This window comes from Anguilla anguilla, chromosome 6, assembly GCF_013347855.1.
Source record: "Anguilla anguilla isolate fAngAng1 chromosome 6, fAngAng1.pri, whole genome shotgun sequence".
Taxonomy (NCBI): domain Eukaryota; kingdom Metazoa; phylum Chordata; class Actinopteri; order Anguilliformes; family Anguillidae; genus Anguilla; species Anguilla anguilla.
The window spans coordinates 10,164,220-10,236,308 of NC_049206.1; the positions used below are offsets into that span (position 1 = coordinate 10,164,220).

The 72,089-nt window shown below is 40.7% G+C and overlaps 1 long non-coding RNA gene across 1 annotated transcript; it reads right to left on the reverse strand.

Annotated features, from left to right (window-relative positions):
* Positions 1-11,591: 11,591 nt before the first annotated feature.
* On the reverse strand, positions 11,592-38,147 carry LOC118229380. Its single transcript, XR_004765659.1, has 4 exons — positions 38,088-38,147; positions 18,824-18,981; positions 17,075-17,282; positions 11,592-11,968 (listed from the first exon to the last, which is right to left on the reverse strand). It is a non-coding gene; the product is annotated as an uncharacterized LOC118229380 (long non-coding RNA).
* Between the last annotated feature and the right edge of the window lie 33,942 nt (positions 38,148-72,089).

Here is a 72,089-nt window from a genome sequence, read left to right on the forward strand (position 1 = left end):
CAGAGAACATTGAGTAGGCTGAGGCAGAAACATGTTTGTCTCCACAAACATGGCTGAAAAGGAATTATGTTGCCAAAATATGTATGATATATATGTTTTAAAAATTGTTTTGAATGTGGGCTCCCGTCTTTATATTTTTTAATGAATTTTGCAAAGCATTGTGGTAGGGTTTGAGAGCACGGCTAATTTATGTCAATCACAAGAGGCTAGTTTGCCATTAGCTGACATGCCTTTATCCAGCTACAGTTTGTAAGATTTTAATAGGCCCTGGATTTTTAGTCAACTGGCTTTTCATGGGAAAACGGTGGTATGAACGCGCACATTCAACACAGTTCACTGTTTTCATTTTTAATGAAATAAAATAAAGTTTCGAATTTTGGTTCATCCGATTTCCAGCACACCACTGATGCTGTGAACTACTCACAAATTACTCACAAAACCCAAAGAAAACTGCATAGAGGTGGGGAAGCAAATTGTAGAGGTCACGCCATCGAATGATAAAGGAGTGCTACATCGTTGATTGAGAGCCCATTGCAGCTACTATTTTATGACTGGTTTTTAAAATGTGAGACAAGCCCTTGTTCAGCGAGATCTGAAAGTCAGGGTCCTCCGTTAAACCTATGACTTCAGCTTTAAGCCGACTCACTTGATTTGTCTTGTGGCTGTAAGATACGCAGACAAAAACAAAGTGTTCAAAGAAGACATTCAGATGGCAGATGCCTTAAAATGAAACCAATCCAAGAGAAGAAAAAAAAAAAAAACACAACAAAGAACCAGACAATTGCAAGTTTTTTGTAAACACGACAGTGAAGCCCCCTGATCAAAGGGACAAAGGATCTGACGGTAAAATGTTTTGGAGAGCATCGCTATTGCACAGGCCTCTCCTGTTTTAGGGGGCCACACCGACCCGCGGCTCATGAATAATCCTCAGATCTTTGGGGACAGGTGGGCAGGTGTCTTGCGTGGCGACTGCATGCGTAACTGTCCCAGAGAGCCATTGAAGCTGGATGTTTAGAGTTTCTCTCAACATTTTTCGAGGCTTAAATTACAGGTCCCCGAGGACGTTTTAAAACCTGAATGCAATGATGCACTTCATTCAGGAATAAAAAAAAAAAGATTCCCAGTGTTATTTAGACGCTTGGCTGGAAGTGATGCCCAGCCTTTGTCTTATCTTCCAAAGTATTTATTTTGTGTGTGCACAATTGGAACATAATTTAATCAAATGAAGGAAATTTAGCACAGACTCTTGAAACTGAAGAAGAAGAAGAAGAAGAAGAAGAAGAAGAAAAAAACCCTTGGGTATCCATTGTTCCAGATTCCAGGGAATTAAACTATCGAAGTGAAACAGGTTAGCTCACTTTTCAGGGGGAAAAGCAATTTTTACTGCTGATCATAATTATCTATTGGTGGGGGTTGGGGTGGTGGGGTCATAATAAAGTTGTGAAAGTGCAATTGTCAAGTGTTAAACTTACGGCAGTATGCAATTATGGTGCGTTCAACTCAATTCTGTAGGTGTGATTAGAGGTGTAGCACACCTGCAGTGCAGTTGTACAAGAGGACTGCTTCAAAGGAATAGATCACCTGTGGACGTTTCATTATCTTTTCATCCGTAAGGTTTCATTATGGCCAATCAGTCTCATCGCTTTCTTTCCCTGTCAGACTCTTGCATCAAGATCACAGTGAACTGGCAGTTTTGTTATGTCTGATATACTTGTCTGGGATATATCCTTGTCCACAGCCATCACATGCTCATTTATCGAATAAAAAACAAAAAAATCCTCCTTAGGTAAATGATCCTGTCAAGACGGCTTGTAGAGGAGTAAGATGTTGATGCATACGAGCGGTTTAGTTTGTGTATTTTTTTTTCTTAGCCGGATATAAACTGGATGTAATTTTTACATCGTTATTTTAATTTGTAGAAAGCTTACTAAAACGTTTTATGGACTATACTGCTTTTAAGATTTAACAGACTATTTAAGCAATACAATTGCTACACTTCAATTATGTTTTACTGAAGCACTTAATTAGCCAGCAGCTCAGATGCCAACAGATCCACTGCAGTCAACCGAACCCATAAGTAGCAATGCAATTATGCCTTACTGATATCAAGCTCTGATGCAAAAAAGACGCATTAAACGTAAATTAATCTCTTCTATTTGTGAGAAATACTATCAAAGTTGAGCAAAGGAGTGAGAACAGAAGAATAAACTAAAGAATAAAATCGGGGAAAACAGAGTGTGTAAATGTAATAGTTGTAGTGACATTCAAGTGGCACTCAAAAAGGCCATAGCTACAGTGAGCTCCATAATGTTTGGGACAACAACAATATAAATAAATGAATGCATGAATAAATAAAATACCCAGATACTTATAAAGAAATTAAAATAGAGTACAGGAAACATGTTTTGACCATTGCAGGTCTCCTGCAACAGGAATTTCCTGCAAGGTTGAAATACATTTTCTCTACTCTGTTTCATGTGCTTAATACATGTTTGTTCCTGTCCTGCACACTGGGGGAAAGTCACAGTGTAATTATGTTAGGTAGTGTACCTTCAGTCCCTAGGTGCTACTAATAAACTCTGCACGGCTTTCTGATATAAAGAAAGTCCAGAATCAACCCTAGGGGTCCACAAAAGAAATCTGGTAGCTGGTTACTGAAAAGGACATGTAGTCTATGTACAGAAAGGAAACGTTTAAAGAAACAGTATCCCTTACCCTAAACAAAAGGTACGTTTCCAGCATGCTATTGTTTAACTTGCAGAGAGAAGACAGAAACAACATTGGCAAAATGCAGTGTAATTAAGCACTTACAGGGACATTTCTACAACTTGTTTAATACAGAATTGCTGGATTCTGAGTTTAGAGAGAAACATTTTGTGTTCATAAACACAAGTGAAGGCAAGAGAGGATATTCTCAGTACAGAAAAAAACAAACAAACAAACAAACAAACAAACAAACAAACAAAAAATATACCTCCTGCTCGTTACAGCGGAAAAATGCTGCAAAACAACGTGCTGGGAAAGGCGTTTCCAGATGTGCACAGGACTTTATTCACTCAAACTCAAACTCACTCAAGAAATGCCCATAATTCTTTGCCCGCGTAACTCCTCATTAATCTGAAAGTACAAACACAGTAATGTGATCTGTAAATTTATAGCCCTTGTAGCCAAAGAGTGCTTACGGCAATGCACATACTAAACACTGGCTACAGCTGTAGCTCTCTTAAAAGTCCACAGTGCTGCATCTCAATTATTAAAAAGAGAATCTTGACACGGGTGAATTGCCAATTCCCCACAAGTATTTATTATTCATAACACATTACTCTTATAAAAACCGATTCCCCAAACTTTTTTTTTTTTTTTTAAGCACAAAGCAACGGAGAGAGATAAACATTTAAGCCAACAACAAGCTTTCAATCCATTGTAACCACCACACTTCAGGGCCAGCGTGAAACTGGATATCAGCGCATCGGTAAATAAAGGGGTTGGTGTGCTGGAGCTGCAGGCTGCAGGTGGATGTTGCATTGATGCTAACTGCGCATCAATGTTAAGTAATAAAGAGAGAGGGCCTGGGGCTATGAGACTGGGAAATTGTATCGCTAACAGGCATTAGTACTCATAGATGTGATTTGCGGTGGTGGGATAATCATTGCATGCCCCTCCTGGTCTATCTGTAATGCAACGCACTGCAGTGCACTGTTGTTTATGCGCAGTGTGTGTGTGTGTGTGTGTGTGGGGGGGGGGGGGGGGGGGGGCGGCTAGTAAACACAGGGCAGATATTCTGTCACAGGCTCGCTGTGATCCACCGGAAGAAGGTTTCACCCGGAGACCGATAAATAACTCAGAGGCCCCATGCGATGATCAATCTGTGTGCGACTCGCTTTCGAGTGCCTTCAGGAGGCGTGGGGCGGGGGATGGGGGGAGGGGGAGGGGGAGGGAGGCACCGCGGACGGCTCCCAGAGGCGGCTCTCCACTAAGCCCAGCGACGTGACAAATTTTCAGTCACGGACACGGGTTTTCACTGTGACCCCCCCCCCCCCCCTCCACCCACCCATCTCCACCCACCCCCACCCAGCCCACTGCACTCCTCCTGCTCACCCAATCCAAGCAAAGTGTACAGAAAGTTCTCCCTCAGACTGGAACATGGCGGAGGATGGGGGGGGTTGGGGGAAGGGGGGTGAGAGATGAATAGTTGATTGAGCTGATATGCAGTCATGATTAATGGTGACCTCTCCGGCTTTATCTCTCAGTCACTCAGCGCACGTATGGGCCTGTTGAGGAGAGAATGATTAATTACATGCCAATTAGTCCTCTTTGTGCTGGTGCCCTGGAACGCTGCCCGGGAAGACCTTCTCCATGACCCACCAGAGCCCATTTAACTTTGGCCAATGAAAAAGGGGGGCCTCTCTGACCTTCAGTCACAGTGACACGGCACATGTCTGAATTTCTCTGCGACTCCAGGAGAATAGCAATGTCGCATTTGCACTTAAAAACTTTAAAAAACACCGGTCGCCCCCTCTCACATGTAACAGACCATCAGAGTAGCGACTGATTTTATTAACAGTTTCAGTATCATGCTACAGGCCGAGATTCTTAGAGCATTCAAATTTTTACCCACAATGCACTCAGTTCTCACTCTTATGTGAACTTGCTGTGTTTAAAATATGCATGTCCAACAATTACCCCTAAAATTAACAACAATGTTTCTGTTATCCAGATGGGTATGAGAGTTTCAGATCATAATGCTACAATAAAATTTTAATTATCGTTCCTTTGAATGAGAGACGTCATCTGTTATGGGGGAGACCAACGAGTAAGAGAAATACAAATACAACTGGAAAATTTAAATCTTTGGACCTATGACTTTCTGAACCCACACTTCAGTAAGCATTAAAGATAATGCATTCAGTATAAATACTACTCAGCGGGTTGAACAATTCTTGTCTTCCTTAATTTTTATGTGTTTGTAAGGATAATTTGCCTATTGTAAATCATACTTTTTCCCCAATTACTTTGTGGGAAATTACTGTATTTTAATTAAATGATGGAAGGTTGGCATTTTGCCTTCGCAATAATTTTTTGGGGGAAAAAAGGGAATTTGGTCATTTCCAATCTGTAAAACACTGTCATTATTGAATTGAATCATTATTTTTGGGTTTAATTGGCACACAGAATAGCTTCTGGAAAGTAATTTACAAGGGGATGTAATTTACGCTAAAACTAGCGAATCTTAAAAACCTGAATCCTCAATAAATAGACAAAAAAAACCCAAAAAAAACCCAAAAAACAAAACAAAGCAGCTGTGGTATTTTTTGTTTCTTAGATTATAATATCTCCTCGTTTCCAGAGCAACCGCGCTGAACTGGCTCATAGCTGTCAGTGTGCCGCAGACCCACGCCTGAAACAAATGGGGAAATTAGTCTTTAATAATTCAGGGTTAATCATCCATTCAGCAGGTCTGCCTTAGCACATGTCAGCTCCATTGATATTTATGCCACAACTAAATTGTACAGAAATCAGGCCAGTTGGGAGCAAAATAAATGTGTGTACGTCATATCACAAATTCTATGACAGTTGTGACCACGCTGCATAGCCTTGGCACAGCTCATCTGAAAGCACTGTCAGGGTATGTACGTGTAAGGTGGGACTGAGAAGGCTTTTGGGGGTACGTTTATTTCTTGGTTGGCCCTTCACTAATCACAACAGGATCACCATCAAAATTCTGGTGGTTTGAATAAACTTCACTAAATTCATTATGACAGCTAAGCAGATGTGCATTTCGGCTTGTTGTAATGAGCAATAGGAAATATGAGTGGGTGTATGCTTATATTCATATAAACAAATATTTTAAACAACAGCACAGCATGTCAAGGCAGTTGTAAGCAGATACAATCTACTTGCATCCAGCACTGAATCAAACCAGGCCTTTAACCAAAGTTCTCTGCCTCTTTAAGGAGTTTGGTGAACTGTTCCATGAGTTGAAAATCATGTGAAAAATTATGTCCTAACATCAATACTGTCCTTTATCAGATTACTTCCTTTAACATCCAGTTCTGCTGACAACTTGAAATGGTTTTGTAATACACATTATTAAGCTCTTGTAAATTTACAAAAACCTCAATTAAATCTCTCCCGATTTTCCCAAGACTGAAGAGATTTAGTGTCTCTCTTGTGCAAATTTATACATTTGATATCTACAGCTGTCTTCTCTCTGCTGTTTTGAAAGTTTATGTGTATGAAATCGACACAGTTCTCTGAATGTAGTCTGATAATGAGCATTGCACATTAGTATAACCTCCATTGATTCATGCTCAATATTTTTAAATAGATATCCCAGAATCCCATTTGGCTCTCTTATTGCTTTGGCACCATATCTACATCCAGACAGACTTGGGTCAATGATTACACCGAAATCGTTTGTCACAGTGCACACATTTTTCAATACTTCCCATAAAATAACACTTCATTTTCCCTTACCAGCAAGTAATGTTAAATTTAATTTGCCAGTTGCATCCTTTATTCTGGACTCTGTTTTATATCTCTATGGTACTGCCAAACCACCAATAGGTTAAGACATATTACACTGTTGCTGAATGACACAACTTTCATAAACCGGCACACTGTGACAGCCTAATATGCAGGTCACGTCAGTTTTGTCATAACACAAACTGCAAATTGTGTCATAACAACAGTATGTCATAGTTATGAATGGCCATGATACATCACAACAGGTATTATGTCATGTAATGACACTTCCATTTCCATGTCATGGCACCACTGTCAAATACAGTGTAACCAAACCCTTTACTTATTTATGATGACCTGAGGTAAAGGAGTTAAAAGAAGTTAACCTCTTTTTTCATACGACTTTTTCAAGTGCAAAATGCAATTAGTATTTTGGAATACATTTTTCATGTTGAAAAATGTCCACTGAATGAATTTTTAGAAATCTTTATTTAAAAACACAGGCACACAGTTCACTACCACGGTTCATGTGCTTTGTAGTTTTTTCAGTTTTTCTAGTATTATAGAAGGGCATTTTGGGATGGGTTTTGTGCCCATGGCTGTCCATACATCGATCCTCTGAATCACTGAATCACTCTCCCAATCCGACAACGCTCCCCACCCCCCCCCTCGTCCCATCCCATGGGTGACGGCGGGAGCCACGTCCCATCGGTCCAAACTAGCCATCGGGTCTCTGAGATTAAACAAGTTCATTAAAAATGCAGGTACGGACTGTGAAATCATCCCCTGGCCGGTGGCAGACGCTGTGATCCACAGGCCGGGACACCTCATCATTAATTCATGAGATATTAGCGAGTAAAATGAGAGTCCGGTTGCACGGGACGAGGAACCAGCGACTGGCACACTCACTCACGATGACATCGGGGTCTGCATTCCCTACGAGGGGGGGGGGGGGATTCGACCAGATCGGGGATGGATCCGGCGCTAAAGGCATTAGCGACAATGCTAGCGGGAGACCGTCATGCTCGCTGCCTCCCGGAACAGCGCCTCTGACATTAGACCGCAGTTGTGTTCCAATTCAAATTAGACAGCTGCACGGCTCAGTGGGCCAGAGGCAGGCTCGCAAAAAACGGCATCAGGAGAGATGGGCGGAGTTTCTCTCCGAGAGGTTGTGAAGTTCAAAGAAAAAGCGGTTTGGTCCCTTCAATTTGACGTGGTGGACCAGGGCACATTTAATTAATTGATTTACAAAACATTTATGCTTGAAAAACCTGCGGTTAATTAAAGCGACACAACTGACACTTCCGATGCATGCATGGCGAGCCACAGCCAAGTAAATTGCATGCTCAACACACCATGTCACTTGTTACATTTCTGGATGAGGGAATTCATCAATATGACATGAAGAATGCATTTTAATTAGTGCAAGTGAAAGGTAACTGTGAACATAAAAATATATTCTGAGGAAAATTTAAATATAATCATTTAATATAATCGTTTAAAATGAAAGAAGATGTTATATATGCATTCTGCAGGTGTTTGTCAAAGGAATTTTTTTGGACCAAACCTTTGACAGCAGTTTGACTGACAGCAATTATGCAATGAGAGTGAATATGTTCATAGATTGAATATACATTACATTATACTCATATACATTTTAATTCAACTGCATTACTCATATGTTCATAGCTTAAGAATAGGTGCACATAAAAATGTATAAACATATAAACCTGCATGTAATATATTATATAATTATACATAATATACAATTATGTCAGAAAGAATTATGATTGATATAGATGTTACCATTTTAAGCACATGGGCTGTGCTTCTCGAAGCTACGGGTATTATATGTAGTTGCAGTAGCATGTAGGGAATTATTTGAAATCCACTCTGCCAGTGCAAGATGTTCGCTAAATGGCTTATAATAAATTTTAAAAACTCTTATGATCTAAGGGAAATTCTGTTCTCTTTTATTCTCCTCTAGATGAAGCTACGTAAAAAATGTGTTGCAAATGTGGACTAATAATCCACTTCAACATAACCAATTTTTCAATGGTTCACGTGATCCCCAGAAGGAAACCTACAATTTTGGATCATGTACGTTGTCACATCGCTTCAAAGGGGACATTTACGACCCCAAAGAAGATACTAAAAATAAAAAAAGATATAATTTCTTATAAGTATTTATTAAATAGGATATACAACCAGACACATTGGTTCCCTAGGTTCTTGTTTTTGTTATAAGTGCCATACTGTACGTGTAGGGGTGGGTTTGCGGCCTATCCACGGTGTATTCCTGCCTCTCGCCCAATGCACACGGGGATAGCCTCCAGCAACTTCTGCAACCCTGGCCAGGACAAACAGGTATAGATAATGATATTTCTGTGGCAATTACTTCTAATATTATAGCACTGATATCATATACTGCGGCACAGTACAATTACACGCTTACATCCGCGTGTGGATTTTGGAATTACAAAGCATTCTATCAATACAAACGACAATACCATGTAGCAAACAGTGCTCATACTAAACAAACACTTCATCAGTGGTAACTGGAATATGGTTTCTTGCAGCACTAGAACTCAATGGAGGAATTAAGTGTTCCCTGAGAGAGCAATGAACACAGAAACAAGCTTAAACTGAGAATGTGTAGCTGCTGATGAATCTTTAGATAATGACGACTCACCCCAGCGCACCGTGAGCACTCATCTCAAGCTTAAGGAATTAGAGAGCGCTTCTGTGCACTACCTGGGTTTCACTGTTACACAACCCTTTCGACAGTTATCTGTACTGCTAATATGTGTGTCTCTATACACACTGGCTGAGATTAATACTTAATTCTGATTGGCTAACAACCATAATTTATGTGTCTATATATGCACAGCAGTCTATAAATGGCAGTATATCTATGTACAGCATGGATTTTACATTTTAAAACTGAATAGTAAGAGTATTCGTTTCTGATTAAATGTATGCCAGCAATGGCATACACAAAAGGTTGTTGAGAATAATTCACTATCATTCACCGTTGTTCCTGTTGTTGTTTTTGTTATGTCTGTGTGAGAGAGAGAGAGAGAGCGACAGAGAGAACGAGAGAATGACCCTGTTAAGTATGCAGACATGCACACATACAAATACTCTCTCACACTTAAAGCATAAGTCATGTCTGGGCTGAATCGAGATCTAGTCTCTCTGATAATAAAATGTCCACATTCTCAGTGCCCTCTTGACTTTGCACCTCTTTTTGGACGTACACAGTGCTGGCAGACCCCTGCTGCCACGGCAATCACCATTTCAAAGAACAGAGGACTGAACCAGATGACAGAACGACAGACAGGGCTGACGGGTTTGTCACCATAACAACTTCGAACAGCTGCTTAAAATGCTCTATAAGGCTATCCACAGCATCCTGGAAAAGATATAAAGGGTTTTCAGTTTGTCTGTCAGGCTAGTTGTCAAAGTTACTAGTTGTTCCTTCACAGCACTGGTTGTTAACCTGTTTGATACTGGCTTCTTAATTTCGGGTCCCAAATTAGAAATCTAGTACCTCTTAGGGGCCCATCAAATATGCATATTAGCATAGCCTAATGGACTACAGACTCATTCTGGGGCCTACCTCACACACTCCCATTCTGGGTCCTGACCCATAGTTTAAGAAACACTGCTTTACAGAATATCCTTTCCTGTTTAATCACCATGGAAGGGAATAAATCCTCTGTCTTACAGAACGTGTGCATGCATACCAGCATGTTTTGTGATTATTTCTGAATTTGTTAAAAAAAAAATTAAATAACATCTACTTTAAATGCACAGAGTTGCTTGAGTTGGGAACAACAGATTTAATACTGTATGGGCCAGTCATGGTTAGCACAGGCCAGATCTAGACGTCTCCAGTTGCCAGACAAAATGAGATATTGTGTTGGCATATAACGATGATAAATTCACATTGCAAAAGAACGTACAGTGCATGAATGCCAAATTTAGCAAGTATTGAAAATTAAGGTTAAGGCAAATGATGCTCAGACCTTGTTATGTTGGCCTAACCAATGGGAAGGGAAACCAAAAAAATTGTCATGAAAATATTTATTGGTTGTCTGAAATTCCAGTTCATTTTACACAAATGCACAAGCGTTTACAGGAGGCACATGGGCCTACGCAGCGCACTACTGTAGCCGTTCGGCTGGCCGGCGGCCAATCACAGCGATGCCCCGACATATCTGGGGGAAGTGAAGCGTCCGCTCATCCTCGCAGTCAGCCGGCTATCGAGCGCGCGTGCGGAAGGTCCGACGGTGTGGCCCGGGCCTCCCACGGACTCCTCCTCCGCATCTGTGCATATTGACACCTCGCCAGCTCGCTCCAGTCCATCCATCATCCGGAAGGGGCTAATCACCACATCCCGGGCTACCTAACGGCTGGGGCCGGCCCGGGCGCACCCCCGCCAGTTGTTTGGTTTGAGCCGTGGCCCGGGGGTTAATTGAAAAGGACACGCGAGAGCCCGGAGCTGTGTGGGATGATAAATAGAGGGTTTGTGTAAAGGACCTCTAGGAGTTTTATATTTTCTTTCCCTCCTTCCGTCGCCGACACGGACGAACCCCGCGGTCCGCGTCTGTTTGTCCATCCGGGGGCGACCGTCACCTCTGAGGAGAGGTAATTGAGTTCGCCCGCGCGACACGCCGCAGCTGTGCTTCCGCCGCGCTGTCGGGACGAACCGCGCACGCGGGGAACCGGGCCTCCACGTGCCTGCCTCACAGTTTCGCGTCCTCTTTCCCGGCTAATGAACACGTTGCGTTGCTCCACAAGTCATTTATCGCCTTTATCATACATTTCCAGCGCATTTGTCCGGGATGCAATTAACTTGATTAATTCATTGTTTGGCTCTGGTTTGTGGCGGTTGCTTCGGCCTGCCGTGGCCCTTCATTAAAACGCTGCTTTCGCCATCTGGGAAAACCTTTAATGTCATCGTTGTTATGGTGTTTACTATTTAAGTGTGATTTCGTTTTTATGAGTCACCAACCTTAAAGGTGGGGTGAATTACCTTGTGTCACGGGGCAAAAAAAAAAAAAAATGATATTGGCACCTAAAAAATAATAGAGGAGGTGACCAATGTCTAAAAGTTCAATCCATTTCCCCAGTAGAGCCCAACTTATTCGAATAATTCGACGTCATGATTTGTAAACACAAAAAAATTATTTAGAACACATCCTGCGACAGAAGTCATGCTTCACTGGAGAGCACGGTTTATTTTTCCTGATACGGTTTATTTGACCCCATCTGCACACAAATAAACGGTTAGAGTTGAATCTACACTGTCCACTTTAAGCACAAAAGGCCTAAATTATAATGTGCTGTTGATTCTCAAATTGTCCAGAAAATTGTTGAAGCGAATATTCAGTCTCCAGGTCATCAAAGGCATGGGCAGCTTTTGTTTCCCTACGTACTGTAGAATCACAGGGCTGGGTCCTGCTGTCTTTCAGCTGTGAGTTGACCTTGAAGAAACCTGGTGAAAAATATAATTAAGTTGCTTTTGCTTTCTCATCTGAAACTATGTCCTGTACCCAGCAACTGGCCAGTCAACGTGTAACATCATAAACACAGTTTGGCAAGGGCTAACGAACCAAAATGAACTTGCCATTTGCACGAAGTGCTTCCGTAACCACTGCCATTGATTTTTAAGTCAATTTTATGGACACTTGTTGATTGAAACTGCGTCTAAAGTCAAGTGAGCCATGAGTTACCAAAAAAAGGTTTTTGGTGTACAAGTTACAACTTGCTGGTTAACTAATTTGGCAATATGTTTTCTTGTCTTGTTTCAGCCATTGACTGGTATGCTACAGTAAAGATGAAGAGCAAGAGAAATAAAGAGCTATTTTATGGTTTTCTTGGTCTTGTAAAGGATCTGGGCTTAAGTGTCTCAGTTGTAGCAGGAAGCCCATTCCAAATGCATTCCTATTGGTCAGTTTGCATAGGCCGTACTGATAACACACTCACTTATTGGTCAAGCGTGACATCACAATCCTAAAGTATAGATTGGCAGTTGTAGTCCCAGGCACATGCTACCATATTTAGGGCGACAAAACTCTAGTCCTCTGATAGTAGAATCTGGGAAAAGCTTCATTGTGCAGATGCTAATTTTGGAGGGGGAAAGTGAAAATGTTCAAATGTGTAATTCAGCAGCGGTGTGACTAATGTATAATCCACAGTCTACTGAAAGTTTCTGAGTCTGCATTATTCAACATCTTCATTCATTCCTACACAGTTGCTGAACTGATGAGAAAATTTTCCCAGTGGAAGAAAAGAGACAAAATTTTTACAGTATGTAGAATCTACCATAAAATTGGCAGGAAATATGTTTGTTAAGTAAGGCAGATTTTCCTCCATTATGGTAAAAAGCTAGTGTCATGCAGTTTTTCAAGCAGATGGTGAGGTGAGACATTGACTCAGCCAGAAGAAGCTATTTGGTCCATACAGCACTTCAAAGGCCAGATCTCTTTAGGAATATATCAAAACCCCAAAAAGGACATCATCATTACTCACCCCTGAATTCGAGCTGCAATCATTCGAAGTCACATGCGATACTGCTGTTCAAGATCAGCATCAATTACCTTTGTTGTGCTTCCCCTTCATTAAAATTGCAGGAAACATTAATCCATGGCTAATCTGAAAACTTGGCTGGGAGACTGTGAAAATGATACAATAAACACACAGATTTGCAACGCTACGTGTAGCTTATCTTTCCTGTTGCCACAGCTGGGGTGGATTCACACATGGTGGTTTTTGTACTTGCAGATGCTCCCACCACCAGTCATGGCGGGGTGCAAGATACGCCTGGATAAAGAACGGGCCATGGGTCTACATGTGCGGCGGTTCCAGCCAATGCTGATCGGGGAACATCCATTAAACGCTCGCCGTAAAATGAAGGGAAATCACAGCTTAAAGTCGTGGGGTACGGTGATAATTTGTACTGATGAAAGACGAGCGGCATTTGTTTTGGCGACAAAACAACCGGGAGGAAGGAGAGGAGAGGTCCGGGTTTTCACGGGCTTTATCACGGGAGCGAAGGCGGTGCGATTATTTCATGGAGGCTGCTAATTACTTCATCCCGGCTGACCTTTAGAAAACTCGCAATAATTGCGAAGTAGTGAGGAAACCGACGGGGCACGGCTATAATTATTCGCCTCTGCTTTATTTATGCCTGGGATTCGGGCGGGCACGGCGCGATGACACGCACCTCCGGCCTCCACGGCTTGCTCTTCATTATCTGTCTGGCGCTGTAGAACGATAAAGGTGCTTTGGACGATAAGGCCATTGGCCACCGGGAGGGTTATCACCGTGGCCCCTGCTGGACAAACCAACACTTTGCTATTATCCTCCCACCCCAGCTCTGGCGCCGTCCGGCAGTATCAATGGAAATGTTGCCAAGGCTACGCCCCACCGCTCTCTCCCGGTGTTTCAGAGTCAGTGTGTCCTGCATTCCTTCGCTGTATGATGCCCTCGATAAGCAAAAGGCGATCGTTTCTGTTTTGGATCTAGGGCGGTAATGCTCAGCATAAAAATAGTCAGCTAGATTCACCTTGAAAAGCACCAAATACATTTAAAAAAATATATATATCCTCACATTTTTTTGTTACCATAAGGTAAATTGGGCCTCTTCCTCTTCCAGAAATACTGGTTTAGCTGTCACCCGTTGGTTTGTTTCCCAGTGTCGATTCTTGGACTGAGTTTACAAAATACCATTCATGATATAACTTTAAAACAGAATGAAAATTTAATAATGTAGTTTTTGCTTTTCAATTCAATATTTATCTGTAAAATTTAACCTGTGGCTAGTGGGCACTGGAACACACTTAGAATACATTTATTTTACCCTGACATACAAAGGTGCTCCCCTGGATTCCAGACAAGCTATATCTGTGCACAATAGTTTATAACAAGTGTTAATCCGTGACGTGACACAAATGGTCCACAATAGAGGACCAGACACATGTGTACGCCATATTCTATTTTCAGCGGCATCATTTAATTAGGCTTATTCACCGAAAGATGAGTACCACCATTTCACACAGTAGCTCCGCATGCCAGAAATGTTGCCGTCTCCTCTGCGAGTGCAGAGTCATGCCTGTGTTTCCTCCCTAATGGATAATTTCGTCCACTTTGTCTGGGAGAACTCGCCTGATGATTGATATTCATGCAGCAGCGGCCCGTATGCGTCTGTTGTGCAAGCAATTACTGGGTTGCATACGGTGGCCTCAAACCTCTGGGTAGAATTTCTTGCGCTTAAAAAAAATCAGGCTTGAGAGAGAGAGAGAGAGAGATCCCAAGGCTGCAAGGCTTTTGAATATGTGCTTTGGCTGGCAATAACACCGCTGCTGCTGCTCCTCGTTTATTGCTCCCCTTCAAGAGAAAAATGAAGCCTGCAGGCAAGTCGTGGCAAAAAAAAAAAAAAGGCAATCGGTAAGCGAAGGGTTAGGTTGGGATTATGGCGGCCCTGTCCCACCGTTTGTCCACTTTTACCCGTTTACTGCTCTTTCTGTCGGTCCTGTAATTGTATTTAATCCTTGTGTTGATTTAACATTGGCCCTGGGCTTGGCAGAGGCTGGAGACGGGAGAGGGGCCAAGGTGGTTATTGTTTCAATGAAAGGGGATGCCTGGTTCAAATCCAGATTTATTGTGCACGTGTGTGTGTGTGTGCGCACGTGTGTGTGTGTGCTCAAGCGAGAAGAAACAGAGAAAAACTACTTTGGTTTGGTGAACATATTTGCCTCGTCTCATTCAGTGTCTCCATGAACACCTGTTTGTTTGCTTGGAGGTAACAAGACCACTTTGTTTGTACATTACTTGTTCCCTGATGATTCGCTTATGCCAGTACATGGCATTAATTCCAGATTTGTTATTTTATTTTTTGCTTTACTAAGCAAACAACACTGCGTAGTTCCCACAGGTATACTGAAACAAACAAAGCATGTTTCACTGCCATGCCCATTCATAGGTTTATCAGCAAGGCAATGAAAGAAACATGGTTTAGGTAATCAGTAATACTTGAGTCGCCTATCATGAGACATAAAATATTTATGAAAGAAAAACCACGATGAACTAAAACTGCAAAACTCAATAAGACAGAACCCTCATTCTTTAATGCCAGTTTACACAACCCTGTATCAATCATAATAAATTAGTGGTCCAGTGAGCCGAAGCATTACAGAGATGTTAATTTATATAAAAGGTGAATAAATAATATAAAATATATAAAATAAAACAAAAAGTGTGCACTTATTGTATGTCACTTTGGATAAAAGCGTCTGTCAAATAAATGGAATGCAATGTAATTAGTTGAACAGTCTTGTGGTTCTCATTTCATTGAAAGTGAGATGTGTCCACAGAAGAAGCCTGTTCTCCATTAGATCTCCATCTTGTACAATTCCCCATTCCAACCCATTGAGAGAATGGGAACATGATCTGTTGTGTTCATCAGCCGTCAGATCTCGAGGGCCACAAGTAAACACCTTTTCTTTAATCCAGAAAGGAGGAATTTCAATCAGACAACATAATGGTCTGCTGTTTTTTCCCCCCCCACTAGATCTTAATTACTGCGATAGATTGGAAACCTGTCCAGGGTGCATTCCTGCCTCTTGCCCAATGCACGCAGGGATAGGCTCCAGCACCCCCCTGCGGCCCTGTCCAGGAATAAGTGGATACAGATAATGGATGGAGGGATGGATCTCAATTAAGCCATTATTTAAGAAGTAGTTAACTCACCAGGTAATGCAGGTGTAAACCAGAAACAGCTAGAAACACAGCTTTAAAAGCAGCAGCTCTTGAGCCTCGCAAGGATGAAATTATGTCGTTGTGATGCCACGGGTTTCACATAAACAGAACAATTCCTATGTCTGTGTGAAATTTTGCATTGGTGTGCATGTGAATCCATTCCTTCAGTCTACCCAGCCAAACAACAGGATATGGACATCCTGCTTCACCATCGTTCTACTGTTCAATATGTGTGTGTGTCTTTGTGTGTGTGTGCTTCCAGGGCTCAATATGTTTTGGATTTACGGAATTATACAGCCTTCACCCTGTTGCAGGGACTTTATCTTGATGCCCACTGACACATTACCGCGGAGCAGAAGAATGAACCAGAGGGGAACACTAGAGTAATTTCCGTAACTGTTCTCCTTTCTTTCGCACACAATGTGTTCCTGAAGACGGTCTCATAGGGCTCTATTGTCTGAAATCGATGTCCCAGGGCACACGGACACACTGAGCGGTACTGAGTGGTAAGTGAATGTTGGTATTGTCCTGAGTAGAGGTGAGGAGCGCACGGCGCAGGTCGAAAATTATGAATATATTAACAGTGGGTGCGTTGCAGCCGAATTCACTCATGGCCAAACAACCTCTTTTCATTCCCTTTAAAAGCGGGGTACAGAGTGCCCTGGCGTACTGCCAATTTCGATTGTCCACTATTGTGCCATTCACACAATTTTGTATTGCTATCGTGCAAGTGTGTACCGTCACTGTAATAATGACATGGTAGTGTCTAAAATTGCTAACTAAACTGAACTAAACTACCAACTGCTTAATCATGGTGCGGTGTATGGCACTATCTACTTACAGCAGGAAGGTCCTGGGTTCAAATCCGACCGTAGCATTCCTGTGTGGAGTTTGCATGTTGTCCTTGTGTCTTTGTGGGTTTCCTCGGAGTGCTCCAGGATCCTCCCATATCCAAAGACATTCTACAGTATCATTCTGTCCAGAGCGTGCTGTCGGAAAATCCATGACGGAAATACCACTTCTCCAATTAGCAACATGCCATGGGCTGGCTGGAGAATAGAGCCCATAATATTAATGAAAAACTTGAATCTCTTTATGCATACACCTAAAAGAGGTGGGGAAACAGCACTGAGACATATCACAGCTGAACACTGCGCATAGTATTTGTGGTTTGGGAAGTTATTTTTGTAATACCTCCATCAAAAATGGGCACTGGCATGCATTTTCAGATGGTGATCATGTTTGTGTTGCAAATGAATTTTGCAGCATAAAGAAGAAAAAAAAAACTGTTTCTATTGCAAATGTTTCTTACAATTCATACATGGCCTGCAGAAGAATGGTAGTCTACTATAAAAGTAACAACGAATCAATCGTCAGTGGTCTCAAGTTATGAAATTACTAATTTGAATTTCCAACAGCTTGCTAGCAGCCTTCCTTGAGTTTGAGTGTGTGCCTGTTGAGCAAAGTGCTGGTTTCCATGGTGAGGGAAAAGCAGCTGTGTTTAGTATTTCTTGGGAGATATGGGGAGAAACAGATTATGTACAGGTGTGCAGAAGAGTGGGGGGGGGGGGGGGGGGGGGGGGGAGAGGATAATCTATTCCATTTATTTCACAGGGAATTGGACAGTGCAATCCCAAGACAAGTTCATCAATTTCCACCAATCCTTTTGCGGATTTAAGTATATTGATATATTTCCCATATGTAGAGGTTGTGCCATTTTATTTTGATCTCTTTCTGCCTGAAAAGGATTAGCATAATGAAATGGTTGAAGAGAAAAAAGAAATGAGAATAGTTAAATCCTATAGACAGAAATAGTATGGAGATGTTCCATCAAATTACTTCCTGGTGAAATCTTTGTGTGTGTGTGTGTGTGCCCGTGCAGAAGAGCATGTCGGAATGGATGTTTGTATCTGAACATTTCCCTATTTTTTACATTTTTTTTAACAAAAATATATTTCCTTTTATGCAGGCAATTGTGTTCACACCAAGACACAATGCATCATTAATTTCTGCAATCTTCTTTAAGTTCCATTATAAAATAATTTTTTTTTTTTTTAAAACCCAATGTGAGATATTCTGCATATATTTTGACATGAATATGTAATACCGTGTGGCATGTTGTGGCTGAATTTTTCAAGAGCAAATGAAAATGACCTACTTTCACTTCCATTTCATCATGACAACGTACACTTTGATGTCTCGGGAGTACTACTCTGGTACAAGATTGGGACATTTAAAAACCAGCAGCCTTTGTGTACACTCCTGTTTACACAATTCCCAAGCCCCTGGTAATGGTCCCGGTCAGCCCCGTTGCTTTTCCCGTAGTACATTCCTGCCATTCAGTACATTCGGTATCTGAACACACGACTGCTGTAGGGAGCGGATTCTGGGTTGGGAAACTGAGGCAAAGACATCAGCTTTGTGAAATGCAAGCTTATGCAATGCATCCTGGACCTAATTTGCATCAGTTTCTCTGACAGCGGATCCCTCCGAGCGCCGACGTTTCCATAAAAAGAGGTCCTGGATTGCATTTCTATTTTCTGTTCCCAATGAAGCTTAGGACATGGATACAGACAACATTTTTCCTTACCTTTGACTCGTAATTAAATGCCAGCGTTAGTTTTTTTTTTTTCTCAGATGCAATTTGGCACGTTCAGCAATAACAAAAATGACTTGCCAAACAGTTCATGTTCCAGGCATCCGTTGAGGTCACACTGATATTTCGGAGATCAGAAAGAGTCCTGAAGGCTGAGGGAGAAAATATAGAGAAATTACTTCCAAACAATCTGTTTGGTTCCACTGTTTTGGGCAATGTGTCAGGGGGAAGGAGGGAAAAAAGATTAACAGCGCCCTGGGTTTCTTGCTGCCACAGTGGGGCTCTGGAGCAAATTTGGAGCTTATTTCCTGCTTATCAAGTTTTCATTTATTTCACTCCACACTGCAGAGTGCCCAGAAAGACAACAGGCTCGCCCCCCCCCAACCCTAACCCTAACAACCCCCCCCCGCCTCCTGACATCTCTCCATCGCATTCATCCCCCAATGATAGCAAAGGGTGTCATGTAAACTGATTTGCTCTGTTGTGATCCAGCGATTGAGGAAAAAAAGTGCACTTAGCATGAAAGAATAATCAAACAGCAATGGGTGCCCCAACTCTGCAGCACTTCCTCATTTGTAAATTGTGGTCATTAAATGTAATTTTCCTTTCCATAAGCGTTTAGTTGCTAAAACAGTGTTAAACTTTAGCACTGGTAATGTTTTAGAGTTGTAACTCTTAGACAAAAGTAAGTGAACCAATTATTAATTTTATGGTTTTATGTGCTCTATGTGTTTTCATCTGCCTAGATGTAGTTATTTACTCTCAGACTTCCTGTATTTCAACAGCATGCTCTTCAACAAACAGTCATTTGTTTATGGGCCATAATTTGGCACTCCTCTTCAATTTCAGCCATGGAAAAACCAAACAGCTCCAAGTAAAGAGAAGGGAGCACACTTCACCCTGCAATGTTTTCCACCCTGGGCTTAATGAACATAAACCATCCTCTCACAGAGGCTGAAGAGACTCTAGATGCGTGAGCAGTTCACAAATTTGTGGAAACCAATAGATTACCACGAGAAATGCACTTTTTGCAAGTTTGTAAAAGTGTCCGCTAAATCGCTAAATTGTAAATCGCAGGCCTTACCTTCCAGTGAAATTCCAATCTGGTGCGATTAATACTGTAATAAAAATCAGTAATTAATGGAACTGAGGAAATAAATCCCATGGTTAGTAAGCCCTGTTCAGGGGGGCTGGATGGGCTGTAACAGTAAACAGGGGTCCCAGGGATTTTGGGCCCCATGAATAGATCTCTGATTGGGCCCCATCATCCCAATAAATGTTCTAATACTTTTTGGAGGGCCGCTGTCAGTCAGGGTCCTTAAAATTGTAAACCCCCCGTCCCCCCCGTCCCTGTCCATGCCAATCCACACTCTCCCTATAATAAAAAATCACAATGCTCTGTATTGTTAGAGGATGAGCACAAGCTGACATAGAGGTTTCTATAAGCAGGGTTGCTCGTTAAATATTTTATATGTATTTCTCATGGAAATAAGTATTCACACTTCAACCCTCTCTTTTTTTTGTGGAAAAAAATTCCCCATTTTCCACATCTCTGGACACAGGTGAAATGGTTATTCAGCCATTAGCTAACACTCCCTTATTGCTGCAGAATGAATGAATGATTTATTAACATTGATCAAACCCTATAACTTTAAGGCACCTGCTTGGCCCGGTTGGTAAGGTACTGGCCATGAGTGCAGGCTGGGCCCTATATTGTGGACGTAGGTTTGATCCTTTGCTATGTCATTAGCTAACTAAGACTGGGAGGCAGCACTGGTGGGAGAAAATTGGCTTCGGCTGTGGAAGGTGAGGTGGGATAAAGGCAGTCAGAAACCTGAGTCTTTAGGGTATTGCTGCATTAGTTCCTCCCAACAATTCACGAGAGTGCCAAAGGTGTGCATTGAAAAGTGCTCTCTTCTCCGTCTGCCATGGCTATCCTGCAATATTGTGCCCCTGGCTTCCCTAACAGAAATGGAATATACTGCTATGTATCATAAACATCCCTTTTTTAGACAATACAATGATAAATATATAATATAGTATATTACACAGCAGTGTGTATAGTTTTTTTTAAAGATTATATTCACCCATGTATTAAATGCCAAAAATATATATCTACACAAATATCAGTCGGTATATCTGTACACATAGAGCTGTCAATGTGTGGAAGAACTTGCCAGGTCATGCAGTAGCGGCAGAGACCCTAGGGGTGTCCACACTTGATGCAGTACTAGATACTCACTAGTGTGTAGGTAAATGATGAGTGCAAGACAGATTCTAGTTTGTAGGTAAAGGGCAAGGGTACTTGAGCTGAATGGCCATTTCTCATCACTATCTAATGTTATAATAGATTATAATATATTTTGAGTATATTGTATTTCCGTAAGGGATGCATGGTCTTCAATGCTACCAGCTTAATGTGCTGCTGATACTGTAATTGGCTGGTAAGACTAAATTGGGGAAAAATAGGTGGGGAAACCCACTGAGCTCCCCTCTAACCTTGCCCATTTATCTTGAAATACTGCGTTCCACTTATCTCCCTGGGTGGGGAATTTTAATTCTATAAAATAATACCGTAAGCCAAACTATGATGATCTATCGATTTACCACTTTTACTAAAATTTGGACCAATTTAAGACAAAATTTGAAGTTCACTTCTAAGTGACAAAGAGCTGAGAGAAATGGCTGAAGGGTACTGAGGTATGATACTGGTGCTAATTATTATTCCTAAGTATTAATGTTCATTAAATATGCACATGGCGACAAGCATATGGATCTGTCTACCGGTTGGGTCATGTTTCCCAAACAGATTAGAAGAGAAACATTACCTACCTGTTCAATTTTTATTGAATTATTAGATATAAAACATACATTATGATTTATGGGTGGGGTGGGGAGAAGAAAAGAAAGGACACGTGACTGCAACATAAAGGATAAGAGGAGCGGAGAGACATCAAATAGGCCAGACCTTCAGTTACCACTCTATAGAAGAAGATTCCATGTATTCAGTGAGTTAAGAGTTAAAAGCTTGTGCACACATTATACAACTGCAGTTTAAATATCTTAGGGAAACAGCATAATCTTTGCAAACTTACTTGTGCTTACTTGTTTAACAGAGACAACTATCCATACAAAAACTGTTTGTCAGAAAGTGATTCATTGTAGTTTTGTTTTTCAAAAACAGTTCAGATCTTGTTGAATGTGCGCTTGAATTAATGAAAAATATCTAATATGAGCCACCACTGACTCAAATATTTTTGTTAAAGAACATTTTTATAATTTGATTTGATTAGCTCCACAAAACTTATTGTTCAACCAGTTACCCTGTTACAGAGCTTAAAACAATAAATCAGTTTGAACAAAAACAAATTGTTCGTTCCAAGCAAAGGAATTTCTGCTGTGCAAGGTGAGTGTGGAGAATGAACATTTGTGGTAAATTTTACATACATTTTGCAGCCTCAGTCTCTTCTATTATGTGTTTCTTTGTTTATTAGAACTTATTAACCTACCCTTTGCCTCCAGGAAATGATGGTGAATGGAATAATAGGGCAATGAACTGATTATTTGGACATTGTGATTTCACAGTTGATAACAGTGCCTAGTACAGCCTGAAATAAGAACAGATGAGAACATATGATTAAATCGCTGCCGACTGACGGTAAGGCATGGCGTTTGAATCTGGACTGATATGTCTCCTGCAGTCCATGCCACGTTTAATGGGAAGAACAAGAATAAATGGCATCTATTTATACAGAACATTAGTGAGACCACTGAACTAACCTGAATCAGTGCGGTTTCTGGTAAACTCCATTACTGTATCATTATAGTTAATTGACCTTTGGGAGATCTGTTTCTGGAATGTAAAAAGGATGCCTGCATTTACAGAAATGTATTTATTTTCGTTATCAAGACCAGATAGGACCGACCGGAAAATGCATTACTGCAAGAAATTACATTTAATAGTAGTGTTTTTCATTTATTATTGACAGGAACAATCTTGTGTTAAAAATGTGAGATTGTGCTGTCTATTATTTTCTCCAGTCAGTTCACAAAATGGGTCAAAACACAGGGTCAAATTTGTGACTTACTTTGGTCTCCAAGCAAACACCAGTACATGCTATTTTGTTATTTTGAGAAAAATCTTGTCACTTGAATTCAAGCTGAGGAGGAAAGGCCCACTGGTCGTGGAAGGGTTTCAAATACCATGTTCACACGCGATTGTTCCACAAGTATGACAAAGTTCATACACAGGAAAACCACCACCTGAAATACACCACACACTTTACGCTGACTGCACATATGCGTAGAGTACACAACCCAGGCGAGTCCAGATCTCAGACAAGCAGAAGAGAAAAGAATGGGGTCCCTGACTGCAGCCATGACAGGAATCTCTGCTGTCCTGCTGTGGACTGGTGGCCAGAGTGAGATCCTCTGTGGTCACTGGGGGGGGGGGGGGGGGGGGGGGGGGGGAGGTCTGATTGGATATGAGGTCCAATCTCACTAGCCAATACGGCTTGGGAACCGGCTGCATTAGCTTGCGCCCTGTATTCCAGGCAGCCAGGCTGGTCCCCCAGGGCAAGCGTGAACGCATCAACTGAAAATGAACCGGTGGTGTGGGCCGCTAATTTTCCGTTTAGCGCTAATGAAGTCGGGAGAACAGGGACGGTCACGGTGGCAAACGGATGACACGGAGGGCAGTGCCGTAAATGGATTCCGTGAGCTTTTCCCCGAGAGCTTTAGATTATCACAAAGCGAACAGAGATTATTTCAATTCAGACTAATTGCCAGGTGACGGGTCGCAAGCCCTACATCCCGGAACGGTGAAACCCGGATGATGGGAGACATCCGGCTGGGAAAGGCCTGAGATCAACAGGTCTGTGATATCCTTAGCCTAGCACTTAACCCTGTGCAGGTCTCATGGTAGGATGGAGGCGGCCTGTCGATTGAGCCGCGTCATGCTGAAAAGCGGAGTACGTTTCTCCCAAACCTCAAATTTCTTGGATGTAGAAAAGGGCACATTCAGAGCCGGTTTAAAGTCTAAAATATTAAATCAAGAAGAAACTGCTCTCATAGATTTCACCACTCCATGTGATGAAAAAATTCACCAGAGAGTATGTGGGGGGGGGGTACAAATCAAAAACAGTGTAATTAAATTTCATGGTGGTGAAAAACAATTTGGCAATTTGCTGTTGAGTACTCAATTACAGCACTCCTTTATCTGTCCAATGCTTGGTTTGAGGGTTGGAAGCGTTACCATGAAAACGACCACATTTGAGCACCTGCGCTGATAAACAGCATGGAAGAGCTTTAGGCCATGCAGTTCCTGGAATGAAGAGGATTGTCCATGGTGTCTGGCCATGAAATGTGGTCAGTTCTCATTTGAAAAATGATTACAAATGACTGATGTAAAATTTTTTGTCATTTCTTTTAAAGAAGCAAAGAACACAGCCACCTCACTAAGTGGTTATTACATTACATTACATTACATTACAGGCATTTAGCAGACGCTCTTATCCAGAGCGACTTACACAACTTTTTTTACATAGCACTTAACATTGTATCCATTTATACAGCTGGATATATACTGAAGCAATGCAGGTTAAGTACCTTGCGCAAGGGTACAACGGCAGTGTCCTTACCCGGGAATCGAACCTGCGACCTTTCGGTTACAAGCCCAGTTCCTTACCCACTGTGCCACACTCCGTGTGGCAGGCATCCTTATTCTGCTCAAAAGTCTAGCAGTGCTTTTACATGAGGCGTGTATTCAACTATTTTGTAACGTGAATGCTTTGAACCGCTGCCTTTTTTCACCTGAAGATGAACCCAGAGGTTTATTTTGGGGGGTGATAATTAACTCGCACATTTTCAAACGTTTGGAAATGTGGTGAGGTCCACAGGCCATTAGAGGTGAGGATGCACTAAATGTATGGCTCATCGGAAGTTCATCGGAGGCCAACAAAGACAGCATAAGTCACATATCCCAGAGAAACAATCAAACGGGAGACAACCGGATTGACAAGATTAATTATATCTCTCCCAGGACAATCATTTATTTTTGGTTTTCCTGCAGAGAAACCCTTCCGAGCCGTATCACAAGGCCGCAGCAGCTGCAGGGTTCGTACAATCTAACTTAACTGAACCGTTGTGAGAAATATACAGTGTGATACCAAAATGTTTATTTGGAGAAAACTATGGAAATACGACTGAATGAAAAGCCCATCGAGATTTATTTCATGCTCTCAATTCAGCTTCTGCAATGGACGACAATCCTTGCAGAGGATTTAAGGAAGATTTTAAGAATGCTTATGTAGCTGCAACCATGATTGGGTAGACTGGCAAGACAAGTTAATAGCTGTAATATGGCGGGTGGCATGAGGCAGGTGGCACAGCAGTGATAAACACTGCAGAGATAAACCTCTTATAATGACAATAACATGTTGTCAGAAAAGCTTACATGGCCATTTGTTTACACTGGGTTTGAATTGCCACTGTGCTTTACCTGAGCTGACTCCTCCTCTCTTATCAACTGCTCTATTTCAACCAGCACAGACAGCCGCTGCTCTTGCGAGAGTCTGTGTCCCTCCTGTGCCATCAAGCCAACGCAGCAAACCCAGAATGCCGCTGTCCACCTGGGCTCACACCTGCCTAAACTCTCACATGGCCACGGGCACTTTTGAATAGCCCTCAATGACTTCCGGAGGCTTCCACCATTAAATTGAAATCTTTCACCCTGGCAGACCAAGCTGTGAACGGCTCTGCCAGTTTCTAACTTTAGACAATAATTACGCCGGACACTCCAACCAGACCTCTCCACTTCGCCATCCTCTAGCCAGCTGGCAAACCCGTCTCTATGAGAATCTAGCAGCCGCTCCTTCATAGCCTCGACTCTTCTCAACTGCCTTCATCCCCTGATGGTGGAATGACCTTCACCAATCAACCAAGAAGGCAGATTCACTGGCTGTCTTCCAATGACATCTAAAAACTAAATAAAAATAAAAAACAAACCCTTCTCACACTATCTTGTAGGTCTTGAAACATGCACCTTGTCGGTGGCACTCATATGAACTTTGTGTGTCTCTAGAATTTGCGATGTATGCTTACCATATGAAATTCACTCCTTTCAGCATCTGCTAAGTGACATAATTTGTAGGTCAATTTATTCAAAACTCTTGAAATGAACATTTACATGTGAGTATGTCATCTCATTTCTGTTACAAGTGTTATAACAAAACTAAAAACGCCATACATTTATTGCGTTATTATTCTGGTTATTAGTTGGTAAATTAAGCATAAAATGTTTATTTTTCATCAGAACTTTACTGAATTAGTGTAAAATGAAGATTTTGAAAAGCCCTGCATTCCAAAGTATGCCATGGGCTAGTGTAACCAATGCAATTCTTTGGCAAGCCAAAAGAATGAGACTTGTTATATTGAGATCTATCCAGCTTATTCATTGCGTATACACTACAAAGGTTGAGCTCGGTTGCGAGTGGGTGGGTGGATGGTGGGTTGTTAGTGTGACGGCACTGTCTCTGACCCCACAGTCTGCTACTGATTATACATGTATGACAGGCTTCATCTATTGCTCCATTGCATATGGCATTAGTTCTTTCATCCACTTATAAATTCCAGTGCTTTTTCTGTGACATGCTCTATGAAGCTTAATTCTGGCCCTATAATTATAGCAAATGATTTGTGTTTCACAGCTGTCAGTAATTCTAGGTTGCATAATTTTTAAACCAATAAACTATTAAATGTTTAAGCATGGTAATGAATCCTGAGCATACCAATGAAAACTGGAGGCAGCTGCCCTACAGGGAGCAGCAGTAGTTTCCTGGTTGGAGTTGTAATTTGGGAAAAAAATGGGTGATAACTCCTTTCTCGAGCCATCATGGACTACATGAAATTCATCGTGTATCCCACATTTGAAAGAAATAGGTCAGAATTGGATTCTACCTTCGAAGATAAAAAAGGGTAAGAGGTTTCATGGAAAGTCCTCGGTTCTTGTTAGATAAACAAAGTGAGCCAGTTCTTCAGAGCTCCTCATGAGTGACCAGGGTGAAAAATGAGACATCAGCAAGCCGCGTTCAAGCGTGAGCCACGGAACGGAATCGACGGGGTGTAATGAGCCACAATGGCTTTCACAGTTCAGCCAGGGTAAAGAGTGCAGCGCAAGCTCCCCTCTCCCACAATGCATCAAGCGCTTTTCAATGAAGCCAACGGCCCTGACCTCGGCCCCGAGAAGTAATGCAAAATGCAATAGAGTACCACTTTCAGAGTCCTGTTAATGACCGCAATTAGTTACGCTGTCTCATGGAGAGGAGACTGTTTTCTTTTTTTTTTTTGTGTGTGAACTCGTCCACTGGTGAGATTAGGTTTCCCGTAAGTGCAAAACTCAAACACGATTATCATACTTTTCTGTGTGAACGTCGGCTACACGAGCTCTTCTCCCCTTCATTTTGCACTGACAAATATGCTTCACGCTTTACAACAAAGCCGAGTCAGCTACATGAGCTCTTCATTTTGCACTGATAAATATGCTTCATACTTTACAACAAAGCCAAGTTCAAACTGATTGCGGTGAAACCAGCTGCAACTAGCTGCAATACAACGGTTTCCCAAGCATTCACAACTAATTCTACAGCAAAAAGGTGAAGGTGTGCGTGCGGTGCAATCTCCGGAGAGAAATGAGTTCGGCAAACATGTAGCCTCTGAACCCTGAAAGGAAGAAATGTACATCAAAACAATGGCTGAATTTAAATGCAAATTGCAAGAGCCTTTTTCAAAGACCCGGAGACTTATCTTATTCATGAGCTAATGTCACCTGAGAGAACTGAAAGTAGATTTTCAAATGTTTTCCCATATTAATCCAAACCATAGTGTGGGCGTGTGTGTATGTGGGAATTTTATCTTTATTAACATTTCATTTTTAAATGAAAATCTGGAGGTTTTCTACTGGCATCTACAACAATATTATAAATGACTTTATAAATTATCAGATTTAGAAGAATTGAGCTTGACAGCATTAAAGTGTATAGTGAAGAGCAAATTCTTTTCAGGGAAAAATAAAAGGAAACGGAGGAGGACAAACTCTCTTATATGTCACCACCAGATCAATGTTCATGTTTAGCTAACCGATCAATTAAACGGATATCAGTTTAAATAGGCCAGACATGCCGCTCCATTCACTAGCTGTGAGAGACAGACTAATTGGCTTTTAAAAAATTCCCTGACATATGATAGCACCATGATACAATTCAACCTCAGCTGCAGATCTTCATCACTTCTAATTCCAGAAACAGAACGTGTTTCTCTGGGGAAGCCCTTGTAAAACTTTCTAAAAGAACAAATATCTTCCAATATACACTAAGACTTACATGAACCATCAAAATTCTCTCATAAATTAAAAAAAAAAATTAAGTTCCCCCCCACACACACTTCAACAAGCTACTGATGTTCTCAAATACTCAATTAAATGCTCATCAAACTTCCAGCTTATAACCTACATGCTTTTTATTTTTTTTATTTCACCTTTATTTCACCAGGCAAGTCATTAAGAACAAATTGTTATTCACAATGGCGGCCTGGCAAGCGACAAAAGCCACTTAAGGACAGGGGAGGCGGGCTAGAAGATAAAAACATGTCAAAAGCACAAAAATACATCAATAACAAACTAAACATAGGCACATGAGAACACAGGCAAGCAAACAACAGTCATGCTCTTAACCTGCTGCACTTTTTATGTGGTCTACTTGCTGCATAGAGGATTCAGGCTCGCGTGTAGGTGCTCACGTCTGTGCGCCCAGGGTGAGGGGCACAGTGAGAATAATCAGTAGATGCGGGCCTAGCGGTTTTTTAAAATTTTTTTTACATTTTGTGCGCCATTAACCGCCGCCCCTCGTTAGGGAGACGTCCCGCCGTTCGCCGTGCCAGCAAGGTGGCGACAGCTTGCAGGTGACTGACTTCCCGCCGTGGCTCAGTGATTGACGGGCCGCCCGCCAGCGCCGCGGCCCCCCGCGTGCGTTTCGACGGGTTCCCCCGGGTCCTCATTACTCTGATCCCGAAGATGTTGGAAGCCTCCCCTGCCCCTCCTGTCACACGCACGGCGCAGAAAGGTAGATTCCACTGAAGAGCGCGGGTGGCACACATCTGTCTGCCAGAAACAGCCTCAGCAGCTTGCAACCCCGCGTGTGCCAAAAAGGCGGGGCCAAGAGGCTGATTAGGGATTTATAGGCAGTGGTGCGCAGTAGAGCTTTTTATCTGTGCAATACTGTATGTGCGATTCTCTCAAATTTTAAGCGTCCACGGTAATAGCCTATATTGTCTGAAGCCAGTCTTTCTCCATGAAGAGAGTTAAAACTGAAATCACACAAGACTGTCATATTAATTAAGTTCTCTTTATGTGCTATCTTCTTTTAAAATATTATATATTATCATGAACTGGATAGAAATATGACGTTGTGCTGCTGCTGAGAAATCCTGATTAAAGAAAAAAAATGCTTCACACTAAAGGAATCAAATGTGTCATAGTTCAAGGAAAATACATAACTGTTTTATTTCCAGTGACTTTTCTTCCACTCAATTCAATTACCTTGGAAGAACACAAAAAGGTATTTTGTTTTGTTTTATATTAAATGGGAGAAATTGAAGGCTGAGGGCTTCATTCAGTGCTACTCTAAGGTCCTACCTGGTGCATTTTCTCTCAGAATTGGATCCCTTGGACTGTTCCTATGTACTTCTACACAGTAAAAGTTCCGGTCTTAACTGAACTTCAACGGTGTTAATTTCAACTCTTAACAGACAGCATTTGGTTCCACTCTGGAACGTGGAACCAAATGCTATCTGTTAAGAGTTGGAACACTTGACATTTTACTGGGTATGTTGCTAAATATGTTCATAAAACACCAAGGTCATTAAAACGAGAAATGTCAATGGAATTTAGGCCACAGTTTGTTGACTTTTGCGACCGGTGAACTCTCTATGTTAGGGTCGAGCAGAGGCCATTTGATGGGCAGGTGCTCGAAGTGGGGAAAAGGGTACACAAACTGACAAAAACTGAAAAAAAAGTTATCGTACAGAAATATATTTTACCAAAATTAATGAAAATTATTGACAATAGAAATATTCATTTAAAAAAATCAAATCAAAGGAACACATCAGGCACATGGGGCAAAAGGGGCAGGTGCTCAGGCACCTGCAACACCCCTTCCCCCGCACGAGCCTGCTCTAAGTATGTTTAAAGGGAAGAAAAAAGGCTGGTGTAATATATCGTTCTCTCAGCACAGTGTGGGTTTTACTTATAGATAAGAACAGTAAACCCAGCTGTAGGTAAAGCACCCTGCTGGCTGCAGTGTGAGGCAGTGTACTGAGCAGCAGAGGCAGGCAAATAAAGCCTGCAGAGAAACAAATTCCTGGATGGTAAGGAAAGAGTTTGGTCCGCAAACTTGAAACCCTGTGCATCAAACACTGAATTAAAATAAACAAGATTAATACTGTAACATATCTCACAATGGTAACAGTTATGTTAGATTAGCTTGGTACATACGAGACTATGTGAGTAGGGATTGATCGGAATACGATTAAAAATGTTTTCAAACCTAATATTTAAGAAAAGGATCTTTCGTGCTGCACCAGCTGTGCATATTACAAATATGAATTGAATACATGTAGTGGAAGAGCCCAGGCCGCAGTCTGCATTGACATGTACACACAAATGCATACTGCTCCCTGGCCTTGAGTAAAATCTCAGATGATATCCACAGATGTAAGTGGCTGGCTGAAATCAGGTGACTGCAACTTTGTTTTGTTACCGTGCAACCAAGCATCACTCAATTTGGCATTGCTGAGAAAAGTCTACACTTAAAATTCGAGTGACTAGCACATACTGCAGATAAAAACGCTCTCCTGCACAATGCTGGCTATATAATGGCACTACAGTATTTTTAGCCGTTACAGAAAACTGGCCATTGTTCGTCTTTGTGTTGCTTTGTAAATCACCCAGAGGGTTATGACCTGCAGTTCTTTTGCAGGCAATGAGTAATATAAGCAGCCAGCTGAGCTACAGACCTATGTAATGTATATGCTATATGCGTGTGGTGTGTTGTGTACGTGTGTGCATGCATAGGCTTTATATCTGCTATGGTATACTGTAGTACAAGCTGGCAAACAAGGCTAGTCAAGGGGCAATGCGGGAGAACAAGGAGAATGCCGTAAATAAAGTAATGAAGCCAAAATAGATTTTCCGTTGGCTTCGGGTATAAACAAAAATCGAATTCATGCACAATGAAGTTAATCAAGACATTCCGGGTATGAGAGCACATGTTTATCAGCATCCAGAATATTCAGATTGTTGAAGTGTGTCGCTTATGTAACTAGCATAATTACATCAAGGCAGGCAATGAAATAACAGCGACATGGTACTTTTGAGTTCAAATGCTGCAATCATTCTCCCCCCGATGATGTGCCTGAAGCATGTTGCATTAATGATTCTTCTATTGTAACTGCAGTATTGTAATAGTCATGTTCCTTGTTTATTTGCGGTGCATGAGTGTCTCTGGTGTGGTTTGCACCGCACAGATGTTTCCACCATTTGAATGTTTCTCTTCCAACGCATATATAACCTCCTAAGACCCGGAAATTCATTTTTGTCCTCTCTGAGGTTCACGTGTCTCTGGCCTTAATCTGAAGAAGCACATATTGTACTATGTTGAAACCTACAAGGGGCAGTCAGAAAACATTTTCACTGCAACTGAGGACGAAATGTTTTTGTCCCTCAGAACACTTCCCGTTACGTCTAAAAAATTTCAATACGCAAACTTTTATTTTGCTGGGTCTCTGTGGGGAGTTTGTTCCTTCTTCAACCATTATCTTCTCACATGTTGGAAGAACCAGTCAAAGGATCAACATGATCCATGAAAGTCTTTTTCCCCCCTGAAAGCAAAGCGAACGCGTGGGCGGCCGTCTTCACATATCCACCCGCAAGAGCTCCGACAACACAAAACAGGCCATTCAGGGGAGAAAAAAAAAAGCAAAGGACGTCAATGCACCTTTTCGAGACGGAGCCCGGAGCTAAAGAATACACTCGGACAGAGCCCCCGCTGTTTGGAATGGCCGCCGCGTGGAGCGCATGGCCCCTGCGCGGAGGGGGCGTGGGGCACAGGGGGTGGAGGAACCCAACGCAGCGCGGTGACAGGGAGAGAAGAAAGACCTGGGAGCGGTGACCTTTAGCGCTTAGCGAGGCCGAGCTGAGTCACAGCAAGGGGGCCAGCTTAAGGGCTTAGTTTAGCGCTTTGCGCCTTATCTGGGCCTTTTGTCACTCGGCTTATGCCTGCTTCACTTGTTCAGAAGGGCGCGGCGCTCCGTGCCAGACGCGGCTCAGCCGTCCAGGCCGCCGGAGGGCTGGAGAACTCGCGCTCCGCGAAAAACTGCCTTCTGACCCATTTCTAAACTTTGGACTCAAGGTTTTTTTCTTTTTGGTTTTTTTTTATTTTTTTTTTTACACAGGGCAGTTGAACATCACTGGAAAATACACAATGCATAATATAACTGGGGGAATATTAAGAGGTGCTAGTTGTTTTATTAACCCAGGTTTGGGCATTGAAAGGCCCACTCCGTGACAATGCTGAAACCTAAATGTTGTTAGTTCAGGGCAGAGCAGACAAGCACGTGCTCTCCTCTAAATCCAGTTTCTCTACTAGCCACAGACCACTTTATCAGGTTAGAGAACCCAATTTTCTGCTGGCTACTGACTACAGAACTCTGCCTTTGTGCATACTGAAGTTAATAAGTGCCCTCCGGGTTTTCTTCTTGAGCTCGTAACTCTCCATTAAGCCCTCTTTTTCAAGCCTGCAACTCACAAGCTTGGTTGACACACAGCGTTTCAGAGCTTAAGAGAACAGCGCTGTTACCACCACAATTACATCAGGTTAAAAGTGTAATGCAATGACGACCCTCCGTGACTCCCCCGTGACACCAAGCTCGATCTCATACAATACACCTATTCCCCCGATAGCAGCTGAAGGCGACGAAAGGCAGGGTGTGAAGCATACCCTGTAGAAAAAAATATGGATCAAGCCACACTGCGACATCACCCATTGGCTTTCCACAGGCATGGTGAAAAGCCATGGTGAAAAGCCAAAAGCTTTGAAATGGCGGGAGTGCAGTTTTTGGGCACCACCATGTTGCAAAAACTGGAGCCAAAGACCATTCAGTAGAGAAAAAGGGGGACCCTTACAGGGGCATGAAGTCTGGCCGAGTCCAGTTCCTCCTCTGAGCGCGTGAGGTACAGTGACAAGGCAGTGATGCAAACTATCCCATACAATATAGTAAAATATTATCCAAATAACAATAACTTAAATAGAAAAACGAGGAGAGATTAGACAAAGAAAAAAAACACCTATTGTGACTACATTTTCTTGTTAGAAAAAAAGGCCTATTCTGTCCATATTGTTACCACTGACTTGCATTGAAACAGGTGGCTGAAACACCTATCCTGGAGCCGATTGTACTGGTGCTGGCAAGCAACGTCTCTCACCAAAACCAGGAATGGAAATTCAAAAACGGAGTCTGGTCGCTTGCCGTGAACACCACGGAGATGAGCCGCAGATCTCTTTCAACAGCAATTTCACCAAGGAAGGCCATTTCCAGCACTGTACCATTGGATGACTGATGGGAAGCGAAGCGATAACGAGCAACCATTTCATAACTGGGAGACCAGGACAGGGGGAAAAGGTTGGATCATGATTATTAACCTTACACAGCTTTGAATTTGCCACAGTTCTCGTCCAACTGTAGACTTTGTGGCCTGGTGAATAGTAGTAGTTTTGCTGCTGATTATGCAGCGTTTAGCTTTTGCAGGTGTAAATTGTATTTTACCAGACTTTTCTACAGGAAGAAGTGAGAAGTGCTCAATGTTCTTTAAATAAATAACTAAAGGAATGGATGAATAAAAAGGATCAGCAGAATAAAATTCATTTTATAATACAGTCGGGTTCAAAATGTATTTTAACGAATGCATTAATTGCTTATTCACTTTGCTATGGCAACGGTGGAATTTACAATCTCAAAACATAGCAAAGGGTGAACGTTTTTTTTTGTTTTTAAAGCAAAGAAGACAGGACTATATTTCTCAGCGAGGTTATTTTAGAATGCAGTAAATATCCAGAAAACTGAACAGCAAGCACTCTGCACTGTGCACAAGAAATGCAATAATTTACATACTGCAGTTCTGTCTTCGCCCGTGCCTGTACTTGATTTCACACGTGTATCCGTAATAGTATATAGTGGCCCTGTCCAATGGGATCACTTTGAAACAAGGAGTGTTTAAACAGTGTGCATCTTCCTTAACTGTTTGAAAGCAGTTTTAGCATTTAAGCATTTCAGGAATTAGCATTTAGAATAGTTCTTACCTTGGCCTGAAATTTTCCTTTCAAACCTTTTGGTTTTCCTGAAAAAGGCAGGTAAACATATAAAATGTCCCAATATATTTACTGACCAAAATATTTACATGGATTATTTTAATTGCAAAAAAAATAAAATAAGTATGCTATTTTTAGTATGCTATTTCATGTTTTGATTTGCTTTTAAAGAAACAATTACAAAGAGAGAAGAAAAGGCACAATGCCATTTTCAATAATGAGTTTATTATTGCAGTGCTTCACCATTGTGCACCTTGCATTGTTTTTTATGGTTTAATCTACAGCAACCGAAGAAGAAAAATTACACCATAATCAAAGTAAATGCTTAAAGTGAAAACATAGGGGAGTTCAATACTAGTTTTCTGTTTATTTTCCCTTTTCAATTTCAATACATATATATATATATATATATATATATATATACATACATACATACATACACACATACACATATATACACACACACACATATATATATATAGGCTATATATATATATATATATATATATATATATATATATATATATATATATATATATATATATATATATATATATACAGACACACATATACAAATATGGCTCATCAGTCTCTCTCCGTTTTCTGGTAATCTCAAATCAGCATCTTGTTTGTCAATGTCTTCAGTTCTGTTTTGTGACTCTGAAGCAGTGAGTCCACATTCAATAAAGAGTGTATGATTTCAGTTCATTAGTTTAATTGACTGCTTCTTATTCAATTAAATTATTTAGCTTCTGCATCTCAAATGGAAGGCAGATGCCTCACTGCCTACAAAGTCAGCTCAGTCTGAAGTCAGCATTTTAACAAGGCAACACATTTCGGATGCACTTTGAAAGCAGAATGACGTCACAGAAAAGTAATGCGATTACGAGCAGTTAGCCAGGTAGCTTATGGAAAGCTCATCTAGGCTTGAAACTTGACATACATTATTCCAGTGTATTAATTAATTAAAATGTATTTTTTAAAATATAACCACAACAAATTATTGAGTTCACTGTTTACACACCCATCTGCTACCATTGTAACTGCTGTTTTCAGCCACCATTATTTTAATGGAAGAAGCTTGAGGTAACCGCAGAGATCCATGGGATATCCTGTCTGATGTTGGATATTTCTATGCTGCCTTCAAATTTAACTGAAATAAGGCACATTAAAAAGACACATGGTTTGATGATTCTGGTTTGGGACATGCCTACAAAAAATATATGTGCAAAATTGTGAGAATAGTGAAAATGCTGCCTTGAAATTCTGCCTTCTGTTTGAGAGGCAGCTGCTTTTTGTTGTGTTGGTTCTGTAATCCAGCACATTGTTTTGATATAAAACATTGAGTACGAGCTTTAAGTGCAGGCTGTCATCTTTAATTTGAGGGTATTTTCAGGTAGAAATTACAGCCCTTTTTATACACAGTTCCCTCCATTTTAGCTGAAGGTGCTGCTGCACTGTTGAATGCAGCTACTCAACCCAGCAATGTTACCTTCAGCACCTCTGCAGATTTTGTTTTTTTTCCAGAAGAAAAAAAAAATGTCTGTATTAATTCTCTATTATGTATCCTTTTTTAGTATGAATGCCTCGAATGGACACCAATTCCATATAATGAAAACAACATGGTCCCATTATCTAAGAAATGTATGCAAACATTTGAGTTTAAAACGTTTTAAATCCAGTATTCATAAATACTGTCATAAGGCCCATATTTTCTGTTTGAGAAACAAGGTTCTGTTAAGACAAGGCTACAGTATGCAATGTTGCAATTTTAAACATGTACTTCCACATCAGTATATCAATATTTAAATTAACCTTATGAGATTTTCCCAAGTGTGTTCACCTTGGCTTTCTTCTTCATAACACATTTTATCACATTCATTAATTGCTAAATAGCAATCAGCAATAACATCTTTTTAAATGTATCCGTTTAATAAACTTATAATAGTGGCAAATTATATATTTAAGTATGTATTACACACACATGAATGGCCTCTAACCTAAAGTGTTACCGTGTGGGATTCTGCTGCAACAGACAAAAACAAAAAACATAGTTATATCAAGGCACTCTGAGGTTAGACAGAATGTTCTCTAGCCTTATACCAGAGAACTCTTGCTCTTGAGTTGTTCCAGTGTACCAAGGGTGAATGGGGGGATAATGGTATGAACGAGAGAACCAGTTGAAAATCTTTCATCAGACAGTGGTACTAATAAACCAATTTCACGCAGCCTTGATCTTCAAGAGAAATCCCAACCTTTCCTTATCCCCCATTTTGCTGTTGAATGACTCTGACTCCTCACGATTGACAGCCTCCAAAAAGAATATGGATGACTCTTTTTATGAAACATTACTCGCAGACTAGGAGTGGAAGCTCAGCTGCTAATCTGAGAAGTATCAGGACTACAGTCCACACGTTGCAAAGGCCATCCTGATTATTCTTTTTTCGATTTCAGGTCACGGGCGAATATGAGTTGCTGTCACAAACCAAATTATTCTGAAGTGGAGAAATGAAAAGCTGCATAAAATCTACAGTTGGATATTTATGGCAGTGTCTGTGTTATTTTCAAGTTGCCCATTTTATTGGAAATTTTGATAGTCCCTCAAATTTGCATGCAAATTTTACAAGGAATGAGTCATTGTGCATCTAATACAGCCACTGTACACTGGAACTAGCTAACTAGCTGATTGGATTTTAGGATATCCTACTATGCATTGCTTAGCCTAATCCACCCATCCATCCTTTTTCTAAACTGCTTACTCCTGGTTAGGATCATTGGGGGGGGGGGCAGACATTGGGTGAAAGGCAGCAATACACACCAAGGACAATTAAAACTCTCCAGTTAACCTAACCTGCGTGTCTCTGAACCGTGGGAGGAAACCAGAGTACCCAGAGGAAATCCATGCAGACATGGGGAGAACACGCAAACTTCATTCAGAAAGGCGCTCAGCCAGGATTCAAACTTGATACCTGCTTGCTGTGAGGTGACTCAGCTACTCTCTGTGTTCTACCCCTTGAAAAAGGGGGCGAACGATTGGAATCTACACCAGCAGTGTTTCCTCATCAGGACCTTTAGTTTAATTTAATTATTATTATTAATTAATTTATTACCTTTAATTTAATTATTTCATACTTCTCCTCTTGTATCACCTTAGTTACAAAAATATATATTTCTTCACAATGTCCCAAGTGACAAAACAAACCAACAAAAACACTTGCATTACATCAATTAATATATACACTGAAAGTTATTACTGTAAATGAGCATTAGCACCCAGAACATTAAAAAGGACCCTAAAAACTGTGCTGGGGAGACATCACGTGCATTTCACGTGGACCCACTGTGAAACAAAATGGCTGCAGTGGCCCAGTAAGGTAGGAGTATAGCTACCACGCATTTCCCCATACATGCGCTCGGTAATTAAACTCGGCATTTAGCACTAAACTATAAACGGTTTACATGTTCCGCACCACTATTGCGGTTTACATGTTGCGGAACATATAAACCGCAAGCTATTACACTAAAAGAGCATTACCAATAACACCAAGAATGAATACTGTTTCACGTTTACCTCAGCTGCTCTACGAGACATCATGCATATTTCACGTGGATCTACGGTGGTCTTAAAATGGCTAGCGAGCTAGCTAGCATTAATTTCTGTCTCAGCTCAGTAAGCTAGCCTATTTTGCTACAGCTAGCGGCTAAGTAGCCAACACCCATTCTCCGTTTGTACATCCATTAAAACTCAGCGTAAGCTTCATGAACTCCGTTAGTATTTCCCCAAGGTAAAGAATGTCTACTATTGTTTGAAGTCCATTCACTACGAAAACGTAACTTCATACCTTAAAAAGGGGGAGAAAAGTCCGTGACATCAGAAGCATTTCCACTTCAGGACCGTCTGGAATGAGGAAAAAGACTGCGATCTCCCTCTAGTGAATGGACGAAGGCATTAGCAATCGATCCAAAGTTAGTATAAAAGGCTTTCTGATAGAATACCGACAAAGGAAATTAACTGGAAATAACTTTTCTTAAACCTGCAACGGATTTTATGTCATTCTGCCATGGATTCTTACAGTTTTCTCCAATTACAATGGATTTCTACCAGGTAATACTGAGAATTGTCTTATGCATTGGTTTTAAATAATGGTTTTAAACTCACAATCACTCCATCAATTTAAAGTTTATTATTGCTGTTTTTACAACTGTGGTTTAAGTAGCGTTATTTTACATTATTTTTTGTCACATCTGTACCATCATGCTGCCCTAAGTCAATCCACAATTAGCAATTTTGAAATCAATATCAATCAGTCTGAAAGTACTACATTCAAATTTACTTATTTATTTATTAGGTAGGTTCGCTAATAGTACCAGTATCGTACATAGTACCTGAAGACAGTGCTCCCAACTGGCAGTCTGTGGCCCTGAAAACATTATTTCACCCACAAACCGATCACTAAACTAAGGGTTTGCAAAGGGCATCAGAAAATTGAGGCAGGAACAGTTTGTTTGTTTGTTGGTTTGAAAAATCTTTTCACTGCTAACCACCGCTGGCTTTCCAGGACCCAGAGCCCATGTGTGGTTGTGAGGTTTTTTCATATGTGAGCAGCCACTCCCTGATGACATGTACATTACAGATGCAGATACTTCACAGGCAAGGGTGCCACCGGGGATTTTGGGCTCCATGAAAAGATCTCACATTGGGCCCTACCACCCCAGAAAACTCTATGTTCTAATATTTTTTGAGGAATCACTCTAACTACTTACACACCTCCCCCTCCCCATCCCGACTTTTTTTTTTACAGGGATAGTGGATCAGCACAGCAAGAGCATTTTCCTTGAGCTGCCAGTTTCTGCATATCCTGTTGCCTTAAATGCTTTCTGTCACAAGACAATGCCACCAAAATAAACAGGTTTCACCATTTCAATTGAAAATCATCTTTATGAAGGAGGAAGTCCCAGTTAATCGCGCTTGCTCCTCTTCTCGTAAACACTCCCGTGGATGAAATTCGGTGGACACAAGTATCTGGGGAATACAGACAGGGAACAATTTCACTACACTGCACTGGTGCTAGTACAAAGGCTCCTACTGTATGAATCAATATTGCATGGGGGGGTTGGGGGGGTGGAGGGGGTGGGGGGGGGGGGGGCTGTTGGGGGGATGAGGAGGTTCAATGAGCAGATAGAATTTCTTTACAGAAATGCTAATTTAAATAAAAAGAAATTATACTGTTTTTCGGGAGCCCTATCACTTTGCTTTCAGGATCCATACCTTGCCTTAAACAATTTCCTTTAATCAATGTTCAGATCTGAAAACAAAACAGATCTCTTGCTGAGTTAGCATTTACTTCAAACGGAATGCCAATATAGATGAGCACTTGTAATTCAGCAGAACATCCAATTATGAAAATGAAAATGATTGCTCTCTGTTCACTTTCTCAAGATTATTTCCTCCCACTGAATCTGAATATGCAAAAGCGATAAACTTATTATCTAATTGGGCCCTGTTGACATGTTTCTGAGACTTTACTGCCCATTAGATAGATTTTCTTACAAAGAGTGCTCTGAAATAGAGAATGTAATGTGATTTATACAAGTGCTTCCCTAATACACTGCAAGTACAGACACCATTGACACTAATATGAAAGATGTAAGTGGTTTTTAATGGGATCATAGCTGTCAGCACTTGTCAGATTTAAAATGTGTCTGTTGAATCCGTATGGTATGGATTGAGAGTCTCACAGAAAACCATTCCGTGTATGGGCTGCTTGATCAAATTCTGGGGTGGGGGTTGGGCTGGGAATATTTTCAGGCTGAAAAGAAAGTGCAGTGGATAAATACACAAATACATGCTATTGTATAGCTTTTATGAGTAAGAATACATTCTATTTTCAATATTAGCCTGTTTTATTGGGAAAGTGAGACATTACCCCTCTTGATAGTGACACCTTTCAACTGTAATCTCTTTGTACACCTTTTCTAAATTTGTTCTGAATTAATAAATGACCAGGAATCCGAGAAACTCCACATACACATATCCATTTCATAGTAAAAATGGCTATCCTGAATTTAATTTTTTTTGTTGTTGTAAATTTCGCATAGGAGACGGGTGGTTTGGAATAATTTCAATTAAACAACGCCATGAACGAAAACGGTCATCTACTCCCCAGTAATATACAGCTCAGACCACAGGAGAGAGATCCCGAGTAAGAGATCTCCCTGTGGGAGAAAGGAGCCGGGAGCTGTCTCACCTGTCGCCACGCCCCTCCGTCTCCCCGGCAGCAGCCCGCCTTGTCGCCCCCATCGGATCAATGCCAGGGGGCCGTGCACAGTGGTGTTCGGGCATGCGGCCTTCTCTAATAGCTCCTCAGAAGTGAATCAAAGGCCCGGCAAGCATTGGGGATCAATAGCGGTGGCTGGGACTGAGCTCAGAGTAGTCGTCTGCCATCCACCGCCCCCACCCCCACAATCCCCCCTCATCCCCCCCATCCCCCCACCAGTTCCAACTGCCAGTAACTGCAGACAAGCATGGAGGCAGGGAGGGATGGGTGGAATGGCAGCATGCAGGTGTGGGGCTTCGGGTCACTGCTCAAACTGATTTGTCTTTTTTTTTTCTTTCTTTTTTTAAAATGCTGCTGGACATTTTTTGGCCGGTTTTCAGTCGGCCGTGATGGCTTTTGAAATTGTTCGGAGCGAGTTCAGGAAGGCTGACCGTGGCACATTTCCACCGCTTCATCTCGATCCCCGCTGGGCGGTACTGCGGGGATCTGGCAGTCTGTGAAAAAGCGGGCAAAGATAGTTTAATTAAAACAGTGGATTTGTTCAACCGTTTATTTTTCCCCGGTAATGTGGCATCCTGCAAAGCGGCCGACATTGCACATATGCCTTTAATCATACTTTTTTGTGATCAAATGTCTTTTTTATTGTGGAACACCCATGTGATTAATACAACAACAGAAAATCAGTATAACTTCTTAGATTCAAACAATATGTTTTGTACCCCCCAGCTCAAACTCCCCCCCCCTTTTTCCCTGACCCAATTTCTTTTCGTATCACCACATCACCACAAGGATCTTATAAGGGACAACATAAAATACAAAGGACAGACATGCACTGCACACAGACTAATGTATTGATTCCTTTAGGGTTTCCACCGCATAGGGCCACTGGCTCAATGTGTCTTCTTCAGCTCTGTTGATGTGCACTGTAGATATTTCCAAGTAAATTGCATCTAAAGAATATGAGGAACCATGTGTATAAACTGTGTGGCGATTTCCAACGAAATGTGCCAATTTTCATTTTCTTTGAGCGTATTTTTTTTCTGAAAGTGTAAAATATTTTGTGCAAACCTTCAGATGTCACTGTTGTGAAGGAATGCAATTATGCAACTGGGCTTTGGAAACAAACAATGAGTTTTTTCCTTTTAGGGCGAGTGGACGAAATGGGCATTGTTTTGAGAATGGATAGAACATTGAGGCCCGTATTTTTAATTTGTCTGAGTGGAAGCACTGATTAGAATGTCAAGTAGAGACTGCTGGTTTGCTATTTAACATTTTCGCTGCAAAGAGTACAGTTGGTTTACTGGTGACTTTGCTTGCCATCTAAGCTTTGATGAGAATGCAAGGTATTGTGGGTAATGACATTTAGGAGCATTGACAGATCTTCACATGTAGACCTTTCCATACCAGAAAATATGGATAAAATCTGCCCAAAGACAGCTGTTATGGAAAAGTCAATACATATTTTCTATAAAACCATCATGATGTTGTAATCCCAGCAGGTGTACAGTGACAAAAGATTAGCTCCACAATTGGAATATTGACTTGTTCATCGGAAAAAAAAGAATCTGATTCAGAAACATAATATGGTTCAGAAGTGGTTTATTTTGCAACTTAATGCATACAATTTCAGCCACCTTGTGAATACAAAGGGCTCTATCACAGTGATAGTTCTATAAATATTTCTATTTCTTAAAAATGGTTAATTCTGAATTTCTGACTTTGGAACAAAAGAAGAATACTACAATATCTGATTCACAGTATTACATGGCAACTGTCCTTTTTTCATTTCATATCGACTGATTTTCTAAACCCTGCTGCTGTGAAAATAAATGTTAATAAACTATTCATCAGCATCTTGTAAAACAGTTATTTAATCAGATCAAGGGGCCTTGAGCATCAGTAAGTTTTATGAAGCTGGATTTGTAGCATGCATGGCATCAGGAGTAGGAGGAAATGGATGTAAAATGACTTGAGATTTCTCCAAGTGTATCAGTGTATGCATTAACCATTTTCCTATGCATGGAATAGGTTGGCGATAAAGGAACATAATCTCTATCTCAGAAGATTACAGGCTTGAATTATCTGGGGGGTGCTGCTTTAGTACTTTTGAACAAGGTAATGATATCGTTCAGCTGCATGGCATGAGAGCTATGCAATCTGCACTGCTCAAGGGACTCCTACTGTACAGAAATACTTGAAAATATGAAATATTTCAAATAATGAAGAAATGCATACACAGTGTTTTCAGAATGGTATTTGTCACTGGTTGAGAAAAAATCCTTGAGACTGTGTTGCTGCTAAATGGTTTTGATAATAAGAACTATTGTAAGTTCGAGCATTGTAAATTACTGGTCAATAACTTCTGCAGTAAGCGTGCATTCAGGAATTTATCAGAGTAAAATTAGTCTAGGTCGGAGCCTTGGTACCACGAAAGGTCAGCGTCGTAATCAATTTCCGTGATGAATAACAATGTTGATAGGACGCACGTTTTCTGCAAGGCCATTAGACCATTTTATCTCCGTAATGCAAAGCGCCAAGGAAACAGAACATCCACATCATTTTACAGTCGCTGGTAGCACAAGGTCAGGAGGCAGCATTCTTGTATTGTGTAATGCATAAAGGGACGTTTTTCGTTTATAAGATATTCAAATTTGGTTACAGGCTAGCTCAAAGCCAGGGATGACATGAAAACAAATGTGTTCATTTTTTTTTTTTTTTTTCTTTCTTTTTTTTTTTTTGGACGTGCTGCTGTACTGTTATTATGTGCATTATCTGTCTGCATTTGTCCTCAATGACTGGGAGGTCTTCCATTAATTTGCTGTGTCTTTCAACGGCGTGGGATTTTCACAAGTATTTCCAAAGTACAGTTGGATTATTACTCACGGCTGACTGTCCAGATTTAGTGCATGATGTTTTTTATGATTTGTACAGTAACCATAGTGCGTTAATAAGAGGATCCACATACTTTTGTCGGTGATGCAGACCTCACACAATTTTTTCTCACAGCACAGAAGCTAGGTCACACAGAAATGTCCAAAACGTTGAATGAAACAGGATGGTTTCCATCAAATTCTGTCAACGGCTCTGTGTGCGTGCTGCTTTGGAGATACATCAACTGTATTTCCTTGTTTTGATCCACCCCAGATGCCTTATACCTCCCACTGTATAGCCAGCTGGTCATCAGAAACACATCTAAATATCTAAAATAACTTTTATCGTGCTCCCTCTGGGCCAATAAAAAAAAAAAATACACAAACACTGTCAGGGGCACAGTGTTTTATGATGACAATTAACTGTACTCTAGTTGTTTATCAGTATGCTTGAACATATTGCTGCTGTCAGTCGTACACTGGACACTGTCTGCGACCTCATCGGACCCTGGCCTTGTCCAAATAATAATATTTGAGACGCAAAAATGTCATTAATTTCCCAGTTAGTATACACAGCTCGTAATGTTCAGGTGTTACATGTTTTGGTGGTCCCAAAACTTTATTATGCGTAATTATGAATGGATATGTGCCTAATGTGATTAGATTTATTATTCCCCCTCTACTTGTGCATGCACATACTTTTCCACTATGTGCACAATATTAGAGGGCTTCCAACTGACGTTGGCATCTTGGCTCTGTCCTAATTTCTGCTGTTAGTGTTATTGTTTTCATGACGGATTTATCATTTTTATATGGATCTGTCACACCGTTTAGCAAGGGAGCATACTCATCTAAATTAATGAAGCAGAATAAATGTGAATTAATTTCAAATGCGTTATAAATCACTTTTTTATGACCCCTTGGTTTGGTTTATTTACAGCGCTTGGTTTTTGTGCGGTGGCTTCCACTGAATTACCCCGTTAAGCGACACCATCGTTCTCTCTCCCGTCTTTCAGAGAAAAGTATATTTAAAAAGTTTCATTTGGGGTAGAACATAACAATTTCAGAGTAAATAAGACTAAGCAGCGATCACGGAGGCTAAGTACATACACTAATAAACATGAAACACATGTCAATGGGAATTCATTGTGAGACAAATGTGCCCTAGGTTGCATGGCTCAGTAATGTTTTATGTTGAGGTCTGCTTATAAACTGTAAATAGATTATTATAATAAACTGTTTGCAAACTAATATATCATTAGTTTGTGTATTCATTAAAAGTAATAAATGCATATATAAGGCCTGCCTATGATTTATCTGTGTTTACGGAACCTCATTAAAACCTTATCAACAGTTTTTTATAAGTTATAAATAAAACATTTTCAATTAGCTTGTCTTTACTGTATTTATTAGCCGGATACTAAATGCATATATAAGGCCCATTTCCCATGAATTATATTCAATTTTACAAAAAAGAAAAGAAAAAAAGGCTCTATAAATGTACTACTAATGTTGGTTACTGCGTTCACTCTTTTTAAAGAATGAACTGATTCTAATACGGTTAAATAGTGTGCTCTATAACATATGCTATCATCATATATCATTAGTTCATGTAAGGGAGTGCGGGGAAATAACAGTTTCCATATTTGACTCAATTCTGAAAATATCACTATGGGATAGATTGATCATTTTTTATACAAACAACCCACAGTACATCGCTTGGCTATGTTTACATGCCACAATGAAATTCCTGGGACATTCTATTCACTAGCAATCTGACCGAAAGTACAGTGAGTGAAATGTTACATTTAACCGTGAGTTCAGAGTAAAAACTAACACAGCACGGGGTACACCTAACAGTCTTAATCGCTTTAAAAGTTAACACGGAGTTAGGCAATTCAATACAATTTCATGTAATATGAGTCTTTAATTTAGCCATTATTTTTCCAAATAAAAAAATTAATTCTGGTATATCCACAATTCTGTAAATAGAATGCCCTTTAAGTCCAACTTAATTAATCCTTTTGAATCAAGTCAGGTGTTGAAAAGATGTCTGGTCAATCTGCCATTGTCGCGGGTGAGACCAACACTGAACGCTAATTAGATTTGTGACTCAACACCTGCTAACAGGGATCTCATTGTTCGAAGCCTCCTGACTGCAGAGGTGACTGCCCATTGTAACATAATTGAAAGGAATGAGAGAAGGTGGTTTGCACATGACAAGTCCGGGCTGGCATGACAGCCACATAGCAAAACCCAGATGCACCTTTTCAACAACGTGCACGCAATGGGTGGTGAGGTGAGTTTGCTCTGGTGAAGCCTGCTCTACGCAGTAAAATAGCCAGTGTAAATTAAACTCTTAACAGTGTTAATTCAACACTACAGATAACAGTCAGTCCATATGTTATTTGTTAGTGTTGAATTAAAACCGTTGGAGTTGATTACGTGGAGGATAATGTGAATACAAGGATACTGTGTCACTATATACTGTTTTGGGTGGCCATATGCAATGTCTTGTCCACAAAACCAATAGTGTGAACCTGGCCTGCTTTTCCGAGTAGACTGCCCTTGCTTTTATTGAAAATGGCTGGAGGTGCACACTATAGCCACATGGAGAGCATAGAGAAACAACTGCACTTATCATATTAGTTATTCAGTAAACAACATTACTCCTATCTATCCTTATTCCCTCTGTATCTCCTTCAGAATTGTAGCATAATTGGTGTTTGCCATACTGAGGGGAGGTTTTAATTGAACTGCAGCAAAACCACATTACCATAAGATTACAGAGGATTAGTATTTTAAAATAAGATTAAAGTTATTGATTTATTTTATTTTTCCTCGCAGTAGAAACACATGCCAATTAGTCAGGAATTAATCCAATCAAAAGCAGATCAGTGAAAATGCCCGCTCCTCTCTCTGACCCTCCTCCATTAAGATGATAACAGCGGAACATTAAATTAGTATCGTGGCAAATTAAAATAATAATAATTAAAAAATAAATAACGTTTATACTGACCTTCTAAGCAGTCACATGAGTGGATCATTTTTGTAATCTTACAAAAGTGTTATTAAAGTGTGAAGATGTCATTAATATCCAGTCCAAAACATTAACTGAATACACATATTTTATTTCCAGAAATAAAATATGTGGAAATAAAAAATAAAATATTTATTCATAGCATAACATGCTCAACCATTCCATTAATAATTTATATTGATATCTTAATTACAATTTTATTGAGATTAATAAACAAGGAAGATTGACTAAATCAACAGAGGCAAAAGGTAGTGGCATCATATTCACAGACAGTGCCAGTTACCTTACTCATGTTCCACCTACTGGTCATGGAGGAAACAAAAGCCTTTCAGCCATTCTGGCTCAAAAGGATAATTAAGCAGCTATCTTGTTAATATGAAAACCGAGTGACATAATTTTCTATGACTACTCAAATAATAAAACAGCAAAATAATTAGTGTGTTCAGAATGCACTGCGATTAATATCAATTTAATGCCTGGGAATGCTGTGGACACTGAGGGAAATGGCCGCTGTTAAATCAAGTATTAACTGCTGTGAAGAAAATAAAAGTATCCTTGAATTATGCCAGGAGTGTGTCAGCCCCAATGGTTCTGTGAGAATAATTGGATTGCGGCCCCAACAATAAGTCCATGACATTGCATTCTGTCCTAACAGAGTTAAATCATTTCAATTAGAACATGTTAGCAGGTATCTTCTTAGCAGCAGGTGTTGTGTATGCTTTGTACCTCCGAGCTCAAAGCCCACACAATTAAATTTACACATTACATTAGCCTTTTCCAAGGTAATGGCAACTGTTGTTGGTTTTTTCTTTTTGTTCTTGGCAGTTAGTCGAAATCCATAGAGCCACTGGCTGCATTTTTTGTATCCCCAAACTTAAGAATTAATTTAACTGAACATTAATTGTAATCCTGTGTTCAGTGGTAATTAATTCATTTGAGAAGGTATTTTCCTCATTATTCACTCGACCACACTTGCTCATTGTTCTCTGGGAATTTTAATCCATACAGAATGAATTGTTTCCTACCATTAATCATCTTTAAATTGTGGGTATACGGGTTTCCCATTGACTCTAATTTTGCAATACACAAGACATTTTAAGTTGACCAAATTGCTTGTGTCACATTCAAAAGTGGCATATAACACTGACCTTTAAACTTCTTCTGTTACATTTGGGCAAAAAAGCAAATAATAAAGTGATGACATAATACTAAGATACTCTGAGGTAGCTTTTGGAATTGGGTGGATTAACTGGAGGTATTGGAAAGATTTACTAATGCAGATGCTCTATTTCTCCACTGTGCATCAATGTTCATGACTAGTCTTTAAAACCTAAGGCCCGTTACCTCCGGCTTGCTCTGACACTCCTACACGTTTACTCTGCCGGCGTATTGGAGTGATGGAAAGTTTCACACGCAGAAATCGCTTAGCCGCCCCTTTATGTGTAATGCAACCTTGACTGCATGCCGATCAGGACCTGTTGGGGTCTTGGCTTTGCAACTCGACGTGTCACTGAATGGTTTATTGTGAATTGCTTACATGCACATAGATTGCGTCGGCCATATTTGAGAGCAGCTAGGATTCACTGTGGGAGTGCTGTACCATAAAGAAAGCAAAGCTCTCTTGGGGAAGTGACTTGGCGTCTTTCTCGTATTTACCCTTAGCCACTTGTAATAAGTCTATTATCCTTTTTGACTATCATCAATCTTTTTGAAAGGTCATCAGCAAGACCGTATTGCGCTGAATTGTATTTTGAGCAAACCTACGTCACATTTTGTTCTGGATTCTTTTTTTGTGTCCTACAGTGTGGGGGAAACAAAAAATGCGCCCATTTTAATATTGAGGAAATCCGCTTTGACGTGCTAGTCTTTCATCTTCTACATAATGCATCTTTTTTGAATGAGTTGGTCTTGAGCAAATGAAAGCTCACAGTAAAAAAAGGCAAAAAGATATGGAAAGGATTGACAGGTAATATATTAGAACAGTTGAAGCTCAAGGTTTTTCATCAGCACAATAATGCAACGGCTATTGCATTTTTCATTAACCATAGTTGCATCATACAGAGGCAGCGCAGATGAATTGTTCGCTTCCTTGTCTGAGGAATTGTCCTTGAACCCTCAGTGTAGCGTGTGCATATCAGGCCACAACACAACTCGAAGGGAAGACCAAAGATCTGCCCGAAGATAAATGGATTTGTCAGCTTATGTTGAGAGACTGGCCACTGTGCCCTGTGTGTGCTCTCTCCATGGGTAACTCCATGAAAAACTGCTTTGGATTCTTTATGTGTTGTACAGTATGTTGAGTAGTGTAAAGGCCGAACCAACAATTGCTTGACACGCATTTTTAAAAGTTGCTTCTTTGATTGTTATCTCTTATCTCGCCAAGGGACACTGTTCAGAGGAATTACAGTAAAAGTTTTTGAGATGATAAACATTTTGCAATCGTGATGCAATCTGTGTAAGCAATATCCATGCCCATATAATAACAGCTGCCTCATAACAAACTCATAAAAGAATGAACGTGTTTATCTTGGTGTTTGTAAATGGAACTCACACGTTCAGATTCATAATAATGCTCCTTCGATAACTTGCTCCTGTAATGAGCAGGCTCATGTGATCACATAGGCAGAAAATGTGTAGACCACTGGATATGTAATGCCACTAACCACAAACCTGTATACTTACAACATTTTCTACTGTCTTGGATAAAATGTTATAGAGTCAGTCATGCTCAACAAAAAAAAAAAAATGAATAACAATGCCGATGACTAAGGCCATTGAAAAAATGCTGTTGACAAAAAGAAATGAAGAACTCCTCGACATTGCTGGTGACCTACCTGGTACTCTGGTCCTTCTTCCACTTTTAGTGAACAGTAGCTATTAAAGTGGGACTATATGGGTGGCCCGTTGTATTCACAGTATTTATAACCTACAAATAGAAAATGGCAATTGCCAATATTCTTCTAAATAAAATGTACATTTTACATGGGAAAATTTGTGAGAGTTTGTTGATAATGCCCTTAGACACTTTCAAGTACACACTAAAATGTCCAGAATTAATTCAACTCTAACAGTGTACATGTGAGTCCAATTGGGAACAAATGTACTCTGTTGGAGTTGATTTAACACTGGACTGTGTATATAATTTCTTTAATTATAAATACAGCATGTCAAAGTCGAACCCTTGTAGCCTAGATATACTTTTTTCATTTCAGATGAATTCCCCCTTCTAATGCTTAATTCTCAAAGGAAGTTCAAAACAAAATATTTTCCATAGACATATATCTTATCACATAGTCATCATTGGTGTGTTAATCTCCAATATATCTACTCAAACAGCTTATCTCCTTCAATTAAATTGAGAAAATATGAGCCAGTCTACATTTTAACATTTGAATTTGAAATAACATTTTAAGCAGCATAGCCACATTCAGTTCAGTACTTTCACTTTATCATATATATTAAATAATAAAATTTATTTGCTGTGTAACATGTTGGTATTCTACTTTTTACTGTGCTCAGAGCACAGGTAGTTCCCATGCTGACTGCATAAAACTGACGAAAGTTTGCATGAATCCATTTGATTCATTTTTTTTTCAATTTTGCATGCTGATAGGACCCTATGTCAAATTCCCACTCTCTATATGAGGCCTTTCAGACACTCTACTGTGAGCACATGTCACTGGATAAGTTTGTGTGATTCTGTGCTCTGGGTAGCAACGCTTAATGAGAGACACATACTGAAGCAATGTCACAGCTGATTTACAATTAAAATTGTATAATTAAACCATGTCAAGCAGAGACCCTGATGCAGATCTGTGAATTAGCCTCTTTTTTTCACCACCAAATAAAACGGATCCAAAGACCTATGAGAAAACCTTTATTTTTTTCTGCGCTCAAAATACAGGCTGTCCTACATAGATACGTAAGACAGAGGAACTTTCAATTATGGTAATTATTTTTAAGTGTTCCACTCTGTGGTGTTCTTTGCACTTTAATTAAACACACCCAGATAAAACATTTAATTATTCTGTCAGCACACTGTTTTTTAAAATGGTTAATTAGCTTACATAGTGCTACCAAAGGAAAAGAAAGATATCCAGGGCACAGTTTCAGGTTCAGTCTATGTCTTCATTGAACACTGAAGCACACAGACCTTACAGACCTGTGTTGATCTCCATGCGCTACTGAAGACTGACTCACCAGGACCAGGTATATCTCCTGAACTTAATGGTAGGAATCCAAGGGAATGTGGTCATTGTGACATCATAGCTATTGCCTGTAATTCTTTAAGATAAAATATCTCAGTGGTACGAGGTCCTACACGTACCAGTACACATAATATAGCAAATGGCCATTTTTTTTAAAGGAATGTGTATAAAAAATGCACATATTTCAGCAGTAGTTGAAGTAACACTGTGTGTTCATGCCTGGTTGAGAAGACTGAGGCAGTGTGACACCTGGGCTGATTAGCAGTCAGCCTCTGGTGTACATGGCTGTGGAAGGCACGTGCTTTCAAGCATGGCCGGGTCCACGATCGCTATCTCCAGCAACCACCCCCTCCCTAACCCCACCCCCCCCCCCCCATCCACAATCTCGCCTGGGGAGGCAGAAAGGCGTGAGCCTGGCCTGATTTTCTGCTCCCACCCACCATCACATGTGCACACATTCTGATATACAGATATGCAGCTATCTTGCCACAACATCTGAAGAAATTATCACTCTCCCACCACAACTTGCTACAGTGTAATATGTATGCAAAAATGAAGTGTTTCATAAGCTATTAATAAATCTTAAGAAATTCTTAATATATGTGGTGCTTTCTAGTGCTAGAACTCGAATGAATCTACCTATCTATTACTATTGCTTATGTGTATAAGCAGCATAATGGGCTTTACATTAATATAAACCAATACGTTAATATAAACAAAGCCAGGTGATGTAGCAGAAGTAGAGGTCCACTTGGAGTGTTCAAGTCCAGGGTTGATGCATTGCTGGATGATGCAAACAGACCTTTCATATATAAGCCTGTTCACCTTTGCGTGAATGACTTGTTCACATCATTATTTCACACAATTGTGTCATTTGACAGATGTTTTTAGCCAAAGCGACTTGCAACACTACATTTTATATGGCAAGAAAACTCCACCAGGCCGGAGTTACTGTCATATAAAGGCCTATGTCAAGGTGCAAGACTCAAAGGCAAAGAATGGTTAGTTTGAAAAGAAAAACAACAACATTGAGACGTAGACCGAAAAGGCAGAAAACCGCCAATTATTCCGCCTTTCTGACTCGCCGGGGAAGGTCATTCTGAAGGCCGAGGGCAGAGAAAGGCAGAGGCGGCCAATGGCGGCTGCCAGTCAGACGGGACGGCCAGCCGGCGAGAGGATGCCGATCGGAGAGCGTGGTGTAATCATTGTCTGTAGATAGGAACAGGCAGCAGGCTACGTTCCATTCACAGTTTGCTTCGCCAGTCCACGTGAACTGAACTGAATGCAGTATAGGCACTGGTATCCAATGTTGAGAAGTGACGCTGCATGTGTGAGTCCAGGCAGGCTGAAAAGCAGGCGAGCAGCAGCATTCTGCGCCAGCTACGGTGGCCTGATGGTGCATTCTGGCCTGTGGAATGTTACAGTTGTCCAGACGAGAGATTATGAGGGCTTGGGCAAGTAGTGGCTAGGCCTCTTGAAGGAGGAAAGAGGGGAACCTCCTGATGTTATTATCTTCTTCTTAAAAAGTGTTTTTTGTCACATCGACAGCCATGGATATTCCAGTGTGACCGAGTTGATAATGTGCAGTGTTGAAATGGGAATTTACAACATGTTACATTTGCAAAGACAAACATGCTTCTTGAAAAGCTTTGAATTAATTTTGTATTGTACTGTATTTACTTCTCTTGTATTATTTTTAAACTATAACCAGTTGTTGCTGTGTTGACTCCCTCACCACCGTATTTTTGAAGGAAGAAAATTGATTTTGAGGTGTTAACAAGAATAAAATAAAAACGTTATATTTTTTAAGCCTTTGCTGATATTTACCTTTACGCAGTCACAAATGAATTCTCTCTTATGTGCTTGTAGTTAGGAGTTCTAAATGTCAGCCCTGCTCAAACTGGACATTTTCACTGAATGTCAATGGAAAGAGCGCAGACATGTTATTGGAAATAAATATAAGTATTCAGCACAGATCAAATGTCAAAACAGGTTTTGCTGGAGTAGTCGTAAAGATCCACCTTTTTCCAAAAAAAACAAAAAAAAAAAAAACAATTTTACTACACATTTCAGGCATTCATATCAGATGCTCTTACCCAGAGTCTTTACGCACAATCAATTTATACAACAAGACATGTACTGAAGCAATTCAGGATAACCACTTTACCCAACACTTTACTACAATGGCAGCACCTCACCAGGAAATCAAACCTACAGCATCAGGGTTGCAAGCCCAGTTCCATCATGCTACACTAATACCCTAAGAATCCTGGGAAACATTCTGACCACTTTCCAGAGAATTCAATGTTTAATTGGGTTGGGGGTTATGTGGGGGCAGGGAGGTGCTCTCAAAATATTTAAAGGATGTCATCTTTAACAACAGAGTGCAAGACAAAGGTTATACATAAGGACAACTTTACCTGGGATAATTCATTCATTCATTTCAATGTCAGTTTCATAACTATTTCAGACAAATGAAAATGCATTAAAACTTTTTTTTTTGAGTGCTTTAGGATTATCATTTTTGAGATTCAATGGATTAATATTTGAAAACATCTCCTTTACTTTTTATTGAATCACGGAATTATAGCAAGTGTTATGGGACCACAGCAGAATGATACATTATTAAATAAAATGACAGATTTAATAAATAAACAATGACATTGTTTTTCATGTACTGTGCAGTTCTCATGCATAGTAAATCAGTACTTTATAGTCTGGGCTTAATCTACAGGTTTAACTGCAACACAAAGGACTGCTATTCTAGGATGTTTCATTTAGATTATTCATTAGTGTTGTCGTGTATGGATAGTGGCCAGTTATGAACAGATAAGGCCACTGTCAAATAAGTGTATAATGAAAAACACCAACTGGTTAATAACATTTCTAGAATGCTCGTCCTCTGTAACACAGTTGTGTGTAACAATGCATAGGCATCGACAGACAACTTCTGTTTCTCTGCCCTTAAACCTCCCTGTCTGTTTCAAATCCTGTTGAAATGCACTGTGCACTGCCAAGGGATAGTTTAAGACATGCTTTGTAGATAAAGTCAATACACTTGTATTCTTCTCACCATTTTCAAGGACCTGACACATTAAATACATTAATTCTTCTCTAATCTAACACGATGCGATTTAAGACCTACAGTTTGGATCAAGTCCTGCAGCCACATTAGGGGAGATTAATGAAATAGTTGCTTCAGGATTTTTTCGTTGCTCCCCGCAGAAACTTTCAAGGTCGCATTAATAGACATTGAAAGTCAAATAAGAAATAACTGAGCCCTGCTCAGCCCGACCAGCAAAAGGAATAAGACCGACAAACTCCTTCATTAGTTTAGGCAGGTTACACTGAATTTCTTTACAGCGGGACAAGACTCTTAAATTCCAAAAATGCAGCACTAGGTAAAACAACACATTCCCGTAAAACAAAGCCTACAGTCACTGCACTAATTGCTTCTAATTAAATGATGCTGTATAAAAGCCTATACATTTCATAATTTACAACCGTGAATGTCAACGGACATTGGGCATTGCTGACAATTGATAACCTGATCCAAATATACCACCTGTCATTTTCACCTATAACTCTTTCTGCAAGATGACCCAATTATTTGGTCCTCACCGAAACAGGTGCTTGAGAAATCCTGAGATATTCCCTTGTGTACGATCAACGTCTTGTCTTTCAGATGATTTGTGTAAAATAATAACGATGCAACAGTGTGGGTATGATTCTACACTGGTGAAAGTTGTGTGGTGTTTACCATACCCAAGTGATGGTTAGTGTTGCAGAGCATAAGCCGGCCTTACCGCTGTGAAGCTAAGAAAGCACAAGATATTGCTGTATGCATTTTTTTTCACATGTCCATTACTGCTGCAACCCTTGGTCGAATGAACTCAAATGGGCCAGCACTTCACTTGTTTATTGTGATGAAGGAAGATAAGAAAAGTTTTTTTTTTTTTTTTTTGCCATTTGAGTCTCTATTTAGACTAGCCTTTTATCATGTTGCTCTTTCTGAACGACGGCTAGTGAATAATTGAGTGATTGAGTAATTGAATAACTGAGTAATGATTAAGTCTGTCAGACAATTTCAGAGACATCAGCAGGAGGTCTGAGACTTCCTACGGTGTGTGGAATTACCTGGAGGCTGCCTTGCACAGAAAACAAACAACCTACTGTATATACCCCCCCTAGCTCCAGTGTAGCAGAGCTCCTGGACTGGGGTGAGTCCTGCCATGGCCTATTACTGAGAAGAGAAGCATAAGGAGTTTCGGAATTCCGTCATTGCAAATGGAACAGAACCCTGCTGAGGGGATACTCAATGAAAGAGGAGCGAGAGGGAGGCTCTGTGGATGCAATAAGCAGGCAGCGTTCTCCCGGTGAGGACGGAGGACGACGGCGCGGGCTGCTCGCGGATCTGGAGAGAGCCCCGGCCCTGCGGATTAATCACATTCCAGCCCGAGTAATCCAATACACGCCGCCGCGGCGAGGTCAAAACACAACCAGAGCGCTAATGAGAGGAGAGCGGAAGCTGCAAATGAGACGCTGCGCCGAGAGCAGCGCGACAGAGCGGCGTAGCGCCATGTTCAGAATCTCAATTTTTTCAGTTGATGTTTTTTTTTTTTTTTTTTTGCCCGAAATTACAAATGTCAAAGCAACATAAATGTTATATAGATGATGAAAACACGAGAGCACTGTTCAAATATCCGTGTTTTGTAAAAAAAAAATAAAAAAAAAATAACTAGACTCATTTTCCTTGTTTCACTCAGGACAGACTGACAGATTGCATCACCCATGTCTGCATACATAAGTCTCACCTCTCTTCTGGATCGCAGGATGTGATTGATCACAACAGCTCGCTTTCAGCCATAGAAAAATTGATGTGATTTTTAATCAGCATATTTAAATTTAAATTTGCCAGAGCATTAATGATTTAAGACAAGAGACTAATATGCCGGCATTGCACATGAAATATAACCTTAAACACTGCTACAACACCGTGTGCGATGTGTGTAATTGTGTGTACTTGTATTTTGTGTACAATACTTCAAAAACTCCTCAGTATGCATTCTAAAATATCTGTCTTTCTCTGTATATCATAGCAACTTTGCTACTATGTTTAATTTGTGAACTTTGGCAAAATGTATTAATAAGATCAGGAATGACAACTGTTGATCTAATCTGAGTGAAGTGGTGGCGGTGAATAATAACTAACAGCCTACTGTGTGGGTAGAAGCAAAAACAAACTTTATCCACACCAGCACTGCAGGAATGGAACTGCAATTGAAGAAACTCTCACCAAATGCACAGGGATACTGAATTATTTCTCATTCAGCAGATCCCCTCAAAAGTATTTTCTTTCTTTTCACTTCCACCAGAAACCTTGATATAAATTTAAGCTTTCCCCACCCTGTAGAAGCAAAGATAATGTAAAATTCACGAAACTCAGATTTGGAGTTTGCCTCGTGCTTGCATGTTTCTACATGACCTGGTACACAAAAGTGCCTGGGGCCCTTATTCCGAAGCCGGCAGTAATCTTCCCTATCGCTAATCCAGTGCAGACTCATTTCTGAAATGAAGCTGCAAACTGCATCTTTTGACCCCCTGGCTTACTCAAATCCTCTTACCAGAAATACCTGCAAGACAAAACCCCCCGTGCACTTCTGCATACTTGTTTCAGCTTAGCGTATGGAAAAGCCATACATTCTCAGCCCTCGAACCCTTTCCACAGTCCTGCATGCAATCAATTCGCCCGAGGACGATGAAAATGTTTTACCTTTTTGTTTCCGCCACCTTCGTCATCGTGCCTTCGGATGTCATGTGCAGTTCATGGCCCGGGTTCAAAAGTGCACCTCTGCCACCGACGGCATCTCGATGGGTGTGGAAGAAGGAATTCCCCAGGTGCTGCCTAAACAGAATATTGCACTTTTAACCCACAGTGGAGGCCGTTTGAGAATAGCTGAGTGACCCCTCGGTTAGACAGCGGGGTGTTGCTTGCGGTGTAAGATTCTGAGAGGTGAAACTGCAGTGTGAAACCTGACAGATCACATCTCATTAACAGCCTGAATTCAGGAAAAAAATTTCACTTTTAATGTGTGTTTCAAAGTAAATAAAAAAAGAAAAGAAAAAAGAGTTCTTTTTTTATACTTTGATTTTTTTTTTTTTTTTCATTTGCACATGTAACAAGATGTTATCAGGTGTGCGGATTTCTATATAAAATGCACATATTCCAAATATGGCATATCTTTGGCCATATTTGGAATACATATTTTCTTTTGGCCATTAGCCAATATTGTGGAGCTCATGTTGTGTTCTGGAAAAGAAACCAGCATAATACAGAGAACATAGACATCTTGTATCATGCTTCCTTGTGTTATTGGTGCCTGTGATACAAAATTAATCATACTACTCTATGTGCCTCTGCAATTGCCCCTTGGGGACAAATAAAGTGATTTGATTGATTGATTGATTGATTAACACTGAAGCAGTGTTACATTTTTTGAAGTACTGTGCTATGATCTTATCTTCTGAGGACACTATTTGGGAAAAAAAGTGTGAGGTATACTATATGTGAAGAGTTGATGGCTGAAATCAAGGCTGTGGTTTGTAATTGAACCTTCATCTGTTTGTTTTTTGTAGAGCATAAAAAGAAAAAGTTCACCACCAGATGATACAAGATCAAGTTTTTATATTGGTCTATGCTTGCTTTATTAGTTTGCACCATAGTACAACACTGTCAGAACCCCATACATAGCTCTGTGTAAGCCAAGTCCCACTCTTAGTCCAATCAAACCAGGTGTGAACATGCTCCAAGTCTGTTTGAAGGAGGTATGGCTGAGCAATCCTTACTTTAAAATTTGTGTGAGTGTGAGAAAGTTCGGGGCTGTTTTAAGTCTACTATTGTGAGGATTTCATGGATTGAGTTTGGTGTACTGAATTCTTTCAGCCTTTCCATATGTTGTTTTATATCCAAAAAAGGTTTTTCTGCCAGTCTTGATACAACATTAGAAGACTCAATGCCTGCCTACATTTAAAAAGCCCATGTGTGTGCATGACTCAGTAGTCTTTATAACACTAACAGCCAATGTTGTTATGGAAATCGTACATTTAAACGTCTTCTTTATATACTGTGCCATATGTGTTTGGGCTGCAGTGAATCTCATAAATTTATCAGAAGTCTGGGCAAGGATTCCTTAGTGAAAAAATAAAAAAATTTCAGTAGCATCACAGCATGATGCCTTTACATTCTTACCAGTGTCTAGGCATTTCCATTTTTTCTGTTTTAAAGGTAGTCTCACTGGAGTTCTACTACCCCCCAGCAAGATTAATTACCCTCAAGTTTTGCTTCATACCACCAGGGGATCACCGTACTTGTCCTTCATAGCACAGGGGGTTTTTTTTTCTTGGTATATCACTTATCCAATTAAGTGTAATCCAGGAGGAGAATTAGAAATCTGAGTAGTTTTTTTTTCATCATCTCAAACAAATGCTATCTTGTTCTGAGAAGGAGATGGAAAGCTGCTCAGGAATATACAGTAGCGTGCAGCCATCTTCCCTAGTTTCATCTACCCTAGTTGGCATGCAGCTCCCAGAGCAGGCTAAGCTAATTAAAAGCTAATGCAGAGTGTGAGTAGGGATTATATTCAGGTGGTCTTTCCTAATACTTTACTTATGCATATTTGCTGTATTCTGGACAATACTAGTTCATGCAAGACGTGTGTAGACATGAACTGGTGAAGCATATTGCCATGGAAAGCAATACAATAGTTATTGATTACGTCTCATATTGAAGGCTAGCTACCATGCCCAGAGTTATTTTTTTTTTATATCAAAAACCAGCTTCTGTATTGTATCAAGCGAGAGCTGGAATATTGACTATGAGTAGAGCTGAGCAAAGCAGAGCTGAACAGACTTGACTTTGTTGGGCCAGGAATGATTAAACAGTCAGATAACACATTGTTCATTCGCGGATATTAAAATGCGACCGGGCCACAAAGTTTAATTGTGATCGAGCACATCCAAATCTTGGGAGATGAGAAAAGGAAATTGCATAGTTATAAAATTCTGTTGAACACATTTTACATGTTTAAAATTTGCAATTTTAGTAACAGGCTTTTCAGCTGGAGCATTATTTTAATAAAAAAGCAAGTATCCTACATGAGCATAATGCACTATCCTACATTAATATGTAAATTCAGAAAAAGAAAATGATAATTCAGCGAGGACAATTACTCTGGTCATTGACACATATGCAGCAAAATATTCAGAGTTAAACCAACTCGGAGGGAACATTTTACTCTGATAAAATATATTTTTTATCCTTCTTGGAGTTACCCACATTTTACTATGTATCAGATGAACAAACACACACACACACACACACACAATCATGGCACCAAGGAGAAATATATACATATGAATATTTTCTATGTTTTTGTATGTGACAAATATATATATTGAGTGAAAGAAATCAGAAGCTCACTGTAAAACTTGTCCTCTCAGGCACATTCCATTCTTTCTCTTGGTCTCTTATCTCTCAATCCCTTCACCCCCCCCCCCCCTTCCCCCAGTCTGTTATCTACCTCTCCACAGCTCTCTCCACAACAAAACCTGCCCCCTCTCCACCCTTCTTCCCAGGTGGTAAAACTAGGGGTCCCTGGAGGTCAGGCGAGTGTACCCCCTTTCTCCACCTCCCACTGCCTCTAAACCGAGGAACGGTCGCTGCCTCTCATCTCCTCAGCAAGCTCCTCAACTGTCATTTTGACTTTTCTTATCTTTGCTTGCCTGCCAGCTCTTCCGCACCTTCTGGACTACCCCGCTCTCTGTGAAGCAAAGACTCGGGATGAAATTAGCAATGGACCTCAAACAACAGGGTTTAAACTGCCACTTCCAACCGTTTCTGCTGCGGGGCTCCCAACCTCCACACCTCAATTACCTTTTTTGTTCGCTTGGATGTGCTCTAAACTTCATTATTCAAATGGCTTTATTGTTTAATTGGGCACGCATGTCTTGGAGGCTGGAAGAGCTGATTGGATAGCCAAGGGCAAGAGCAGGGAAAGCCAGCTCTGGGTGGTAGCTTCTGATATAAAGGTCTGTTTAAATGATGTACGGTGAAGATTGTGGCCATGCAAGTCCTCCTTAGCTTTTGGAGAAAGTGATGTGTCTTGTTTACTAGCCAGTATATTTGTGGATGACCCTCCACTTCGAATGCCAGACATTTAAGAATTCTGCAAATTGCTTAATGCCCTAGTGACTTTGTTTATACCACTTTTACACCTGCTCAGGTTGAATCACAACACATAATACATTGCCAGCAGGTGAGTAATCAGACAGATTGCACCTGGGGCAGGAACAGATGTGACACTCTCTTGCAGTGCACTGCACTGAAGATAATTTAAATGGTCAAAATTCGAAACTTTTAATCCTTCAATTATAAAGTGCTATAAATATATGGCCTATAGCGCATAATAAAGGATACCAAAGTAGAAATGGCAAAGTTGTAATTTAATCACAGGATAGTGATATTATTAACCATAAGTTAAGGTCAGGTATTTTGTGGAATCCATCCGCGCCTTCATGCTGAATTACTACCTCTAAAATATATTACCTCATAAAATATTTAGGTCATGCGTTACATTTGATTGACTTGGAATTTATTGAAATGGAAGAGAAACAGTGCATTAGGATTTCATATACTTGTTCACTCTGGGGTGGCATCAGCAGTGTGGAAGAGTCTGGTGACAGTAAATTTACGAAGGAAGCAACAAACAGAAAAAAAAGCAAGAGAAATTTCTGATTGTGTGCAATGTAATCAATGGGCAAGTCGTTTAAATATTTAACTCTTCAATCACAAGATTCCCCAGAATTCCCAGCTTTCTATGATTATTTCAATATCGACCTTAAAACTGTCCAGTTCCCTGTGCCATTTGCCTTCTCATATTTGTCTGTACACAGGCCCTTTCTATGTAAATGAGGCAATATAGGGTGGAAATCAACACACTTTCTTTGGCACTCACTACGGGCCCTATTCAGATTTACACACACTGAAGCAGGTTTGGCAAAGTCGAAGTTGGGTGTGTTTTCTAAGCTGGTATTTAGACCTGCTCACCTCCCATCTCCAAAGCACTTGCACACGCGCAGCAAAATGTAAATTTACTCGGATTTAAGCACATGAGCTCAATCAGGCAAAAGTACCGGCACCAAAATTCCACTTGCGCTGCATTCCGAGTATATGCGACTCCTCCAAACACAGAGGAGACTTCATGGGAAAAAAAACAACTATGAAATTAAAGCATTTGTGAAATCAAGAGGATTCTGTGCATTACTGGAAACTGAAAGCGGCCCCCAGTGTGTTCCAGATGCTCTATTTATGTATTGATTTACAGCCAATATTCTGTGTTTATTTGACCGAAGTGATGAGCCTGTCCCCCCGCGGAAAGCTTGTATGCCGAGGCGAGGGGTGGATTGATCATTTAAATAATGCAGCCGCGAGCCACCTCAAAAAAAAAGGCGTTTATCTCTCTCCACTTTGCATTTCCAGCACACAAACAAATGAAATAGGTTTCAAATTACGATCAGGTGAGCTTTAATCTAGAACTGGGTAGAGGTTCACTATCACGCTTGGTATGATTAAAAAAAAAAAGACATTAAAATAAAGACGTTAACAAAGCCAACACACCGGAAAATGTATTTGGTAATAATCGTTATGATAGTATATTGTGCGTTCTCAGCCTGTGTTTGTGTGTGTGTGAGTGCGTATGTGTGAGTGTGTGTGAGTGTATGCGTGTGTGTGTGTGTGTGGTCTAACAAATTTTCATTTCTTAAGTTTAGTACCTACACCAACAGCCAATTCCAGTTGACGTGTACTAGTAAAATAGATTACGGAGGGTAAAAATGCAAGCCTAATTTGTGGTTGCATGAATGCTGTATTTCTTGTAGTAATTCACTACTCATCAATTGTAAGAACACTGTTGTAGTTGCAGATACTGTATCAGATCTAATTTACAGAAAACTTCCAGCCTCATTAGTAGCTAATGAAATCATTTTGGAATTGAATAATAGTACATTAATGAACAGTTTCATTCTTAATTAGAACAATATATCCTTGAAAAAAGAAAAAACGTTCAACCCACCTGTACTTCCAGGATGGGGTACACAAAATATTCCCAATTTTTATTCAGCAAAATGCATATGGACAAAAAATATGCGCTATATACAGTATACTGTACATATGCACACACACACACACCTAACTGGCTGATTCCCTAAATCTGTTCATTTATCACATCTGTAAAACTGACAGTAGAGCCGGGAAGTTTGACTTCCAGACAATCAATTTCTCAAATAATAGCGTAAACTTTTGGTTGCCATCCTGGTTTTGATAGCTCCTTTTCCACAAGCTGGTTAAATCACTTTCTGAATGATAGAGGTGAAGCCTCTAAGCCGGAGCATGTAAATAAAAAGCGCTCCGTGAAATGGCTCTCGTCTCCCGGCTCCTTCACAGCGTGAATCTTAAAATGGCGTATGGCGTGGCGGTTTATGAATTGAAATATCACCGCTCTGACGTCCCGCTGTGATTTTTTTTTTGGCAGGTAGCCCCCAGGCCGCGGGACACGATTTTTCAGCGCTTCGTCGGAAAGCGTTTTTAAGGGCCTCCTCGGGCTGTCCCCTGCGACGGGTCAGTGATACACCAGCGGGGGGCCAGCTGTTACTCCGCGTGTGCGGACGCAGCTAATTACGAGCAGCAGTGCGCTCCGAAATGGAATATCGGGAACAGCGGTGCGGAAAGCACCGGGCTGCATTTTACTCAAATGCACAAATAAATTAATAAATACATAAATAAATAGTAGTGCCTGCCCAAGGCAGCGGAAAGTGGCGAATTATTTCTAAAGTGCACACGCTGAAAAGTTTCATGCAATTACAGCCTTTGTACAAGCACCTCTGGTCAGCCTGACATGCTGCATTTCCTTTTCCTCCACCGTGCTAGACTGACACCATTTCCACAGCAGGATCCCACCAGAGATATGAGAAGGAAGTGGCAGTAAGCTCTGAAATATTCTATGGAAGAGAATATTTTTTTTCACAAATCACGAAGATTAATTTGACGACTGAAGGAACTATTTCATGCAGCTACTGCAATGAAGGAAGTGTAAGATGTACAGATGAGGTTAGAATCGAAATATGTTTTTTTGCAGTGTGCCTATCTTACTGCTTACGGAAAGTGTTTCTGCTTCCAGAGCACAATCTCACCTAGAGCAGCTTCTCACCTTGGCGGTACAAAGAGAAAAAAACAATTTACTTATGGGCACAAATCAACTTAAATGTCTCACCAGGGTGCCACCAGTGATTTTGGGCCCTGAGAAAAAATCTCACATTGGGCCCCACCACCGGTGATTGAAGTTATACATGGTCCTATTTTTTGTTCCTATGTACGCATTGGGCCTCATTCACAAAACATGTGTATGGTCACATTTGATCGTAAACTTTGTGTAAGAACGTTTCCAAGAACACTTTGGCATTCATCATTTTTCAATCTGTATTTGCTCAAGGCTGTTTACTTATGCTAATCACATGAACAGGATTGTGCATGAAATTTACAAACAGCCAGCATTCATCATCTCATACACCTGGGATAGGCACAGAAACAAAGGTCTGCATATGTGTCATAAATCTCATATCATAGGAACATTTTTAAGAACAAAAACAAGAATAATTTAAGAAGTGTTTTGTGAATGAGGCCCATTGTATGAAACATGAAGCCATCTTACCGATGGAAATCGTATGAAAAATGCACTGAAAATGTGTCTTTTCCTCTGCAGCCATTTTCACACTAGGCTATTATTTCTAGGCGATGAGTCTACCTTTCCCAGGTGGCATGTGAGTGTTTATACGCATATATAACCAGAACAGAAAGCGCCTTATCCACTTTATTTTATTACAGTTTATAAGAGTTAAGATGTAGCCTTGGTCTTTGTCTATGGAAATAAATATTACCTTATTGCCTCCCGGTGCTGCAGAAAGAAAGATTTCCCCTTGATTCCAGAATATTCCTGTGTGCTATAGCTTCAGGTGTGGTGCATTCTGAACAGAGACAATCAGGTGTTAATCTTTTTTATGCTTAATTTGCTTTCATGCAATGTGACATCACATATGCAGTCCAATTATTTTAGGCTAGAAACAGAAAACAAAGCACTCTGAACATATCCATTGCAAACATCCTGCTGCGGTAATTACATGTATTATGGAAGCAATCGTTTTTACAAGTCATTTTTACAAAGTTCAACATCTGATTTATGCCTTTACTGCAATTCCACAATGTTTCTTAATTTTCAAGGATGTTTCTCATTCCACTGAAAATTGTATGAAAAAAAAGGTGTGTATAAGTTTTATCAGTGTGTAAGATCTGGGAGTTTTATTTTCTTACCAAAAATATTCCATTTGCGTTGAATTCCATTGTATTGTACAGCAGGCAAAAGAACTGGATAACCTCATTCTTTATTTCAATTCTAAAAAGGATTGCTATTGGAAACAAAAGGTCACTCAATATTGAAGATTCCAAAAGGGCAAAATTCAGAAACTGAGAGATTGAACACTGCTCAACGCAAGTAAACAAAGGGGGAGGGAAATCATTTTTGTACTCATGAAGCATTAAACTCCTCATTCTGACATGCAAAGTTAACCTATTATTTTCTAAATCATCCAAAGTTTACCACTGTAAACAGTTACCTCCTCCTCTTGTGTGAGGATCAATCCAGTTCACGTTTCCATGCCTCCCACTGCATTGTTCTGTTTAAATCCACCCCCCATTTTCTTTCTGCGAGACGCGTGTCTGCCTTCAACAGGGGGGCGATCTTGTTTGAATTGCTTGGGGACAGAGCTGTCTACACGTTATACTTTTGGAAAAACTTTGCAATCAATGGGATTTTGGCTCCAGATTTAAATACGTTTACTCAGGTGCCACCTGCTCATAGCCAGTGATGTCAATGTGGAATTATAAGGATAAGAGAAGTGCTCTTGCATCACCAGGATGGAATATGATATGGTGTGGACTTTGGCACTGTTGCCTTCTTTTGCGAAGGCCATAGCCTAACTCAACCAAGCAACGTCCAAGCTACATGAATAGCATGGTGCTCAGTGAAAATACATTTACACAGTAGAACCTCCCAGCGGCTTTATCAGTTGTGTTTTATGAAGGCCTTCATAAACCGATAGGATTGTTGAAGCCCCATAATTGGGGTTTCATTGTTATTCACAACCTTATCATGTTTATAGTTCACAGCTTTATAACCTTTGCCGCTATGGGATGTTAATGCTCATTTGTCATGTTTCATATAATTTCTGGGTCTGATTTAGATATTCTCTGTGATGTTTTAGTAGCTTCTACATTGTTTGCTTCTCCACCAAATGTTGTATCGCCTGCAAATGTGATTAGTTCAGTTGCAATGACATTTTCAAGGTCATTCACAAAAGAGTTCCTAAAATGAATCCCTGTGGAACTCCTGCTACAACACCAAGTGCAAATGCAGTCACTCTTATTATTACTTGGTGTGCTGTATGCTGAAGCTACCTGGAGTCTAGCAGTCTAATAATTGGCTATTGGTTATGTATGTGCTTGACCACACAAAGCACCGTAGAATCAAAATTGTACTCTTTTCAGAAAAGATTGGCCTTTTCAATGTACTGATCCAGTGCATAATTTAGTTCCAGCGTACCGCAATTATTCTGACGATAATACTGTTTACTTGGTAGTAGTAGTCCTGATTGATTGGTGTTTCATTTAAAACGTATCAATTTGAAAGCAGAAGTGACAGCTGTTGTCATTCCCGTTTTAATTTGAGTATAACTCAATGTTATTTTTCACCTTAAATATTGTGAGCCTGCTCGGCAGCTCAGGTGCTGGTGGTTGGGTTTAAACGAACCGTGCTGGAGAAGCACCGTCTGTTTACAAAAACCATTCAGCAGCTAATTATCTCTGAACTGCTTTGACAGTCCTGTCAACCACGTGAACTTCCATCAGCAGAGACCTTTTATTTACTTCAGTTAGGATACCATAATTCTCTTCCCATTTAATGAAACGCTGGCAATTGTTGGTTCTCGAAATCACAGGGTTCTGTGCAGAAACATCGCTTCATTGTCTCATACAGTACCATTGCAATTTTCCTGTGTGGTTGGAGCGGTGCCATTCATGTAAGCAGTGTACATGTAGAGTATTATAGAGAGTATGCATTATACCCAAGATAGTCAAAAGCCTACTTTAACTCGGGGGAAGGGGGGGGGGGGGGGGGGGGGGGGGGGGGGGGCAGTGTTCTGCATCATGCAAGAACCTTGTTCTAGTGCATCTCCTGACATGCACAGACTGGGGATTTGGAATAAAATATTGTTCTAATGAAGTACAGGATGCACAAGTTTGTCTTTATGGAAATTCCTGGTTAAAATGCTCCTCAGGTACTCTAGCTCAATTTAAATTTTGCAACACGTTGTCACAGCACTTGCACAGTTTTAATCACCTAAGCGTCAGTCTATTAGCTGGCTCCACAATGTCCTGAAAATGCTTAAATCTCTGAGAATCTTATTGGTACCTGGTCAGTCTGTTTTCAGAGAGGAGTCCATTGGGCAACTCACTGCCAGCCTATGCAAGCGCTCTCCTGTAAGGTCAAACATTCTGACCCTCGTTGCTCGAATCAGGACCGGTGTGGAGACAGAATCTTGGTAGGCGCGGGTAACAGCATGCACATGTCAATGTGTATTCATCCATCTTTGATGACCGAGGGGATTATTCCTGCTGGTTTTGATGGTTTATTCATAAAGGTTGTCAACTCCACCTTGACTATGCTGCTCTGAGGCCTGTGTGAGTCCCAGGACTGGGTGCGTATGCTTCACACCTGGTGTTTCTGGGGAAGCTCTCCGCTGACTAAACCAACTCACCCGGGAGCGGGTTACGCTCCACCATTCTATTTGCATGACTCGTTTTAGAGGACTAGCTTCAAACTGCATTTTAGTCAACAGTGTGATTTAGCAACATAAAGCGTGTTTGTTAGTTGCTCTAACATGCAGGTAGCTTCATGAAAGAGGTGACAGGCGCAGAGGTTAAGAAATCTTAAACATATTTTGTCAAAATTGAAATGTGCTTAGAAATTTGGAAACTGAAGCTAATATAAACTCCATATATAACTTTAAGGAATTTTGATTTTTTCCTATAACCCGTATTGTGCCTTAGTGTCTCATTAAATGTTTCAGCAAAATAAGTCCTCAGTCACCACTTGCAGGTGGTATATTTTAATGTGCATTTTTGAGAAAGACATTATGCTGTGATTTAACATTCAAGACAGAAAGTCACATTTTCAGGATAGTTACCTGATAGCATCTGTCATTTCCAGCAATAAAGTGTTGTGTTTAAAAAGGCAATGCATTAGAATCCCAGCCCCATATGTAAACAGGCCCTAAATGGATTTATGGACTTTTGACACTTAAGAATGAGGTGGGAGACTTAAGAATTCACCTAGACTGGACACCTTTCACAAACATTCAGCTGTATAACGGAAAATGTGAAAAATTTGCTGTCATAGAATGCCAAGTGTGACAACTCTGTGGCAACTGTGAGGAACAAGACTAAGTACAGAGCTGTGAAGGCAAACAAAGGCTTTGTTTTGCAGTTTAATAGGCCAGTTTGGTAGAGGAAAAAAGAACAGTAGGGGGGAAAAAATTATTATTAAAAGGAACAAAAGAAAACCAAAACTGAAAACAAAGGAATAACTCCCAAGCCAATTAAGCTAATTCTCAGCTTCCCCGATCCCTCGCTCAAAACTAGAGACCTGGGGCTTAGTTTAAAGCCACTGGTGAGTCAGTCATTACCAACTGCTATGATTAGCTTCTGCCGGGAGTGATGTTGACGCTGTCCGTGGTGCTGGAGCCCTGCTTGTACATTGAAGCTGAAGTGTAAGATGTGGAGAAGTAGTAGCCATTATTATAGTAGCCATTATAAACCTGTACTTCCCTTCTCAGCATCACAGATGCAATCCATTGCCCTAAATAAGAATAACGACTCAGAAATAACATGCCAAAAACATTTCAAAACAGCATTTAACTGACCATATTTTAGTTGTTTTATGTAATTTTGTGATGCTTTTCCCTACAATTTCCTTCTACCATTACTTAAATCAAACAGATAATGGGTAGAAACCCAGCCCTCTCAAGATTTTTCTAGAGAATGCTCTCAATACTACCCATATGACTGCATGAAAGCTTGAAGACTAAAGTTTGTTTTAAAATTCCCTGGTTCTCTTTGTTAAATATTAATTGTTTGTCGGTATCACGCCCTGATCAATTAAACCCTGCTGTGGAGTTCACCCTGAATCCTTAAGGAGGGACAATAAGCGTCTCTGCTATTGATTTTGGTCAGTCTCTCAAGATGGATGTAGTGGTCAGGGTTTGCGTTTAGCAAACCTTTGCACTCAGTCAGAGCACTGCCCGGCTAGGCTGCCCTGAATATTGCATGGGCAGGAAATTGTTTCCACTGCCTGCTGAAATTACACATGCTTAGTTTCTTTTAAATTTTTATTTTATTTATTAAGACACATGCTAGTTCATTTTCAAATAAACCTACAGTCCCTGCACCAGATTCAAATACGTATTTGTTTTGGATTAAAATACTTTTCTGTGCTCTATTGATCTTGCCTGGTGTAAACTGAGCCTGCCAATATGACCAGAAGGCAGGGTTTGCTCTTGTTGAGAGTATTTCATTAGTTCCAATACACCAGACAAGAACAGTAAAGTGTAGAAAAGGATTTGAATCCAAAACAAATACGTATTTGACCCAGGTCTGCTCTACACAAGTGGAAGTCTTGCAACTCGTCTGACACATTGTTGCAGCTGCTTTTTAAGCAAGCATTTGTTACATTTCCACCAATGGTTTCCCATGTGTTTGAATAACAGGACTGGATTCCAAATGAAAGCTTTACATACGTAACGTGTAAATCTGTACACCTTCTGTAGAACCCTATTAAAATTGTAATGGATATTTATGATTATTCTACAGTGCTGACGAGGAAATGTTTTACCGTAAAATATTGATTCTGTTTTTTTTATTCCCCTTTCACATTCAGTGTATATGGCAGAGCCTCGCGAGCCGAAATTCTCTAATTATTCAGCAGCAGTGAAACACATGCTTTAGCGGCTGACCCCAGCAGGGATTTTATAACAGTCTGTGACTGTGGGAGAGATAAGGCTGTTGCAGGCGTTGCCCAAAGCCTGAGCTGCTAATGTCACGTAGCCTTGATCCCTAGCTACGGGTGTGACCGCTGGGCAGTCCGAGCAGTTACCTCCCAGAGAGGACACCGTAATCCACTGTCACGTCGTCTTTGTTCGCACTTAAAAAATCTGGTCCCGAATGGCACTGAAAGGGGCAGTATCCGCCCCTCCTGAGGCACAGGCAGTATGCGCAGGATGCTAAAAGGGTACTCTGAAAAGGGTAGGGACCAGGACAGAAGCGAAATGGGGTAAAAAGTAATGCGCTAACAGAGTCCTCAAAAGTCACCAACACCTCAAGTCTCCCGTATCAAAAAAAAAGTAATTACAATGCAGCGTAACTCATGCATAACAGTTTAATTTATCTCGTGTTGGCTCTGCGGGAAACGCTTGGGGCGCCGGCGGCTCATTCGCTCGTCTAGCTCCCGTTGCCCCGCCCGTCCCCTGCGGACGGTGCGGTTCTCCCGGGCCCTGCGCGTTCCACCTTTCAGGATTTGGCGGCCGTGACCGGCGCGGTCCCGCCTCTCTCGGCGGCTCCAAAAACACAGCCGGAGCGGCGCGTGCTCGTTTCCCAAATTCCTCTTCGAAAATCGAGCGCACCGCTGCCCGCGCGCTCGCAACAACTGAAGAGGCCATCGGTCATTAAATGCACAACGCAAGGTACGCTTTGGCAATGAATGAACAACAGTGAGTTAGTTTCAATTCAAATGATAATGAAGTGGGAAAAGATAAGCGGTAATGGGGGGGGGATCATTGTCACCGTGGTAGCTTTATCACAGCCTGATGTTTGTAAAAGGATAGCGATTTGAATTCTTGAAAGACATTACCCGGAAAACGACCCGTCATTTTTCATTCTCTTTGTGCCTGAAATAGCTGCTTCATTTGTTTACTCGTGTCACTGTTTGGTCGTTGGAATTATAAAATCAAGAGAAACTACACGGTTGTGCTTGGAGGTCTTCTTTTGACAAAATCCAACTAGTAATAATAAGAAAAGCAACAGCGTGTAGCAACTAATGAAAATGCCTACGCAATCTACTCAAATCCCATTACGAACATATATAATACGGCGATGTAATTGCCTCCGCTCTCCTTTTTCTCACAAACTATAATTTGGATGAATGCAAAGGTCCACTACACATTTTCTTTCATTTTAATTGCCTTCCCCCAGGTGCACAGATCACGAGGTCCTGCGCAGGCACAGCGATATTTCCATGTCGTTCCCATGTGCGGTGGTCTTTAGTCACCATGGAAACAATAATGCGGCAGGAAACAAATATAATTTAGGGAATGGAGATCTATGGCACAGGATGTAGAGGGCTCTTTCACAAGGAGGGGGGAAATCAGAGAACCGGGTAAACAACTGAGCTTCACGTGGAGAGGGCCGGGGAAGAGTACCTCGAAATCAGCGGGGAGTTGATGAAGTCATACTACAGTGAAAGGTTTTATTTAACATATGTTCAAGATCTGGAATTTTGTAGGACCTGTCACTCCTGGTCTCCTGCACCTTTACTCATGTTGCTTTTACATTTTGCAACAGTCCTTTGTCAACACGCGGAATCTAGATAAAATATCACAATTTTAATTTTAGGGTTCTATCTGCAGACATGTTGCATATTGTTGAGATGTCACGCTGGAGCTTTTTAAGCCCCATATCAAATCATTGTTTTACATAGCTTCTACACTGGTTAAAATAAATATATGGATATGAGCAGTTACATATCAGTTGAATGTGTTGTATTTCAAAATACACAACAAAGTGCATTCTTCGTAAGTTATTTTTTGACAAAAATGTCAGATAGAACCCTGTAATTCCAAAGCTCTCAAACTGGCAGTGAGTTTGTCATCCCGCTCCCGCCTGCTCTGTCCTAGATGCATTAGCAGTGGCAGCACTACATCCCGCCATGGCAAATTTACATCATGTTGTCAGGTTTTCTATAACCACGGGCTGTAATGGCTCAGAACCACAACAGCTGGCCAAGAACTCGATGCGTTCATCTGACGAGAGAGCAAACACACGGGGTCTGCCATGCTGTGTCAGATAAATGGGAAGATCACCTCTCTCTGCAGTCAATGGGGTCCTGCCTGGGAGAAATTGATTCCGGAGAGCGAGGAACAGATTGACAGGGGAAAAGATTGGCTTCAAAACTCTGGCCTGGCTATGGGTTGAAGCAGTCAAGGTGAGTTCGAGAATACATATTGATGTTTACGGATTTTTGGCAAAGGGAACGCTGAGCGCAGTCCAAAGATGTTTTTTTTCTTAATCCCACGCGCCCCTCCCTCCACCGAAAGAAAGTGCAGAGATGATTGCAGAAGAGATTTCAAAATCTCAGACATCTTTAGTGTGAAAGCGCAGTGCTTTTATTTGGCACCTCTCCAGTTTCTTGAACGTATCACTCAATGTCAGCAGCCAAGGAGTACTGTAGCAAGGGAAAGTAGAAAACTGGATGTACGTTGCTGAAAAAAGAAAAGACAAGGGGGAAAACGAATTGGTGTTCTGGTCTAGACATTAATCAGCTTAGTACCTCTAGACAGTGAGAGTGCGCTGGACCTAGACCAGAGGCTTGCTTCACATATACATCAAGTCTAATGACAAAGTTAATGGGATTCAAACCATTTTTAATTATCTACCCAAATGGTTTTGTCCTATTTAATTTCTGATGACGAGAGAGATCAAGGATTTCTGAGTGTGTGTGTGGGGGTGGGGGGTGGGGTTCTCATTCATAAACCGAAGGTCACAATAAACACAGTGAAATGATGCAGCAGGTTAGTACCCATAGTAACGGATTGTGATAGGGGTAGGAGTGGGGGCAATGCTTCTCCACACAGGAAGACAGCGAAGAGGCAGTTAGCCGACCGCGCTAGGATCAACTGACCAGCGCTGAAATGTGAGTTTGCTAATGAAAGGCAGAATTCCCAGTGAAGCTGTTCTCCTGAATAATACAGGCCTCACAGTACTTATTTTACAAGTCACAGTCCGTACTGAAGGTCATGATGACATAATCAGTAGGAATTTGATTCGGTAAACATGCATGTGATTTCCCTTTTGATCCACTCACCTGATTTGCCGTGTTTACAAAGCTTGCTATGGAGCACTGTTCTAATTTAATGAGGAGTGAAATTTGCTTCTTGATTAGGAATTCAGCATTTATGGAGGGGCATTCATTAGACCCATTGATATAAATGTGTTTTTTAGCCCCTCAACAACAAC